The following is a 72,089-nucleotide window of genomic DNA, read 5'->3' as shown; positions in this document are numbered from 1 at the left end:
CTAAAGCTTCTTGATGGGTGTTGCAAGTTGCTCGTCCGTCCAAACGCACTTCCCTGTTTCACGGTCCAAGGTTCCACCAACCCCAAAAAACCAAGTCCTTGAACGGTCTGGCCAATTCAATATCTCTGGTTCGACCCCTTTAGAATTCAGGTCATTCTCAGCTTTGTCCCACAACGGCCGGGCTTTGAGGTAGCCACCTGACCCCGTGCAATGGTAATACAGCTTCTTTGCAGCATTTATCTTGTTTGTCTTTGACATCTTCCTACTCTTGTCCGATGTCTTGTAGGCCACAAATGCGGGCCAGTGATCTCTTATCTTCTCAAATCGGCCGGTGAATTCAGGAGTCTTCCCTTTGTCGACATACGTTGATTTCAACTCATTCTTCCACCTCCTGAATAGATCTGCCATCTTCTTAAGAGAATGAGCCTTGACCAGTGGCTCTATAACTGGCTTATCCGGATCCTCCTCTGGTGGTAGGGTGAAATTTGCCTTCAGCGAGGTCCAAAGATCATCTTTCTGTCTATCGTTGACATAAGGAACTTGAGGGTCTTCGTTCTTACGCTTATTCCATAATTGGATCCTAATCGGGATCATGTCCCTAACAATAACCCCGCACTGAGCAGAAAATGCTTCCTTGGTCCGCCTGGGTTCAATCGGTTGGCCATCGTTCGAGATTGATGTGATCGTGAACCTTTCATCCTGGCGCAACCTTTTCTTTGGGCCACATCTCGTTACCGAAGTTTGGCTCGATCCGGAGGGCTAGAAAATAAGAAAGAAGAGTTAATATATGTACATAGCAAAACAATTAATGCATCAATTAGCTAGTCGGCACAGACTCAATTAATATATATACCTCGCCGGACTTTGCAACAGCACCCTCCTCCATTCGGTCACCGGAGCCGTCATCATGGTCTCCTTCTTCCACCGGCATTCGGTCACCGGAGCCATCATGATCGTGTCCTTCCTTGTCGGTGTCAAAACCGGCGGATCTCGGGTAGGGGGTCCCGAACTGTGCGTCTAAGGCGGATGGTAACAGGAGGCGGGGGACACGGTGTTTACCCAGGTTCGGGCCCTCTCGATGGAGGTAATAACCTACTTCCTTCTTGATTGATCTTGATGATATGAGTATTACAAGAGTTGATCTACCACGAGATCATAGAGGCTAAACCCTAGAAGCTATCCTATGGTATGATTGTTCTTGTCCTACGGACTAAACCCTCCGGTTTATATAGACACCAGAGGGGGCTAGCGTTACACAGAGTCGGTTACAAGGGAGGAGATCTACATATCTGTATTGCCAAGCTTGCCTTCCACGCCAAGGAGAGTCCCATCCGGACACAGGACGGAGTCTTCAATCTTGTGTCTTCATAGTCCAACAGTCCGGCTAAAGTATATAGTCCGGCTGTTCGAGGACCCAATAATCCAGGACTCCCTCAGTAGCCCCTGAACCAGGCTTCAATGACGATGAGTCCGGCGCGCAGATCGTCTTCGGCATTGCAAGGCGGGTTCCTCCTCCGAATATTCCATAGAAGATTTTGAACACAAGGATAGTGTCCGGCTCTGCAAAACAAATTCCACATACCACCGTAGAGAGAATAATATTTCCACAAATCTAATCTGCTGATAGCTTTTCTTAACGTGACGTTCTGCCGTGATCTGGTCATGACGAACCGTTTTTTCCGAGCCTGCCACTGCACGTGTTGCGAGGCGGCTTTGTTAGCACGTCTTGTTGAAGCAGAGATCGTGTCCCTCTTTTCACGGGATTCTCATCAATACGAGTGTGGGTAACCCAATCACGCCCGTTGGTAAGACTCCTCGATTTTAGGCAAGTTCTAGATGGTCGTGCGGAGGGCGCTTGATATTCACCCTCTTTATAAAGGGGTCAAGGCCTGTCCTTTTCTTCTTGCGCTCGATCTTTCCTTTCTCCCACCTCAAATCCCAGCACCCAAGTCGGAGGCCAAGCGCTTCGGACCTTCAATCATGTCTGGATCCAACCTTCAAGGCCAGTGGGTGGCCTCCTCCATCACAGAGGAGGACATCAAGAAGCTAAGAGAAGCTAGGTATCTGACCGCCGAAATCTCGCACAGGCTGCCTGCTCAAGGGCAGGTCATCCCCACTCCCGAACCCAACGAGAGCGTCGTATTTGTTTCCCACTTCCTCCGAGGGCTAGGCTTTAGTCTTGATCCCTTTGTTAGAGGGCTTATGTTCTATTACGGGCTCAATTTCCTTGATCTGGCTCCGGATTCCATCCTTCACATCTCGTCGTTTATCGTCGTGTGTGAGGCCTTCCTCCGCATCGCCCCGCACTTCGGCTTATGGCTCAAGACCTTCAATGTGAAGCCGGAGTTGATCGATGGGCAACACACAGAGTGCGGAGGCGCCATAATAAGCAAAGGCGTCGATGCTCCATGGCCAAAGGGATCCTTCCCCGAGATGTCCAACTTATGGCAGCGGGAGTGGTTTTACATCACGGCTCCCCGAAGTACTAAGTGGATAGCTGCCCCCGCCTTCCGTTCGGGCCCCCCGCCACAACTGGCGTCATGGGTCGACAAGGGGCTGGACTGGGGGCCGGCTAATGACGTGCCAACATTGCAGAGTCGCATCCGGGATCTCCTCAAGAGAGATGTCAGCCTTGTCAAAGTAATGCAAGTCATGCTAGTTCGTCGGGTCCTGCCATGCCAATGTCTATCTCTCCGTATGTGGGAGTTCAACCCGGAAGGACCGCGAACCATTCGGCAATTCTTCAGCGTGACGCTCGAAGAGATGTACAGATTGTTCTTCGGATCACGAATAAAGTGTCCGGACACCACCGAGGATGCGGGCCTAAACTGCAATCGTCCAGACACCCAAGTAAGTAATTCTTCGGCCGAACATACTGTCTCTTTATTTATCACAACATCATTCTGAAAAGTCGGTCTTTGACCAGGACTGGATAAAAAAGGCGAAGATGATCAGGTGTTCGGCCCCCCTTCCCGAAGGCTCACCGGATCCTGTACTAGCCAGGATGCTTGAGCTTGCGCCTTATCAAGCGCCATCAGGGGAAGATAAAGGAAGGAACAAAGAAGCCGAAAGCGAGCCTCACTCATTATTCATCCAAACCAGGGGAATTAGTGCCTCCGCGAAGGAGGATAACCGGGGAGAAGAATCTAAAATTCCCTCTCCCCAAGGAAGGAAGAGGGCCGCCTCTGAAGACTTGGAAACAATGGTTTCCAAACGAGGCAAGAAACCTTTGTCAGGGGGCCCTACCCCGGAGGGCATCCTTATCGCACAGTGCCCGCAAGGGGACCAGCCCTCCACCGAGCTGTAAGTAAACAAAAGCACTTTATAGTAAATATATCTTACTTTATTTCCGAGGACAATAACCGAGACGTATGTCTTGTAGTTCGGACCGTAGCCCTTCTCGACAGAGTTCGTCTTCGGGGGATCTTCTTCCGGAGATGATGGAGAACGAAACGCCTCCCCATGCCTCCCCGCCTCATGAGGCGGACGACCCAGAGGTGTCGTCACGAAGGATTTCTCCTGATCCACCAAGGCCAGAAGGTAACCCTTCGGCCTCCCGAAGTCCGGAGTATTCGGCTCCTAAGGGGAGCAATAGAAAGAGTCCGGGACTGTCCGGTGCGCGACCAGACGCACTGATGAATCTTCTGGAGCAAGCGGCTATCTCAGAAGCGCATCATACGCTAATGGGTACGGTGGTTGAGAGGTTTTCATCCGCCGAAAGCGGGTTGCATGAAGCTTTTATGAGCCTGCTGAGAGGCTTTGAGGTACGCAAAGTAATATGTATATTTTTTATGGTACCGCACACGCTAGGTGTGCCCTATGCAGATAGTAGCCCCTGAGACTCTGGTTTCTGTCGAAAAAGGCGGCAAACAGAGGATCATAGTCCCAGGTAATAACCGTGCTGCTTTCATGTGCAGGCGGCTGAGGGTCCGGTGGCTAGCCGGACTGGTAAGTTTGCCGAACTGTTGCGGCAACTTGATGCGGCGGATGCCGACATCGTGCTTGTAAACAGGCGGCTTGACGAGGCACAGGGTATGTATTCTTCGGTGGTCAACATATATTAAGAGGAGCATGATGCTAGTATCTATAATATGTTGTGACTGCAGATGGAGCTACCGCCGTGGAGACCCTTCGGGCGGAACTTGGCCGAGCCAAGGAACAAGCCAGGAGGAGTGATGCGGCCGCCCTAAAGGCGGTTGAAGAGTTAAGAGCCGAACAGGCTGCGCATTGCCAGAGCAAAGAGAAAATGGCCAAGATGGTTGTTGAGTTGAAAGATGCCGCTGACCGTTACGAGATTCTTGAAAGCGAAAGTCAAACGAAGACGGCGGACCTGGAGAAAGCCATGGTAGCAGTCAAGGAAACCCGCTCTAAAATCATAGCAGCGAAGGAGGAGCTACGTCAAGCCGGAGATATCACGGCTGGGAAGCCCTTTTTGTTGCGGACGAAGTTCGGAGATCCTAAGTATGCCCTTCTGGATCAATTATGGAGTTTTGCGGACGCGTACTTGGATTTGGCAGCGAGTGCTGCTGATGCGACCAAGTTTTTCGAAGATCAAAAGGATCGCGAAGTGGAAAAGTTGTTCTGGTCGCAGTTCAATGCTCCAGCGCGTCCGCTGCTGTTAAATGAGCAAATGGCCGAGTGGGCCGAGCTCCATAGGTTGTCCAGACTTGCCATGAGGTCTGTCGTGGATCGTCTTTGGCCGGAAGGATCAAGGCCAAATAGTTATTTTGGTCTAGTGCAACGATTCCTTGGTGCTATGCCGCATATTGACGCTGTAAAGAGGTCGGCGTGCATAGAGGGTGCGCGGATGGCTCTTGCCCGTGTCAAGACATACTGGGCAAAGATGGAGGCCACCGCTATTGCAACCCAGAATCCGGCCGTAGGCCAGGTTTCGGTCGAGCATTATTTCGAAGAAGTCCTAGAAGGTGCTCGTTTAATAGAGGCTCAGTGCTCGAAGAGTGTCATGTTCGAGTGACATGTATCCTGATTGTAAGAACAATGCTATTTGAATTATAGAGGCTGTGTTTATACTTTTGCCTGAAAGTATTATTATGCCTCATGTGCGGTCGTTTATGTATATATATATATATATAACCTGAAAGTTTGCAGTCGTCGGCTTCAGCCCCCACGCATATAATGCGGGGGTGTTCGCAAAAGCACGTGTTCACACTTGATCCAACGTCTTGGTCCATTAAGGAGGTGGTAGCGCGGCGAACGAGGCAATCGAACTATATTGCTTTAACACTTTCACTTAACCATAGGAGTTTGACAGTGGGGCTACTATATAGCCCCTGGTACTTCCGCGCTCATCCGAGTACGGGGCGCATACGTACATGACCGGGAAAACCGGCCCTTCGTTAATGCAGAGGAATCCCAAAGATTCCGCTAAGTCATCGAGTGGTTGACCAGTCTCGCGCTTTATCATGACAGTCAGTTTTCAGCATTCTCTACTGAGGTGCTCATCCGGATGAACCAGGGCACAATCGCAGTAGTTCTCCCGGTGCCACCTTAGCCGATAGAGCGGAACGTAAGGTAGCAAAACGCGGGAGCCGGGCAAACCCAACATTTGACCAAAGACATGATTCGGAGGTGGTGCATATAAGGCCAAACTCGCGACACCGAACACTCCCTAAGGTGTTCGGTCTTTACAACATGTACCGGGCTGAGTAACGCCCTTGATAATGGACCCTAAATTTGCAGGTACGTGCATTATTCTGTCGTGGCGAAATGCCAACAACGCCAGCATCCCTCACGGTTGTCTTAGGTATCCGGGGGGTGTCAAGCAACAAGAGACAGTAAGAAAGGTTTACACAGGGTCTTAATCTAAAAAGAAACCTTTGAGCGGGGCCCTGCTGCACGTCTGCGCCTGTGTCTCCGTTGTGCCGTATCCTGGAAGGGTGTAGCACGATTGTCATCTGTAAAAGAGAAAAACTTAGATGAAAGTCTTCGTGCGGAAAACTGATTATTCTCATTAAAATTCAATCTAAATGAGGTAAAGCCGAACTGTAGTCCCTTTTACATGCGGGAAGCCCCTGGTACCGCCTATGGGGGTATATCCACCAAACCAATCTCAGGTTTATCTAAGCTGTTACAGCTAGTGGTGCGCCGGACTCGTCTAGCCGTGTACGCGGTCTTGACGACCGACCATTTATTCTGGTTGGAAAGGCCATTTAGTGTTCGGCTGCTAAAGCCGCCACACGTTCTTCCGCGCATAAGGAACGCTTAGTGTTCAGCTAACTATGATGATGCCATGTGGACCGGGCATCTTAAGCTTAAGAGAAGCGTAATACGGTACTGCATTAAAACGAGTGAAGGTCGTTCTTCCGAGTAGTGCTTGATAGCCGCTGCGGAATGGAGCGATGTCGAAGGTTAACTTTTCACTTCGGAAGTTGTCGGGAGGACCGAATACAACCTCTAGTACTAGAGAGCCCGTACAGCGGGCCTCTGGGCCTGGTATTACTCCTTTAAAGATAGTACTGCTTTGGCTGATTCTTGTCGGGTCTATCCCCATTTTGCGGACTGTGTCCTGATATATTAGATTAAGACTACTGCCGCCGTCCATGAGGACTTGGGTGAGATGGTATCCGTCGATTATTGGGTCTAGCACCAAGGCAACCAATCCTCCGTGCCGGATACTAGTCGGGTGATCCCTACGATCAAAAGTGATCGGGCAGGCCGACCAAGGGTTGAACTTAGGGGTGACGGGCTCTACGGCGCATATGTCTAGGAGTGTGTGTTTGCTCCTTCTTTTTGTTACGTGAATCATGTTCACTCTTTTGACCTCTGGTGGGAATTTTTCCTGTCCCCCAGTGTTTTGCTGGCGAGGCTCATCCTCGTCTTCACTTGGTGTCTCCCTCCCCTTGTGTTTGGCGTTTAGCTTGCCGGCCTGCTTGAAGACCCAACATTCTCTGTGGGTGTAATTTGCAGGTTTATCGGGGGTGCCATGAATCTGACATAATTTGTCTAGAATCTTGTTTAGGCTGGACGGTCCATCTCTGCTGCCTTTGAAAGGCTTTTTCCGTTGACCGGGTCGAGAGCCCCTAAATCCGGCGTTTACCGCCGTGTTGTTTCGGCTGTCTTCGTTATTTCGATGCTTGCTTTTACTGCGTCATGGTTTTCCATTGCCATCCCTGACTTCATATGTGCCTGGGTCGCTCGTGCTACTATGGGCCAGCCAGCTATCTTCGCCCGCGCAAAAGCGGGTCATAAGGCTTGTTAGGGCTTCCATTGTCCTCGGTGTTTCTTGGCCGAGGTGTCTGGCGAGCCATTCGTCTCGGACGCTGTGTTTGAAAGCTGCTAAGGCTTCGGCGTCCGGGCAGTCGACGATTTGGTTCTTCTTAGTGAGAAATCTGTTCCAAAGCTTTCGGGCTGACTCTCCGGGCTGTTGAATTATATGACTTAAATCGTCTGCATCTGGAGGTCGAACATAGGTCCCTTGAAAGTTAGCCCTAAAAGCATCATCAAGCTCCTCCCAACTTCCAATTGAATTTTCGGGGAGGCTCTTCAGCCAGTACCGAGCTGGTCCTTTCAGCTTGAGGGGCAAGTACTTGATGGCGTGGAGATCGTCTCCGCGAGCCATATGGATATGGAGGATGAAGTCCTCAATCCAGACCCCAGGGTCTGGCGTTCCGTCATACGCCTCTATGTTCATGGGTTTGAATCCCTCTGGAAATTCGTGATCCAGCACCTCATCGGTGAAACATAGGGGGTGCGCGGCACCCCTATATTTGGATGTGCCATGGCGTTCTGACGGTTGTAGTGTTCGGTTTTGATTCTGCGCTGGAGCGCGCTTCCTAGATCCGTAGATGGATCTGGTCACGCCAGCTTTTTGATGCAAGTCCTCGCATGAATCATGTGCTGACTTATGTGCGGCCTCGTTAGCCGCCCTATCGCGGCCACGAGGTGGTCGATCCGACCGGTCGGCCGTTTTATTTTTCGGCTGTGTAGGCTCTAAGGCCTCATCATCAAATTCAGGCAACAGCTTGCGCTTTGGATAGCTCTTTGTGTGGTGACTGCCGCCGTACTTTTCTTCAGTGTCGAGCACTTTGTTCCATCTACTGCTGAGCGTATTCTGCGCGGCCTTAAGCCTTTGCTTCTGCTTCTTCAGACTCCTCGCAGTGGCAATAAGCCTTCTATGGAGGTTCTCTTGTTCCAAGTGCCTTTCCGGGATGATGTGTGCATCGTCGTCCGGACTGTTTTCCTCTCCGGAGAGAGGTTGATGAGCTTTATCCTCGGCGTCGCCGTGATCGGACAGCGGCTCCGTACTATGTTCGCCGTCCGCTGGTTCATCCTGCTCTGTCGCTGGGTCCGTGTGGTCGTTGTTTCCTCTGGGGTCAACCGGGGTATTATTTTTTCTTGTGCTGTTATCACTGTTTTTGCCGAGGCGGGATTTGGAGCGGCGCCTACGCCGTCACTTTGGTTGCTTCTCGAGGGAACTATCCCTCGCTGCATCCTTCCATTCCTCGTCATTGTTTTCTTTGGGTGTATCCACCATATATATATCGTGTGATAAAGTGGCTGTCCAGCGCCCTGTGGGCGGCGGTTCCTGTTCTTCTCCTGCATCGTCGTCCATACCATTGATGTCTTCGGAGTCCAAATCGAGCATGTCGGTTAAGTCATCGACGATGGCTATTAAGTGGGTGGTGGGTGGGGAACGAATTTCTTCGTCGTCCGCCTCCCATTCGAGCCGGACATAGTTCGGCCAAGGGCCTCCTGACAAGGAGAGAGACCTTAATGAATTTAGCACATCACCAAAAGGCGAGTGCTGAAAGATATCCGCAGAGGTAAACTCCATGATCGGCGCCCAATCAGATTCGATAGGCATGGACGCAGGCGGTTTGGGGCCTATGGCCGGGGACGAATCCGAGGATCCGGCGACACAGGTCTCATAGAAGGTGAAGTCAGTATTCGGCTCTATCGCCACTGAGTGTGTGGCCTCCGAGGCAGGGTCCATCCACCCGTCCTCGGACGGCGCAATCGACTCCGGGTCTAGGGCCGGAGTAGCCATAGGTGTGCTCTCCCGAACACCGTCCGGCGGCAGAGCTAAGTCGTGCTCGTCGTGACTGTGCGGCGCACCTGACATGGGCTCGAATCCGTAAAAGATCAAGTCTCCGCGGATGTCGGCAGTGTAGTTTAAATTTCCTAGCCTGACCTGACGGCCAGGGGTGTAGCTCTCGATCTACTCCAGATGGCCAAGCAAGTTGGCCCGCAGTACGAAGCGTCGAATATGAAGATCTGTCCGGGGAGGAAGACCTCACCCTGGATCGCATCGTTGGCGATGATCAAAGGAGCCATCAAGCCTTTATCGCGACGGCACAGTGGAACTCTCAATGAAAGCACCAATGTCGGTGTCAAAACCGGCGGATCTCGGGTAGGGGGTCCCGAACTGTGCGTCTAAGGCGGATGGTAACAGGAGGCGGGGGACACGATGTTTACCCATGTTCGGGCCCTCTCGATGGAGTTAATACCCTACTTCCTGCTTGATTGATCTTGATGATATGAGTATTACAAGAGTTGATCTACCACGAGATCGTAGAGGCTAAACCCTAGAAGCTAGCCTATGGTATGATTGTTCTTGTCCTATGGACTAAACCCTCCGGTTTATATAGACACCGGAGGGGGCTAGGGTTACACAGAGTCGGTTACAAGGGAGGAGATCTACATATCCGTATTGCCAAGCTTGCCTTCCACGCCAAGGAGAGTCCCATCCGGACACGGGACGGAGTCTTCAATCTTGTGTCTTCATAGTCCAACAGTCCGGCTAAAGTATATAGTCCGACTGTCCGAGGACCCCCTAATCCAGGACTCCCTCATTCCTCCTCCATTATTCGATCACCGGATCCTTCACCCTCTCCTTCCAGACCATCAGTTTCATTAAGATACGACAAGACATCACCTCCACCGAGGATTATGTCCCCCAACAACAGTTCTGTTTCCAAGTCTCTTTGCTCCATAGTTTCTACAAATATTACAACATGGCAATTAATATACAAACATGAGAGATGGATATAGTAGTGGCAAACATAGACCTAGCTAGCTCGACGCTTCTATGCTTTGGGGTGGCCTCGACAACGCTTCTAGGGTTTGGTGTGGCCTCGACGACAAGGCTCTTTTAACATGGTAAATTTGGGTGGCCTCGACGCTTCTAGGGTTTGGGGTCGCCTCAGCAACGCTTCTAGGGCTTGGGGTGGCCTCGACAACGCTCTTTTAACTTGGTAAGTTTGGGTGGCCTCGACGCTTCTAGGGTTTGGGTGGCCTCGGCAACGCTTCTAGGGTTTGGGGTGGCCTCGATGCTCCTAGGGTTTGGTCGGGCGAGAGGGGGTTGATCGACGTCCTCCCTCATGTTGAAGAGTTACCGAAGTTCTCTCATGAATGTCCGACGTCCGGACCGCCTCTCTCATGAATGTCAAACAAGGGATTTAACAAAATGGCGCCATTCTGGATGTGCAGAAAATGGTCCATATTTTTCCTGATCTCATCTACCCTTCTATATGTCACGTTGTCTAGTGTCAAAGGATTCAAGAAAACCATGGCTTCATCATTAGCCGGAAGTAACAGGCGCATAATGGTATGAAGCTCTCCAAAATTGTTTTGGAACGGAGTCCCAGATAGGATAATTAGCTTTTTGGTACGAAGTTCAGCAAGAGCCTTCCGAATATCGCTATTTGGAAGGCTTTCCTGAAATTCGTACAAAAAAGTGAATTATTCTATCCGGAACTCCGTTCCAAAACAACTTTTAAGAGCTTCGTAGCATCATACGCCTGTTACTTCCTGCTAATGATGTAGCCATGGATTTCTTCAATACTGTGATAGACAACGTGATATATATATATATGAGATCAGAAAAAAAATTGGGTCAACTTGTGCACATCCATAATGGGGGCATTCTTGATAAATCTCGACCCTCAACCCTTGACCCCTCGGCGATCCTCGAACCTCGACCCTCGACCCCTCGGCGATCCTCGACCTCGACCCTCTACCCTAGTTCCCGACCCTCGACCGCTCGGCGATCCTCGACACCCTCGTTCCCGATAAAAAATAAGAAGAGGAAGAAGAAGAAGAAGAAGAAGAAAGAGGAGAAGAAGAAGGAATAGAGGAGAAGAACAAAAAATAGAAGAACAAAAAAAGAGGAGAAGAAGAAAAAATAGAATAATTCAATTTTTTCTTCTTCTCCTCTTTTTTTCTTCCTCTTCTTATTTTTTTCTCCTCTTCTTCTTCTTTTTATTTGTTTTCTCCTCTTCTTCTCCTTCTTCCTCTTCTTATTTTCCTTTTTCCTCTCCTTCTTTTTCTTCTTCTTCCTTCTTCCTATGTAATTATTTTTCTTTTTCTTTTTGATCATGAATATCTCGAACTATGCAAATATCTCTAACTATGTAATTATTTTTCTTATATTTAATAAATTGAATTTCAATTATTCATATTTCCTTTGATTTGCAAAGGAGATATATTCTCCCCAATTCCTTTGCACCCACAAAAATTACTCCATCTATTTGACAGTACCCACAACCCATTCCGCCAAAAACATTTGGTTCTATAGTTCAAAAATTTCAAATTTCATTCACTTCAAATTTGGACCAGATTCAAACTCCATGGTCAAAGCGCAATTTAAATTGGACAAAAAATTCTCAAACTTTTCCAGACTCTCTTTTGTGCATCAACGCGTCACCACAAAAATTCTCAAACATTCCTAAAATTCCTAGAGCCCTTTTGGCATTTCATCATACACTTGATGTGCACTGTTTAGCACTGTCAAAAAATTCAGTAAATTCAGAAATATTTTGGACAGAGGGGGGAATCGATGCCATGCACTCCTCATCTTCATCTATCCCACATGGTGTCGCCACACTTGACCCCCTTGGTCAGTGGCTCGCCACCGATGGCATCGGGGTCGGCGGCAGGGCGTCGGGGTCGGCGACAGGGCGCGGCGACGGGGCAAGGCGCGGCGACGGCGGCCAGTACAAGGAGGAATAGGAGGAGGAGGGGATCGGGGCGGCGCTCATGGCGAGGACACGTCGGCGACGAGGAGAGGGCTCGGGGCGGTGATGACAAGGATGGGCTCGGGGCAGGGCACGGCGACGGGGCAGGGCGCGGCAACGGCATCAGTGCAGGGCGCGGCGACGGTGACGAGAAGGTAGGGCCGGCGACGGCGACGAGCAGCGGGCGGCGACGGGGCAGGGCGCGGCGATGAGGAGCAGGGCGTCAGGGCGCAGGGCGTCGGCGTCGGGGAGAAATGTGAGAACTTGCTGCAAAAATTCCTAAGTGCCACTTATATAGGAAAGCCCTTGGTCCCGGTTCGTGGCCGGGACCAATGCCCCCCTTTAGTCCCGGTTGGTGCCACCAACCGGGACCAAAGGTCTCTTTTCAGCAGCCCAAAGGGCGGGAAACAAGGACCTTTGGTCCCGGTTGGTGGCACCAACCGGGACTAAAGGGGGCATTGGTCCCAGTTGGTACCACGAACCGGTACCAATGCACCCCTTTCGTCCCGGTTGGTGCTACCAACCGGGACCAAAGGCCTTGTGCTGCCCATTTCCAAAAGTTTAGTCCCACCTCGCTAGTTGAGAGGGGCTCGGAGTGGTTTATAAGCCCCACTGTCGTTGCCCTCTCAAGCTCCTCTCAAATGCAAGCTTACGGACCTAATCTCAGACTCCGCTGCATGTGGGCCAACTGGGCCTTCTGCGGGCCTGAATCCTGGCCCAATGGGGTTTCTAGTCGTATTCAGGCCGTGGTGGCCCAGTAGGTGGCATTTTTTATTTTTTCTAGTTTTTTGTTTTGTTTTTTGCATTATTTATTTTCTTTTGTTTTTTTTTGTTTTTTTAATTCTTTTTGCCATTAGGTCAGAAAAATTATACACTTTCTGTTAGTGCCATTAGCTTTTAAATTTGAATTCTTTGAAATTTGTGTGAATCACTAGTTTGTGATTAACTTTACTACAAAAATAGATTTTGGAGTCTTTTTCCTGCTATTTAATATTACTATGTTTTATCATTATATTCAAAAACAGATTTTGTTATTTTAGTTTCTAACAAAAAATTCCTTATGATATTCTTTTTACTATTGAAGTTTCTAACAAAAAATTTCTTTATGAAAATTCTTTTTGCTTTCATGTTTTAACAGAAAATACTTTGATAATTTTAGTTTCATAAATTTTATATAATTTTAGTTCCAAAAATAATAGAGGTTTATAAAAGCATTTTAGTTGATTCATTTTGCTATTAGAGTTTTATAAAAGCTTTTTCGTTGATTCTTTTTGCTATTGAAGAATATTATAGTTTTGTTTTAGTTGATCATAATAGAATATTTGAATTGATTATTTTTAGTTCATTCTTTTTGCTATTAGTTCATTTTTTTCTATTAGTTCATTCTTTGAGCTAAATGACCCTGAAATTGAAGAGCACTACAAATGAACTCTGAAAAGGTTGAAAGTTGGCATGGTATCATCATTTCACCCACATAGAATGTGCTAAAAAGTTGAGAGGGTTATGGCAAAAACTGGATGCACTTCATGTACAAAATGGACAATCTCTTTCGAAGTATCATGGTTTCGGACGAAAACCAATCTGTTACAAAGGAATTTCATTTTTTTGAACTTATTTGAACTCCAGACTTTTGTGTGTTCAAAATGAACCATTCAAAGCCACATCATCAATTTTCAACCCTTTCTGACTTCATCTGGTATTTTTCATGCATTTACTGATTTTTTAAGCTAAATGACCCTGAAATTGAAAAGCACTACAAATGAACTCTGAAAAGGTTGAAAGTTGGCAGGGTATCATCATTTCACCCACATAGCATGTGTTAAAAAGTTGAGAGGGTTATGGCAAAAACTAGATGCACTTCGTGTACAAAACGGACAATCTCTTTCGAAGTATCAGGGTTTCATACGGAAACTCATCTGTTACAAAAGACATTTCATTTCTTCACATGTAACTGCTGTGATATTCTAGATCAAAGGCATCATCATAATAGTGGTGGAGAGAAAGTCTTCACTTTTTCTTCGCTTGTGTCCTTTGCTTATTGCGCCGTAACCAAGGATAATCTTCATCGTTTAACAGGGTGCTTGGGTCAGCCTTGACTTTTGAAGGGAGGAATTTCATGGAACTTTTCATAATCTTCAGACATGTCTGTCTTGCCCTCCAATCCCACGATGTCTCTTTTTCCTGAAAGAACTATGTGGCGCTTTGGCTCATCGTATGATGTATTCGCTTCCTTATCTTTTCCTTTTCTCGGTTTGGTAGACATGTCCTTCACATAGAAAACCTGTGCCACATCATTGGCTAGGACGATGGTTCGTCTGTGTACCCAAGATTGTTCAGATCCACTGTTGTCATTCCATACTGTGGGTCTACCTGTACCCCGCCTCCTGACAGATTGACCCATTTGCACTAAAACAAAGGGACCTTAAAATCATGTCCGTAGTCAAGTTCCCCTATGTCCACTATGTAACCATAATATGTGTCCTTTCTCCTCTTGGTTGCTGCATCAAAGCGGACACCGCTGTTTTGGTTGGTGCTCTTTTGATCTTGGGCGATCGTGTAAAATGTATTGCCATTTATCTCGTACCCTTTGTAAGTCAATACAGTCGAAGATGGTCCCCTGGCCAACGAGTACAGCTCATCAGAAACAGTGTTGTCACCCCTGAGACGTGTTTGTAACCAACTGTCGAAAGTCCTGATGTGTTCACATGTAATCTAGTCGTCATACTGCTCCGGGTGTTTGGAGCGCAGAATGTTCTTGTGTTCATCGACATACGCGGTCACCAAGGTAGAGTTCTGTAGAACTATGTAGTGTGCTTGAGACCAAGAATGCCCGTCCCTACATATTATTGAGTCCCCTCCTAGTGTGCCTTTTCCAGTCAGTCTCCCCTCATACAGCGACTGAGGGAGACCAATCTTCTTAAGGTCAGGAATGAAGTCAACACAAAACCCAATGACATCCTCTGTTTGATGGTCCATGGAGATCCTTCCTTCTGGCCTAGCGCGGTTACGGACATATTTCTTTAGGACTCACATGAACCTCTCAAAGGGGAACATATTGTGTAGAAATACAGGGCCCAGAACGACAATCTCGTTGACTAGATGAACTAGGACGTGCGTCATGATATTGAAGAAGGATGGTGGGAACACCAGCTCGAAACTAATAAGACATTGCGCCACATCAGTCCTTAACCTTGGTAGGATTTCTGGATCGATCACCTTCTAAGAGATTGCATTGAGGAATGAACATAGCTTAACAATGGCTAATCGAATGTTTTCTGGTAGAAGCCCCCTCAATGCAACCGGAAGCAGTTGCGTCATAATCACGTGGCAGTCACGAGACTTTAGGTTCTGGAACTTTTTCTCTAGCATATTTATTATTCCCTTTATATTCGACGAGAAGCCAGACGGGACCTTCATACTGAGCAGGCATTCAAAGAAGATTTCCTTCTCTTCTTTGGTAAGAGCGTAGCTGACAGGACCTTCATACTGCTTTGGAGGCATGCCGTCTTTTTCGTGCACACGTTGCTGGTCCTCTCGTGCCTCCGGTGTATCTTTTGTCTTGCCATACACGCCCAAGAAGCCTAGCAGGTTCACGCAAAGATTTTTCATCACGTGCATCACGTCGATTGAAGAGCGGACCTCTAGGTCTTTCCAGTAGGGTAGGTCCCAAAATATAGATTTCTTCTTCCACATGGGTGCGCGTCCCTCAGAGTCATTCGGAACAGATAGTCCGTCGGGACCCTTTCCAAAGATTACTTGTAAATCATTGACCATAGCAAGTATGTGATCACCGGTACGGATGCCGAGCTTCTTCTGGTGATCTGCCTCGCCTTTGAAATTCTTTCCTTTCTTTCGACATTGATGGTTGGTCGGAAGAAATCGACGATGCCCCAGGTACACATTCTTCCTGCATTTGTCCAGGTATATACTTTCGGTGTCATCTAAACAGTGCGTGCATGCGTGGTATCCCTTGTTTCTCTGTCCTGAAAGGTTACTGAGAGCAGGCCAATCATTGATGGTTACAAACAGCAACACATGTAGGTCAAATTCCTCCTGTTTGTGCTCATCCCACACACCTACACCGTTTCCATTCCACAGCTGTAAAAGTTCTTCAACTAATGGCCTTAGGTACACATCAATGTCGTTGCCGGGTTGCTTAGGGCCTTGGATGAGAACTGGCATCATAATGAACGTCCGCTTCATGCACAGCCAAGGAGGAAAGTTATAGATACATAGAGTCACGGGCCAGGTGTTGTGATTGCTGCTCTGCTCCCCAAAAGGATTAATGCCATCCGCACTTAAACCAAACCATACGTTCCTTGCATCACCTGCAAACTCCTTTCAGTACTTTCTCTCGATTTTTCTCCACAGCGACCCATCAGCGGGTGCTCTCAACTTCCCATCTTTCTTACGGTCCTCTCTGTGCCATTGCATCAACTTGGCATGCTCTTTGTTTCTGAATAGACGTTTCAACCGTGGTATTATAGGAGCATACAACATCACCTTGGCAGGAACCCTCTTCCTGTGGCGCTCGCCGTCAACATCACCAGGGTCATCTCGTCTGATCTTATACCGCAATTCACCACATACCGGGCATGCGTTCAAATCCTCATACGCACCGCTGTAGAGGATGCAGTCCTTAGGGCATGCATGTATCTTCTGCACCTCCAATCCTAGAGGGCATACAACCTTCTTTGATGCGTACGTACTGTCGGGCAATTCGTTATCCTTTGGAAGCTTCTTCTTCAATATTTTCAGTAGCTTCTCAAATCCTTTGTCAGGTACACCATTCCCTGCCTTCCACTGCAGCAATTCCAGTACGGTACCGAGCTTTGTGTTGCCATCTTCGCAATTGGGATACAACTTTTTCTGTGATCCTCTAACATGCGATCAAACTTCAGCTTCTCCTTTTCACTTTCGCACTGTCTCTTTGCATCAACAATGACCCGGCGAAGATCAACATCGGGCACATCGTTTGGTTCCTCTTGATCTTCAGCTTCCCCCGTTGCAGCATCACCGTATTCAGGGGGCACATAGTTGTCATCATCCTATTCTTTTCGATGTCTTCCATCATAACCCCGATTTCTCCGTGCTTGGTCCAAACATTATAGTATGGCATGAAACCCTTATAAAGCAGGTGGGTGTGAAGGGTTTTCGAGTCAAAGTAAGACCTCGTATTCCCACAGCTAGGGCATGGACAACACATAAAACCATTGTTTGCCTCAGCCACTGCGAGAAAATTATGCAGGCCCTCAATGTACTCGGAGGTGCGTCTGTTACCGTACATCCATTGCCGGTTCATCTGCGTGCATTATATGTAATTAAGTGTGTCAAAACCATTACAGAACATCATGAATAGATAAGTGACCAAATTAATAGAAGTTCATCATCACATTAAAACCAAAGTACATACATAGTTCTCCAGAGCATCTAATTAAACCATACATTGAAACTATGTAAAACATTTCAATGCAACAACAAATGCGATCATAATCGCAACCAAGGTAACAATTGATCCAACGACATAATGATACCAAGCCTCGGTATGAATGGCATATTTTCTAATCTTCAAGCGCATTGCATCCATCTTGATCTTGTGATCATCGACGACATCCGCAACATGCCACTCCAATATCATCTTCTCCACCCCAATTTTTTTTAATTTTTTCTTCAAGTAATTGTTTACTTCTTCAACTAAATTTAACCTCTTGACAATAGGGTCGGTTGGAATTTCCGGTTCGCATACCTCGTAGATAAAAAAATCTATGTCACGTTGGTCAGCATAATTTTCATAAACAATAAATGAACCAAATAGTTATAAAAGATAATATATACCACATCCGAATCATAGACAGGACGAGGGCCGACGGAGGCGGATACCAAAACCATCGCACTATATAATAACAAAAAATAATAAAAGTAAGAAAATTACACAAGTACCTAATTAAATCATACAAGTAAGAACTTTTTTTAGAAAGAAGATAAGATCAAGAGGCTCACCACGGTGGTGCCGGCGACGAGATCGGTGCCGACAACGAGATCGGCGCGGGCGATCGACGGCGGTGAGGACAGGGACGGGACAGGATCACGGACTGCCAAACCTAGACAAATCTTGAGGAAAATGGAGTTTGGACAAGGATCTTTGAGAGGAGAAAGCTTAAGTATGGCTCGGGCATTTCATCGAACACCTCATGTGCATAGGAGGTGAGCTAGAGCATCACAAAGCTCTCCAACGGCCGGCCAGAAAAACAGAGCAGTGGAGTGCCCTGCTCGCGGGTGAGGGGGTATATATAGGCATCTCATTGGTCCCGGCTCGTGGCTGGAACCGGGACTAAACGACCCCCCTTGGTCCCGGTTCCAGCCACGAACCGGGACCAATGGTTGTGGGCCAGGAGCGAGGCACATTGGTCCCGGTTCGTGTCTGGAACCGGGACCAAAGGGTCCAGACGAACTGGGACCAATGCCCCACGAGGCCCGGCTGCCTCACGAACCGGGACCGTTGCCCCCATGGGTCCCGGTTCGTGACTGAACCAGGACTAATGGGCTGGCCCAGCCTGGCCCAAAGCCCTGTTTTCTACTAGTGTTTATGGCATGAGAAGGTAAAACATATAGTGAAGGCTTTACTGCAAACTTTGTTACGTGAACATTGTCGACTACCAGAAAATATATACATCTATGTATTAATTAATAGGTCATTTTCTTTGGTGCATTTTGATATATACCAGAAAATATATACCAGAAATTATATGTTCTGTCGACATCTATAATGAAACACGATGATACAAAAAATATGTGGAAAGACTATTGATTGAGATTGGGTTGTGACGTTAAACAATTTGCCAAGATTGTTGAGTAATAATGGACAAGTGTGGTCTTTTTATATGCAATTGGTCGGTGCTAATTTGTTCATGAAATTTCAAATATTAGCATCAGATTATAACCGTATCAATTTAGCACGAATTTGCCGAAGGAAATTTAAGGTTATGATTATTTTAAGAATTTTTCCACAACACAAGCTATTGAAGAATGATTTTGGTTATACTAATATGAGAATATACAACCACCCTTCGAATTCTCTGGCAAATATGTACTTCTGTAAATATAGATTATACATAACTGACAATAACCAAATATCACAATATTAGTAATCAACAAGTTCTTGATATATTATATTCGTGAATAAACGTAGTATAGAAATCCGTGTAGCAGCACTATTTTTCGAGCTTTGTGGGTTACTATCATCATCGAAGATTACTTTGGTCGCAGTATAATTTAATCAGAAGATTGCAACCTTTGTAAAGTTTAACATTATTGTACACAAGCATGTTATCTTGCATTTTTTTAGTGCTAAATTTTGCAAGAATTTAATGTTAGCATCGGTTTATACCTGTGCATACATATTAGCATCAGATTGATTTGGTGTAATAATTTCTCAAATAAAAGATGATAATTATGTACTGCATCTTTTTTTTTGCAGGGAGTACTGCATCTTTTTACAACCACATAAGCTATTGCATGACAATGTTGGTAAGTACAATAATCCAGCAATCCCAGTAGGTTGCAAAATGAAAGTAAATATATCATTGCATAAGTTTGATCACAGAACAAAGTTAAAATGATTATTAGATAAAACTATAATAACTTATGAGTCTAACCCGTGCGAATGCACAGACTGACGACTAGTACTCTTAATCTGCGGACACATCACACGAATGTAGACAGTTAGATCAAACGATGGAGATTATATGAATGTGCATGCATGCATCACCTTTTAAATTGGAAAGAGGGCCCTGCTAACAAGAAAAAGTTGGTGTGAAAAGGCAAGACTTTGATCGTCGGTCTTGGCACATGCAGCAGCAACACCACTTGCACTGAATACACTTACCACTGCGATGATTTGGAATTGAACAGCCAGCCAAACTCTGATTTGGGATATCGGAGCGGCGGCTACTATCATTGCTTGCACGTCAATACCTCCACAACGTCACACAACCTATATCTTGCGGAAAAAACAGTGTTTCTAATTCTAAGCGAGAAAAGTCAACAGGAACTCGATAGACACTACCGATTTGTTCGTTTTTTACAATGTCACTCTCAGTTGCACTTTCAGATAATTATATATTTTTTTAGAAATGGAGAAGGACCCCCGGCCTCTGCATCTGGACGATGCATGCAGCCACTTTATTGATTATTCACACAAGACCTTAGAAAGTCATACAACAGTCAGACTAAAGCCACCGTTTAGGCAATATTTGTCGCTACTTCTATCCAGTTGATGAAGGGATGCTGATAGTCTGGGCCTAATACCAAAACAGACCTCGCAGCCAAACCTACCATCTAAGACCTGAGATCCCAACCAGGACGCCTGCCGGGTATGGGGCACCCACCAGTCCGGCACACTTCTCAACCAGGACGCCTGCCAGGTATGAGGCCGCCGCAGCCACCTGCCATCAATCCATCTTTAGTGTTGTACTGCTGCATCAACCTTGCCCGGTCTAGCTGCCGTCGACGCCACCACGACGCCAGACAACGCCACCTCCCTGCGCGAGTCCATCTCCGCGCATCAGACGTCGAATCTTCACGGCGCCATGCCGCCGAGATCCGCCGCCATCAATGTGTAAGCTGAAGCACCGCTCCACCAAAAAGCCTTCCACTGGTCCCTCGGTCTGTGTACACCTTCACGAATGACGCCCCCAAGAGGGAAACGACACCATAGCGCCGCCGTCATCTGATCTACTGATTTAGGGTTTCCCCCGGAGGTAGCATAGAGTGGCCTTGAACTTCTCCACGGCGATGCTTTCAAGAAGGGAACGACGCAGACAGCGCCGCCACCGCCGACATTGGCAGCTAGCCGAGCGCAGGTTTTCACCCAGATCTGTTCGACGATCCTCCCTCTAGCATCTCGTGCATGGACTGCCGCCATCTCTGTCGGGGCCTGGACAAAAGGGATCCAGGCCGCCGCCACCTGACTGGCCATGGCACCACCACGGTGCCTACAGCCGGCGCCGTCAGGCCCACCGCGCTCGCCTGTAGATGCACACCGGAACCGTCGGCCCGCCCAAGCCCATCTGGGCAAGACCAGATCGGCAATCTCGGCCGCCGCCACAGGGGCGACTCCGCCGCGGGGAGGGTGCACCTCCGCTGACGCCGCCATCGCGCATGCCTTAGGGATCCCGCCGCTCCTTGCCGCCGGATCTTCGTCGAACGATGCGCCGCCACCACCGCGCGAGGGATAAGGCCCCGCCGCCGCCATCATAGGCCAGGCTTCGCCGGTAAGACCTCAGGCGGCGGCAGGACGGAGGAGGCGAGGGGAGGGGCCTAGGGCCGGCGGCGTGGTCGCCCCCCGTGTCGCCTAGGGTTGGCGACGCGGGGGTGGGTGCTAGCTTCAGATAATTATATGCACGCTACTACTTGTCAAACAAGAAAAACCCAAAATTATATATATGTCTCTTCACTGGTGGCATCTTCCAAGACACTGCATTCCTAAGCCAAGGCTGCATAGCTGCATTCAGCCCAGATCGCATATAATCATATAAAAAATACCTTCGGCCAATAATTAATAGTAAAACACTATTGAATTTTTACCATTAGAATGGATTCATGCTACAAAGTTTATATTTAGTTAACCATATAAACTTGAGGCCAAAAAGTACCATTGGGACTGTACATGCAAAATCGAAATGCCATTTTTTGTTCTTTAAAATATTCATGATGTAGTAGATGCGTACGGGATCAAGCAGCGTGTGTATGGGATCAAGCAGCGTGTCCACATGGACCTATCTATAGGATTACATAGGGCCAATTGCAACTTGGTGGTATGACCACTCAATTATTTGCCGAGGCATCCCAAACAATTAAAAAAAAAATTAGAAAGGACATGCTTGATCATCATGGCCAGGCAAATTTGCTACTCTACTTTGCATCGATAATAATGCGGCGGCTATAAAACTAGTCAATAGAAACAAAGACACTCGTGACAAGTTGTGCATACGCGTATGACTTGCATGTTGCTTCAGAGACGATCCAAACAAAGTTCAAACTAGTATGAGAACGGGAATTGAACGGCTCGACTGATGATCAACGACGGCGAATGGTGGAGAATTCTTGGCTCGTTTACTTGGCTGGACATGCGTGCACACACATCTCTTATTGGTGACAAACATGCTTCCACAAGTCACGCATTCACACATCACGATTTTCGGCGTCGCAAGTCACACAATGCCCTTACAATGGGCCTTAATTGTTAGACCAGGCAAGATTAGCAAGCCAATATCGCATCAAAACCCGCAGCTTCTAAGATGGCATGTACGTACATTAGAAACATTCAGCAAATTGCAGTAAACAGATGAGAAACAGAGCTGCTAATCTTTCACCCAAGATGTCAACACTGTTAATTTCCTGTGAATATATATATATTCCATATACAAACATCAAACTGAAATGTGAACATGGAGTTATGTAGTATGTGCAATATACCTGCAATCTATCTCATTCTTAATTCGCTTAGAAGAAAGCAGTTTTTTATAACGATAAAATGCAAGTAGGCAGGTGGATGCATTATTTGCCCACTAATAGTTTGAGAACAACTTGTCACGTGAACACATGGAAAATCTTGTCCTGTCAAATTAAACATCCTGCAACTTGTCCAGGTCTGACCTTGTCCAGGCCTGACCGCCCACAAGAGGGATTTGTACATTGTTGGAATATTAGCACAACACTAGCAACATGCACAAGACAATCACGCAACACAAGAAGCATATCCTGTTATCTATATATGCGGAGCTGCTGCTACTACAACTACTTGACAACCAAACCAAGCAATGGCAATGGGGGTCATGAGTTTGCTATGCTCATTCCTGGCCGTCCTGACTACTGCGATTGCGATCGTGACCGCTAGCGACGAGGCTGCGTTGCTGGCTTTCAAAGCGCAGGTCAGCGATGGCGGCTCGCTGGCCTCCTGGAATAGCAGCGCCAGCTTTTGCAGCTGGGAAGGTGTGACATGCAGCCACCGACGGCCAGCGCGGGTGGTGGCGCTGAGATTGAACAACAAGGCGCTCGCCGGAGAACTCTCCCCGGCCATCGGGAACCTCACGTTCCTGCGGACGCTCAACCTGAGCTTCAACTGGTTCCACGGGGAGATACCAGCGATCCTTGGCCGCCTCCGCCGCCTGCATAGGCTCGACTTGGGCGACAACTCCTTCTCCGGCACATTACCAGTGAACCTGAGCTCATGTGTCAGCATGGCCATAATGGGACTGCTAAATAACAAGCTTGGCGGGCGCATCCCGGCTGAGCTCGGCGAGAAGCTCACGTCCCTGGTAAGGCTATCACTGAGTAACAACAGCTTCACAGGGCTCATCCCTCCATCACTGGCCAATCTGTCCCATTTGGAAATCCTTGATCTCTCACGCAACCAGCTCGTGGGCTCAATCCCACCAGGGCTCGGAAGCATTCACGGCATGCAACAGTTCAGTATCGCCAGAACCTCATCAACGGTACGATTCCAACTTCTCTCTACAATTGGTCATCGCTAGAACTATTTGATGTAGGGACAAATATGTTGTACGGCATTTTGGATGATTTCGGAAACAAGTTCCCCAGGTTGGAATATCTTGGCTTGTCTGGTAATCACTTCACTGGAACAATCCCGTCCTCAATATCCAACATATCGTCCCTCATATCAGTTGGCTTTGATAGCAACAGATTTAGTGGGTACTTTCCTCCCACAATTGGGAAGCTGGGAGCACTTCAATATTTGAACTTGAATAACAATAAGCTTGAAGCGAATGACAACAAGGGGTGGGAATTCATCACGTCTTTGGCAAACTGCAGCTATTGGGACTCGGCATCAATTCTTTTGAAGGACAACTACCAGGTTCAATTGTGAACCTGTCAACGGCTCTCCAATACTTGTACTTAGGCGACAATAGGATCTCTGGGAGTATTCCTGCAGATATAGGCAATTTGGTTGGTCTACAAACACTTGTGATAGCAAACACTTCCATGTCCGGAGTGATTCCAAAGAGCATTGGTAAGCTAGAGAACTTGATCGATCTAGCTTTGTACAACAATAGCTTGTCTGGGCTCATACCGCCATCGCTAGGAAACCTTTCACAATTGAATAAGCTTTATGCACGTAATAGCAACTTGGAGGGACCAATTCCGCCAAGCCTGGGGAAGTTGAAAAACCTCTTTGTACTTGATCTAAAAATGAATTACCGTCTCAATGGTTCAATACCCAAAGAAATTTTCAGATTACCCAGCCTTTCTTGGTATTTGGACTTGTCATACAATTCCCTTTCCGGACCCCTTCCTAATGAAGTTGGTAGCTTGGCAAACCTTAACCTACTAGTTCTATCAGGAAACCAGTTGTCTGGCAAGATACCCGACAGTATACAGAACTGCATGGTATTGGAACAATTATTCTTAGACAACAATTCCTTTGAGGGAAACATACCTCAGTCACTGACAAATATAAAGGGGCTCAGTATATTAAACCTGACCATGAATAAGTTCTCTGGTAATATTCCTGATGCCCTTGGCAATATTGGAAACCTGCAAGAGTTGTACGTAGCACACAACAACTTGTCAGGATCAATCCCATTAGTTCTACAGAATTTGTCATCATTGTCTGAATTGGATATATCCTGCAATAATTTGCAAGGCGAGGTGCCACATGAAGGTGTTTTCAGAAACATCACTCACTTAGCGGTTGTTGGGAATGTCAATTTGTGTGGTGGTACACCTAAACTTCATTTGGCTCCGTGCCCCACAAGGGTCTTAAGCAAGAAGAGAAAAAAGATGCCAAAGTCCCTTGTAATTTCTGTAGCAGCAGTTGGAGCAATCGTGTTCTCACTTTCAGTGATTGTTCTTGTTTGGAGACTTTGTAAGAAGCTCAAATCAAGCCAGAAGACAGTAGCAAAAGATTCAATTGTTGATGGCCATTACAGAAGAATCCCCTATCCTGCATTACTGAAAGGAACTAACGAATTTTCAGAAGCCAACTTGCTTGGGAGAGGAAGTTACGGTGCGGTTTATAAGTGTGTTTTGGACAACGAAGAAAGAACATTGGCTGTCAAGGTGTTTAACCTTGGTCAATCTAGGTATTCGAAGAGTTTTGAGGCTGAATGTGAGGCTATGAGAAGGATACGACACCGTTGTCTCATTAAGATCATTACTTCTTGTTCGAGCATCAACCACCAAGGTCAAGAGTTCAAGGCATTGGTTTTTGAATTCATGCCCAATGGTAACTTGGATAGCTGGCTTCATCAACCATCTCAAGATCCCACTACAAACAACACGCTCAGCCTTACCCAGAGGTTTGATATTGCTATCGATATTGTGGATGCAGTAGAATATCTGCACAACTACTGCCAACCGTTGGTGATCCATTGTGATCTTAAGCCAAGCAACATTCTTCTTGCTGAAGACATGAGCGCCCGAGTTGGAGACTTTGGCATATCAAGAATCCTTCAAGAAAATACAAGTGAGGGGATGCAAAGTTCATATGGCTCAATTGGAATTAGAGGTTCCGTAGGCTATGTTGCTCCAGGTGACTAAAACTTCTAATTTTGTTACTACTTTTCACTCGAGTATGGCATGCTAACCACAAGACTTTGCATAATTGCAGAGTATGGAGAAGGCTCTGCGGCCTCTACAGCTGGTGATATTTATAGCCTTGGCATATTGCTGCTTGAGATGTTTACGGGAAGAAGCCCAACAGAAGGCACGTTCGGAGATTCATTGGGTCTGCATAAGTTTGTCGAGGATGCTCTTCCAGATAGGACCTTGGAGATAGCTGACCCGACAATGTGGTTGCACAGCGGACAACACAATAACACTACAAGTATTAGAATTCAGGAGTTATTGGTTTCAGTCTTGAGCCTTGGCATATCCTGCTCAAAGCAACATCCTCGTGACCGAGCACTGACAAGTGATGCAACAGCGAAGATGCATGCAATCAGAGATGCATACCTCAAGTTCATAGGGGAGCATGGAGCAGAACCAGAAGCCTCGACTCAAGAAATTCAGAGCAGCATTGCATAAACAAGCTGGCACAAGACATGATCCTGCACACTAGAAAAATTATGTGTCATTTCAGTGAGTAATTGTTCTCAGAGCTATGTGTGTTGCTTTACAACTGTATCAAATAAATACAAAACCATCGTGTTGTGCAATAATAGCCCAACAGCAAGTTGTAGGTTGATTCATAAAGCATGCAGTGTAATTGTTTTCCCATTGTCAAAACTGTACACATGGAGGCAACATTATTGCTTGATGCTTCAGTAGACCTGAAGTTGCAGAGAGTTTCATTTTTTTCTTCTTACTTTTATTATTCCTCGCTTTTGTAAGCAAAACAATCCGATTTTATTTGTTTATATCCAAAACAAAGTGCATCGGATCAGATTAATAACACTAGAATAATCACAAACATATTTTCCTTTGTGAACAAGCTTTCTTCCTTCATTAATTAATAAGTAGTAATAAGGTAGTACAACCTAGAGCGCTTGGTTTCTGTCTTCAGAATTGGTGTATCCTGTCTTTAGGTAGTACAATCAGACTTTTTGTTAAAGAGTACATTACCGTCCATGTGCACAAACAAACTTGGGGTACAAACTAATGCACATTAGATCTGTCTAAAATCTGATTCTCAATAGGGGAAAAAGCTATCTGTCAATAAAATAAACAGAAATCATAGGTTAGAAAGCATATCCTGTCTTGAGGTAGTAAAGTCAGGCTGCTTGTTAACAGAGTATATACTTTCCATGTGCAGAAACAGATACTAGAATTTAGAGCACAAGCAGCCTACCCAAAATCTGATTCTCAGAAAAATAAATCTATTTGTCCAAAAGATAATCAGAATCACGGACTAGAAAGCATCAGTACCATTCATTCAGAGAACAGCTTGCAGAAGCAGCAGCAGGGTAATCCTTATAACCAGAGACTAACCATCCGCCTTCTATTAATTCCCTTAGTAAAAAGAAATACAGGTACTAGATATGTACCTAGGAGGATGTGAATCTGGAGAGCATATGAGAAAACAAATTTAAAGTAAAACCATCCCAATGTTGTGCAATAGCACTGTAGCAGCAGGTCCAGAGGATCTTTACTACTCCCTCCGTCCCATAATATAAGACGTTTTTTGACACTAGTGTAGTGTCAAAAAACGTCTTATATTATGGGACGGAGGGAGTAGCTAGGAGGACATTATCAACAATCAATCTTTCCAGTAAGCTTTATTTTTAATGCAGCTATTTTCTTTGGAACAAGTATCAAATAAATGTAGTGTAATGTAAAAAGGTAAAATCCTAGTGTTGTGCAGTAGCAACATAGCAATAGCAGTTGTCAGTATGTTTGCTACATGGCTTGCAAGTAATTTAAAAGATTCAGGAAAATCGCATCCTCAGTGAAGTAGGCTGGCAACAAGGAGAAAGTAGTTCATTTTACAGCACAAGAAATTCGCCGCGAGACAGAAACCATTCTACAGAACAACGAACAGCAGAGGAGTTGTACCAGATGCATATTGGTGTCATTCATTCAATCAATCAGGGAACAGTTCACCTCCAAAAGCAGCAGAGCATCAGCAGGATGTGAACTTGGCAGTAGGCAGCAGGCAACAGGTTGAAGACATGAGCGCACGAGTTGGAGACTTTGGCATATCAAGGATCCGTCAAGAAAATACAAGCAAGGGGATGCAAACTTCATATAGGATAGCTCAACTGGAATTAGAGGTTGGATAGGCCATATTGCTCCAGGTGACTAAAATTCTTCTAACTGTATATTTTACCTTTTCAATCAAATGGCATGTTAACCACAAACCTTTGCATAATGCAGAGTATGGAGATGGCTCTGCGGTCTCTCTCAACAGCTGGTGATATTTATAGTCTTGGCATATTGCTGCTTGAGATGTTTACCGGAAGGAGACCAACAGAGAATGCACTTCCAGATGATGTCGAGGATGCACGTTCAGAGATTCCTTGGATTTGCATAAATTTGTCGAGGATGCACTTCCAGATAGAACCTTTGAGATAGCTGACCCAACAATGTGGTTGCACGGCGGACAACATGATAACACTGCAAGTATTAGAATCCAGGAGTGCTTGGTCTCGGTCTTCAGGCTTGGCATATCCTGCTCAAAGCAACAACCTCGAGACTGAGCACTGACGAGAGATGCAGCAACGGAGATGCACGCAATCAGAGATGCACACCTGAAATTTACAGGGGAGCATTGAGCAGAAAGAGAATCCTCGACTCGAGATTCAGAACATCATTGAATGAACAAGCTGGTACAAGGCACGATCCTACATAATAATAAAATTATGTATCATTTCAATTAGTAATCTCCCTGATTACTAATTTTGCAATATGCCTCGACTAAAATTCTTCTAATTTTATATTTACCTTTTCAATCAATTTTTTTTTTTGAAAAGGGGGGTCTCCCCGGCCTCTGCATCAGATCGATGCATACGGCCATCTTATTAAACCAAATAAGTAGGTTCCAACAAGGTCTCAAAGTCTCCAACTGTAAAAAGTGAAAAGAAGCTCACACAGAGCCAAAATGGGCTAGAAACACAAACTAGCCAAAAGAAGGACGCCACAACCGGCTGGCTAAAGATAGATAGAAAAACTAATTGCCTATCCTATTACATGACCGCCATCCAAACCGGTTGAAGATATCCCGAGCTACCATCTCCCAACGGATAGATCCAGTAACCAAACGCTCCCTGGCCTCCGTCGGAGTGAGTAGCGACCACGAACGGATCAACGCCGTGGCTCTGAAAATAACCTGCAAAAAGTGAATGTGTGTTGTCCTGTTAAAAACCAAATCATTTCTGCAATTCCATAGCGCCCACACCAAGGCGCAGACTCCAACACAAATATGTCGCGCTAACTCGGGCTCTTACCCATTAAGCCACGTTCCAAATAACGTATTGACTGAACTCGGTGGAGTAATATTGAAAGCAATATTGACCGTCCTCCATAAAACTTTAGCTAGCGGGCAATCAAGAAAAAGGTGTTTGATCGTCTCATCCCGATCACAGAAACTACACCTAGTAGGACCTGTCCAATTACGCTTTGTCAAGTTATCCTTGGTTAAAATAACTTGTTTATGGAGAAACCACATAAACACTTTTATTTTCAAAGGAACTTTGACCGCCCAAACATGTTTGGATCTAGGAATGAAGCTTGAGTTGATAACATCAATATACATTGATTTAACGGTAAATACTCCAGACCTAGTTAGCTTCCAGCGTAATTCATCGGGTTGTTGAGAAAGCTGAACCTCCATCAGTCTACCAACTAGACGGAGCCATTCTTCCCAATGATTGCCCGCTAGCGCCCTTCTGAACTGAATATTAAGGGGGATAGATTGAAATACCGTTGCAACAAACACCCCGCGTCGTTGAAAGATACGATATAAAGACGGGTATTGAATGGCTAAGGGTGTCTCTCCGAGCCAAGTATCCTCCCAGAATCGCGTACTAGCACCGTTACCAATAGTAAACTTTGTCCTATTAAACAGGGATTGTTTGACTTTCATAAGCCCTTTCCAGAAAGGCGAGTTAGTCGGCCTTACTGTCACCTGAGACAAAGTTTTGGTCTGAAGATACTTGCGACGGAGGATTTGCACCCAAGTGGCATCAGTCTCACTCGATAATTTCCACAGCCACTTACTGAGAAGGCATCTGTTCTTAACTTCAAGATTCTCAATACCAAGACCCCCTTGGTCTTTCGGTCTATAGATGATATCCCATTTAGTTAGACGGTATTTTCTTTTTAGTTCATCACCCTGCCAAAAAAATCACGATCGATAAAAGTCCAGTCTTTTCCTGACTCCAACTGGGACTTCGAAGAACGATAAGAGAAACATAGGCATACTCGTGAGGACCGAATTTATCAGGATTAATCGGCCTCCATATGACATAAGCTTGCCTTTCCAACAACTCAGTTTCTTCTCAAATCGGTCCTCAATGCAGTGCCATTCTCTGTTTGTGAGCTTACGGTGGTGGATTGGTATACCTAAGTAAGTGAAAGGTAAAGCCCCCAACTCACACCCAAACAATTGCCTATAAGCCTCTTGTTCATCATTGGCTCTACCAAAGCAGAACAACTCGCTTTTGTGAAAGTTAATCTTTAACCCGGTCAATTGTTCAAAAAGGCATAACACCAGCTTCATATTTCTCGCTTTTGCCAAGTCATGCTCCATAAAGATGATTGTATCATCAGCGTACTGAAGGATAGACACTCCTCCATCAACAAGATGAGGTACCAAGCCACCCACTTGACCAGCGTCCTTAGCCCTTCCTATCATAATTGCTAACATATCAACCACAATGTTAAACAGGATAGGGAACATCGGATCCCCTTGTCTCAGGCCTTTATGTGTCTGGAAGTAGTAACCAATATCGTCATTCACTTTGATTCCAACACTCCCTTTTTGCGTAAACGATTCAACCTGGCGACGTCAGGCTTCATCAAAACCTTTCATACGCAAAGCCTGTTGGAGGAAAGGCCATTTGACTTTATCGTACGCTTTCTCGAAATCCACCTTAAAAACAACTCCATCTTATTTTTTTTGAGTGGATTTCATGGAGCGTTTCATGAAGGACGACCACCCCCTTTAGGATGTTTCTGTCCGGCATGAAAGCAGTTTGGGAATAGCGCACCACAGAATGCGCTATCTGTGTGAGCCTATTTGTCCCAACCTTGGCGAAAATCTTGAAACTAACATTAAGAAGGCAGATCGGCCTGAACTGCTCTATTCTCACAGCATCCGTTTTCTTAGGAAGCAACGTTATTGTTCCAAAATTTAAGTGAAATAATTGAAGTTGTCCAGAGAAAAGATCATGAAACATTGGTAGCAAATCCCCCTTAATAATATGCCAACACTTTTTGTAGAACTCGGCCGGGAAACCATCAGGCCCGGGAGCCTTATTATTTTTCATCTGTGCTATAGCATCAAACACCTCCTTCTCCGAGAACGGGGCAAATCAAATATGACATGTTAACCACAAACCTTTGCATAATGCAGAGTATGGAGATGGCTCTGCGGTCTCAACAGCTGGTGATATTTATAGTCTTGGCATATTGCTGCTTGAGATGTTTACTGGAAGGAGCCCGACAGAAGGCATGTTCAGAGATTCATTAATTGGATCTTCATAAGTTTGTTAAGGATACACTTCAAGACAGGACCCTGGAGATATCTGACCCAACAATGTGGCTGCACAGCGGACAATGGGATAACACTACAAGTATTAGAATCATGGAGTTATTGGTTTCAGTTTTCAGGCTTGGCATATCCTGCTCCAGGTACAGCCTCGAGACCGAGCACTGACGAGGGATGCAGCGGCAGAGATGCACGCAATAAGAGATGTGTACCTCAAGTTTATGGGGGAGCATGGAGCGGAAAGAGAAGCCTCGACTCGAGAAATTCAGAACAGCGTTGAATAAACAAGCTAGTACAAGATATGTTCCTGCAATAGGAAAACATTATGTAGTAAGAAGATTATGTATTGCTCCAGTTAGTAATTGTTCTCAGAGCTATGTTGTTTTACAACTGTATCAAATAAATGTGGTACCATGGTGTTATGCAAATAATAGCACTGAACCAGGTTGTACAGAGTTTCAGAAAACAAGCAGTGCATTTTTCTTACCATTCTCAAAAACTGTACACATGCAGGCAAAATAGCTTCATGTTTCACGTCGGTAGACAAGAATTCGGACTGCCAAAAAGCATAGCTCATATGCAGAAAATATCAGACATGGAATCTGGTAACAGCAAAGTGGATATACTAGACAGTATGGGGTGAGGAAGCAGAGCAGCAAGCAGTATGGTGTATGGATAGACTAGACAGTGTGGGGTCACATGGCAACAAATAGTAGAACTGGCAAATTAGTATTATTCACACAAGTCATGTAACTATTTCCAGGAATTCAACTACAAAGTGCACCGGATCAGTTCAAGAACCCCAAAATAAACACTGGGATATCTTTTTTTTTTCTGACAACCCTCCTTGCTTCATCAATTAGTAGTATATATAATCATTAACAAGAAGGCTAGGAGCCATACTAATCCAAGCACAACTCTTGGCCCACCAACAGCTACAACAAAGTGAAGTCTAAAAACTTTGACACAATTTGGTACTCCCTCCATTCCTAAATACTTGTCTTTCTAGGCATTTCAAATGAATATCACATACGGATGTATGTAGACATATTTTAAAGTGTAGATTCACTCATTTTACTCCGTATGTAGTCACTTGTTGAAATGCCTAGAAAGACAAGTATTTAGGAACGGAGGGAGTAGGACCCTAGGAGAGTAGGACTTGACCCGGTATCAACCTCACACAGGTCAACGAAGAAGCTAATTAAATTACATTGGAGATATATCATATCACCGACACCGAGGGAAGTGTGTCTGGACTGGTTACAGTCACTGGCCTGGCCACAGAATATCCATGTCAATACAGGTAGTACAACCTACAGCCATCATCAAGGCTCCCTCTAATATCCACAACATAGGGATGCACAATTAGTAACCAATTAAAAATAGATAGAAGATTATAAATATATTTGGTACATAGTTGATAAGCAACTAAGAGACTATATATCGATATAGTATGTGGTACCTCTCAGTCATCTCATTGTTTCTAGTAGAATAGAAAAGAATGGATCATGTAATAGCAGCATACATGTTGACAAGAATGGATCATGGAACTAATGAAGATATCTAAGATAGATATTACAAACACTATACTTCCCGTGAGGATTTCTAAGGGAACACTGTTACTGTACACACAAGTAGGCTGATGTTGTCTCATACAGTTGTTGAGATGTAACAATACGGACAAAAGTTTAAAGGTTCACTTGCCATTCTTGTACCTAATAGTTTCAGATATGTTTCTAAAGATGAAATGGCATGAAGATTCGTCACATATGAAGAAGTAAACTGAAGTGCGTGCAACTTATGTTTCACCTGAGGCTCATCCCAGCACAGAATGTTGCAGGAATGCAGTATCATGAGTTAAGTTGCGGGGCAGGAATGTTCGCTGATCATGGATGAACGCAGGGCGGCGAGGCAGGGGGGGAAAGCTCGGGACGGCGGTACCTTGCGGGCTCGATGCGGCGACCCTGCCTGCGTGCGGGCGTAGTCAGAGGTGAATCAGGGCGGGCAAGCGGCATTGGAAGTGAAGAGATTGATGCGTCTGAGGGGCCAGGAACGGAGATCCATCGAGCGGCGGCGGCAGCGGGGGGCGGGGATTTTCTTTCTTTTTTCTTTCACGAGACACAGAAAGAGAACGAAACATTGCGTGGCAAAAGAGAACCAAAACATAGGTGTCTTATAAGTCTTGGAAAGCTTATTCCAAATTTTTTTGTAAAAAAGAAAGCTTATTCCAGCGACCACGATATAGACAATAAAAGTTACATCGCCAAACAGTGGCGGAGCCACCGCCCAGCGACCTGGGCACTTCCCCGGGCTCGCTGGGCTAAAACTGGTCGGTAACTTGCTTTCCCCGGGCAAAAACACTGGGCCTTCGCTTCTCACAACTTCAGAGCCCAACAAACGAGTACTACTTGCAGTCAGCCCAGGTCAAAACAAAAGATATGTCCCAATAAAAAGGTCAAAACAAAAGAAAACAATGCAGGGAATACCTACGACGGATCGATCTATCCAATTCTATCCTGTCTCTTCGTTTCTCAGGCGCGAGCGCAGGGATTGGGCGACAGATGGGCGCTGGCGGCTAGCCTTGAGGCTCTGCCCTAGACGAGGGCCGGCGGCAAGCGACCCCAGGCTCCCATCTAGTTTATTTGTCCGGTCGTTCCGCAGCCTCTCCTTCCTCTCATCCGGCTTCGGCTTCCGCTTCGACTTCCTTCGGTAAGTAATCTCTGTCCAAATTAGGGCCAACGATCTCTCATCTCTGAAGTCTGAATAATTGGTCTGGGAAGTTGGATTGATGCAAAGTACGGATGAGGTGGATGTTGAAGTTGTAATGATGCAACGATGAGGTGGATGTTGATGTTCATCCGAGTTGTAAAAGGGCTATGGAGGGATGGGTAATATCGGTGCTCCCAAAGGTGTTCCTATGGGTACTGTTGGTCGGAGCTTTGCTATATTCACGCACAATTACGGGCTGACGAGGCAGTCTCTAATTGGAGATTAGGAGGGACGCATGCCCACCCTAAAATTCAAGAGGGGGGGTCATAGTTATGGGTGAATGGAGGCATGTAACTTTTACGTAGAAGTGATACGTAAGTCTAGCATTTTGCTGTTGGTGGTCCCGACAACCAACTTCTGCTGAGGGGTGATTCGCGTCAGTGTTCAGACAAGCAAAAATAAAGCAACTCTTCAACGGCAGGCTCCTTTGAGGAGCACCACCGGGATAAATACATCTAATTAGTTGGAATTGTCAGGGAGGGGGAATACCTAGATAGTTCGAGATCTTTCCACCATGGTTCAGTCGCATTCCCTCATATTTGTATTTCTTTGTGAATGAGGGAAAATGGCTGATAGGATGAGGATGATGAGGGGACGCCTTAGCCTAAAAGGCTTTGAGGGTGTGGACAATAATGGTATGTGTGGTGGCCTAGTATTATTTTGCATGAGTCGTCTCAGGTGTATATATTAGGTAAAGAGGGTTGTTAATTTCCCTAGGAAGTTTTCTGAGGTCCTCCTCCCCCCGCGTCGCTCCCGCGAGGCGACCGGGGGGCAACCCTAAATCCCGCCGGTCTCCGCCCCCTCTCCCCTCCCCCTCCCTCGCCGCCACCCGTGGGCGCGGCTGGGCAAAGCCCAGCCGTCGCCGGCGGCGTCGGCTGTGACGCCCCTGATTCAATCGTACACTAATCATACACGCAAACGTGTACGATCAAGATCAGGGACTCACGGAAATATATCACAACACAACTCTAAAAATAAAATAAGTCATACAAGCATCATAATACAAGCCAGGGGCCTCGAGGGCTCGAATACAATTGCTCGATCATAGACGAGTCAGCGGAAGCAACAATATCTGAGTACAGACATAAGGTAAACGAGTTTGCCTTAAGAAGGCTAGCACAAACTAGGATACAGATCGAAAGAGGCGCGGGCCTCCTGCCTGGGATCCTCCTAAACTACTCCTGGTCGTCGTCAGCGGCCTGCACGTAGTAATAGGCACCTCCAGTGTAGTAGGAGTCATCGTCGACGGTGGCGTCAAGCTCCTGGGCTCCAGCATCTGGTTGCGACAACCAGGTAGAGGGGGAAAAGAGGGAGAAAAGCAACCGTGAGTACTCATCCAAAGTACTCGCAAGCAAGGAGCTACACTACATATGCATGGGTATATGTGTAAAGGGTCATATCGGTGGACTGAACTGCAGAATGCCAGAATAAGAGGGGGATAGCTAATCCTGTCGAAGACTACGCTTCAGGCCACCTCCATCTTGCAGCATGTAGAAGAGAATAGATGGTAAGTTCACCAAGTAGCATCGTATAGCATAATCCTACCCGGCGATCCCCTCCTCGTCGCCCTGTTAGAGAGCGATCACCGGGTTATATCTGGCACTTGGAAGGGTGTTTTTTTAAGTATCCAGTTCTAGTTGTCACACTAGTACAAAACAAGGCTTTCGTCACAGGGCAATATTCACATTAGTCCCGGTTCAGTCACGAACCGGGACTAATGTGAGCATTGGTCCCGGTTCGTGCGGCTAAGGCATTAGTCCCGGTTCACCTGGGCCCTTTAGTCCCGATTGGTGCCACGAACCGGGACTAAAGGGTGCGATGCCCATTAGTACCGGTTGGTGGCACCAACCGGGACTAAAGGTTAGTCCTTTAGTCCCGGTTGGTGCCACCAACCGGGACCAAAGGACATGTGCTGCCCGCGTCGCGGCCAAAGTTTAGTCCCACCTCGCTAGTTGAGAGAGCTCGAGAGTGGTTTATAAGCGCTGCTGCGCCCACCCTCTCGAGCTCCTCTCAATTGCAGGCTTTCGGGCCTAACCGTACACTGTGTGCCTGTGGGCCTACTGGGCCACCTGCGGGCCTGAATCCTGGCCCATGGTTGGGTTTCTAGTCGTATTCAGGCCGTGGTGGCCTAGTAGATGGCACTTTTTTTCTTTGTTGCTTTATTTATTTTATTTTGTTTCTACTTACAACAAAATACTTACTGTTGCTATTTTATTTATTTTATTAAATTTTATTTTTTAATTCTTTTTGCTTTTAGGTCACAAAAATTATAAACTTTTTGTTAGTGCCATTAGTTTTCAAATTTGAATTTTTTGAAATTTCTGTGATTCTTTTTCCTGCTATTTAATATTACTGTTTTTATGATTCTATTCAAAAACAGATTTTGTTATTTTAGTTTCTAACAAAAAAATCTTTATGATAATGCTTTTTGCTATTAAAATGTCTAACAAAAACATTCTTTATGAAAATTCTTTTTGCTATTAAAGGGCCCATCAAACTCTACCACCCCCCCTTGTGGACCGCCTTTTCAGTTTTAGAAAAAACAAAAGAAAATGATGGAAATGTCAAAAAATAAAATAAAATAAGTTTCCCATGTGATATGTGGTCTAGTTGTTGGGAAAATTAACAAATATGAATTTCGACTTTATTTGCAAAATCTCTCTGGAATTTCTTAAAATGGGCATAACTTTTGCATACGAACTCGGATGAAAAAGTTTTTTATATGAAAAATCATCTACTCAAAAAGTTACATCCGAATTTAATCGGGGGAACCCCGTTAAACATTTTCAAAATCCTCAAAAACCTAACAGAAAAAAAGATACGGGGCTTTTAAGATCTGGAGAGGCAAAAAAATTCAAATTGTGGTCAAACTATGGTCAAACAATGGTCAAACTAATTATTCTAGAATATTAGTGTTACTAAATAATTATTTTAGTTTTTTTGAATTTTGGTCAAATCTGGTCAAACTGTGGTCAAACAATGGTCAAACTAATTATTCCAGAAATATTAGTGTTACTAAATAATTATTGTTTTTTAAAACAATAGTTTCAAACTCAAATAGTGAAATGTGTCACTTCATGCTCAAGCTAAATTCCTGAGGGTTAATAGAATTGACATCTTACTATTGTCAGGAAAACAACAAGTGCAGACTTGGAAACGAGGGAGAATAGAATCCGGAAGTTAAGCATGCTCAGGCTGGAGTAGTGACAGGATGGGTGACCGTCCGGGAAGTTAGATGATTTGGAATGATGAGGGGTGATTAGAGATTAGAGGATAAATTGAGCAGTGATGAGGGGTGGTGATTGGAGATTAGAGGTTAAAATAATTCAGAAATTTGAAAATCAAAAAAAATTCGCAAAAAAAAATTTCAAAAAAAATCATAAAATTTTCTTTAGTCCCGGTTGGTGTTACCAACCGGGACTAAAGGTGGAGCTCCAGGCTGCGTCCACGTGGACGGCCTTTAGTCCCGGTTCGTGTAAGAACCGGGACTAAAGGGGGGAGGCATTAGTAACGACCTTTTAGTCCCGGTTCAAAAACCGGGACTAAAGGCCCTTACCAACCGGGACAAAAGCCCCCTTTTCTACTAGTGTCATAAGGTCAAGGTACAACTCCGGGTCGTCCTTTTACCGAGGGACACGGCTATTCGAATAGATAAACTTCCCTGCAGGGGTGCACCACATTTCCCAACACGCTCGATCCCATTTGGCCGGACACACTTTCCTGGGTCATGCCCGGCCTCGCAAGATCAACACGTCGCAGCCCCACCTAGGCTCAACAGAGAGGTCAGCACGCCGGTCTAAATCCTATGCGCGCAGGGGTCTGGGCCCATCGCCCATTGCACACCTGCACGTTGCGTACGCGGCCGGAAGCAGACCTAGCCCCCTTAATACAAGCGCGAGCTTACGGTCCAATGCGGCGCCGCGCCACTCAGTCGCTGACGTCACGAAGGCTTCGGCTCATACCACGACGTCGAGTGCCCATAACTTTTTCACGTAGTTGGTTAGTGCGTATAGACCAAATGGCCAGACTCGGATCAAATACCAAGAACTCGTTAAGCGTGTTATTTTAAAGTAACCGCGAACGCCGACCAGGGCCAGGCCCACCTCTCTCCTAGGTGGTCTCAACCTGCCCTGTCGCTCCGCCACAAAGTAACAGTCGGGGGCCGTCAGGAACCCAGGCCCACCTCTACCGGGATGGAGCCACCTGTCCTTTCAGCCCCCTCATCAGAATCACTTGCGGGTACTCAACGAGCTGACCCGACTTTAGTCACCACATGTGTCATGTATATAAAGTATATAGTATATACCCGTGATCACCTCCCGAAGTGATCACGGCCCGGTAGTATAGCAAGGCAGACGGACAAGAATGTAGGGCCACAGATGGAATACTAGCATCCTATACTACGCATGTAGGATTGCAGGTAAAGGTAACAACAGTAGTAGCAAGGACAGGCTATGCATCAGGATAGGATTAACGGAAAGCAGTAACATGCTACACTACTCTAATGCAAGCAGTATAGAGAAGATTAGGCGATATCTGGTGATCAAGGGGGGGCTTGCCTGGAAGCTCAGCCGAGAAGGAGGGGTCGCCAACACCGTAGTCGTACTGGGTAGCAGCGGCGTCGGTCTCGGTGTCTAGCGAGAGAAGAGGGGGAAGAAACAATAAATACAATGCAAACAAATGCATGACGATGCATGACATGACAAAGCGTGATGCTAGGCGTGCCCAATCGCGGTAGTAGGTGATACCGACAAAGGGGGGAAACATCCGGGAAAGTATTCCCGGTGTTTCGCGTTTTCGGACAGATGAACCGGACGGGGAAAGTTGCGAGTTCGATAGGTTAGGGATGTGTGGCGGACGAACGGGCTGCGGATTCGGATTCGTCTCGTCGTTCTGAGCAACTTTCATGTAGAAAGTATTTTGATCCGAGCTACGGTTTATTTTATATTAATTTTAAAAAATTTAAATCATTTTTAGGATTAATTTAATTATTTTAATTCAACATTATTCAGAACAGTGTTTGCTGACGTCAGCAGTCAACAGAGGTGTTGACTGGTCAAACTGACGTGTGGGTCCAGTGGGACCCACCTGTCATACACTGTTAGGTTGATTAAGGTTTAGGTTAAACTAATTACTGTTTAATTAAACTAACAGGTTAATTAGATTAATTAAATAGGATTAATTAACTTAATTAATTTAGTTAATTAATTAATTAAAATTATTATTATTATTATTTTGTATATCCTTTTCTTTTTATAAAGCGTTCTGGGGCTAGGCCCCACATGTCATTGGCCCGAGGGCCATAGTGGGTTCAGGTGCTGCAGGCGCCGCCCGAACAGGCGCCGCGGTTGCGGGCGCTGGGTGCAGCCCGAGCGGGCGCATGGCCAGGGGCGCGAGGGGGGGGCGGCGGACCTGGCAGGTCGCCAGGCCGGCGTAGGCGAGGCCAGCACGGGCCAGCCGGTGAGCGAGCGGTGGCTGGCACGGCCCCGCGCACATGGGCGTGCAGCAGCAGTAGAGCAAGGGCGCGGGGCGCGGCCGTCGTGGGCGGCGCACGGCGAGGACGACTTGGTCGCGGGGAGCACGGCGCAGAGGGCGCGCTGAGCGCGTGCTCACCGCGGGCGCGCACGTGGGTGGTCTAGCGTGCGGTGACCGCGAGCGAGGCGTGAGGCAGAGAAGGGGAGAGGCCCGAAGCCTCACCAGCGTTGATGGGGAGAGGGGGCGTCGAGGCTTGCTGGCGGCCGGCCGGGAAGAGGACGAGGACGTGAGGTCCGACGAGGAGCCGGTCGAGGTTGCGTCCGACACGGGGCGGGGCTTGGCGACGCCGGCGAAGACGGTGGGGCAGCTCCGGCGAGGTGGCGTCACGGGGGAGGACGGAGGCGCGGCGGGGCGGCGACCGGTGACGGAGCCTAGCGGCGGTGGTCGGCGACAAGCGACGGGGCGAGGCGCTCGATCCGATCTGGATCGGGAGGGCGGGTGAGAGAGAGATCGGGGGGTGGGGGGTTTGTGTGGTCGTGGGCTAGGGTTTCAGTGGGTGTGGGGTTAAGGGAGTGAGGGGGGCAGGCAGGACTAGTGGGCTAGCCGGCTGAGCTGTTTGGCCCAGATGGCCAGGGGGAGTTTTCTTCTTTTCATTGTTTTATTTATGTTTGTCTTTTTCTTTTCTATTTATTTTTACTTTACTGTTTTATTTTAGTTTCCTAAACTGCATTAGTTTTGTAAAACATTCAACTAGCACCTAAAATAGTAACATTAATTATATCACTGCCATAATAACTTTGGCACCTAGCTAAAATAGTTTAGTATTTTATAAAATACAACAAGAGTATAATTAATTGTTTTTGCTATTGTTTCAATCACTTTAGGGTATTTAATTATTTTATAAAGATGTTGTTTCTTCACCACAATTACCTATGCATTATTTGGTTCACTCTGTACATTTTAGTTTCAATATTCGAAAACTTTAATTGTTTGCTTGATCTTGGATTTGAATTTGAATCGGTTTCGAACTAATGCGAGATTAGCAACAGTAATCGAAGTGGCGTGGCATCATTAGCAGAGAATAACTATAGCTTGATTATCCGGGCGTCACAATTCTCCTCCACTACAAGAAATCTCGTCCCGAGATTTAGGAGCGGTTATAAGGGGGAAGGGATCTGGTTACGAAATTCTAACGATTCTTCTTGGTCATAGTTGCTCTTCTCGAAGAGGTCGATCCATTACATTGATGTCTTCAGTCCTCTGCTTCAGGTCATCATGATGAAGTTGTCGTCCTTCCTTCAGGATCTTCACCGTACTTACGAAAAGGTAACGGGGCAGATTGGCAACGACAGAATGCTATAAGGGTAAAAATCTGGGATTAACCCACGAATGAGCATATGAGTACCTCTTGAGTTGAACAAATAAAACACATCGAGAGTAAAGTTTGAAGGTACAATAAGAATTTTCAAGCCGTCAGGCAATCGTTCAATGCCTAGTCAGAAGGTGAAAGGGGTTTTCAAAGCAACGGAATAATTATTGTGTTCGGTGCCAGAATTGATGATCTCATCGGAAGGTGGCTCATGAATTACATAGGAGTCCATGCGGGAGGAATAATTTTGGGAACAGGGGGTGTACAAGAGAGTCAGGTTTCGATCCTGTGGAACTGTGGGTTATGGGCCCACCATGTGGGTTAAAAATAGGAAGGGCGGTGACGTCTTGCACGATCATGTAAGTAAGGCATGTCAGAGGGTAGCCTGTCAGTTATGTTGGCAACAACGTCGGTACCAAGGGCGAGGGACGAAGAGAACCCCTTTCCTTCTCGTTGAACGAGGCGGACCATTAGGCGAAGTTCTCGTCCATCGGTGGATACCGGAATGTCATCAACAATAGTAACAGGTTCTTACTAACAGAGTTGTACACCGAGGTGCTTACAAAAGCAGTGACTTATTACTTCTTAGATCATATAAACCTCAAGAAGGTTAAACAAAACAATGGAAAGGAAAATGTGATTATCAGATTAAACAGAACAATGGAAAGGAAAATGTGTTTAAACACATATTTCAACGGTATATCCTCCCCAAGGAGAAGCAGAGCATGATATCCATGACATAATATAATGTAGAAAGCTCTATAGGTAAGGGGAGAGAAATTTCATGTCATTACCCAAACAACGGTGTTTTGGATAATTGATAAAGAAAAGATAGCATTTTGCTTCAAATGTTCTTATTGAAGATCGGAGTAACACAGGCGCCTCGAAATAGCATTGACAAGGTCTTCAAGCAAAGGTCAGACCTTGCATACACAAAGGATCCATCAGGAAAAACTTATTAAACAAGTCATTCAATTTCCTCATGGAAGAATGGTTAACCTTGTTAAAAAGGAAACTATAACAATAGGTCCTCCGGCCAGGTGTGCTATGCATGACATAACCTTACCGGGTCATATAAAGATCAACATTATAACTCTTGGAAATATGTTCCAACCATCACATCTGACGGAGATTCAGATCTGATTGGTGTCACGATACCTCAGACTTAGGATGCCTGAGAAGAAAAGGTGCGGCACAATTTGACGAGATGACATTGTAAGATTCTCGGGAAATGAACTATGGAAGCGAGTTCCGAAACAAGAGTCCATCAGTAAACCAACGAGAGGATGAGGAGGTGGCTGATGGAATCAGCGACAATTCATCAAGATTAACAAAAGATGGATTTCCACAACTATGTGACCAAGGAGATAACATTTGTCAGATCAAATGGTATAATGATGTATGCTCGAGGAGAACATACACAATTAAACATTGGTTGAAAGGTGCACCCGAAATATGGGCTGGGTTGCACGACCAACATCGGAATGGTGATTCAATAATCAATAGTCTAAGAATGAACGGCCGACCATTAACTTCAAAGCAATAGGGTTGCTAGAAGGGCAGGATCCAAACAGCACCGCTCACTTGTTGGTACCCCGGTTGGAATCAACACGAGGACCCAAGAAAGATGGTGATGTGAGAAGTATCACCATACCAAGAATTCTTAAGAGGTGGTGAAATTCTCACAACATTGAGGACAAAAGAGATGTTAATGTTCCAAGGTAAAGAAGAACAATTGTTGGATAGCAAGGAACTCAAGGTATAACACCAAACACGAACAAGCTTGTGTTGGTGGGAAGGCAATAAAGTGGTCGATGATAACACAGATCATCGCGGGCAAGGATGGTATTTCTCATCATGAACTCAATCGATATCCTGGAAGAGCTCATAAGGTTGATGATGATCACGACACATTTGTCGAGAGATTTCATCAAGATGTAATCAACCAGCGACGACATCAAGTCAAGGAATGATGAAGCGAAAGGTTATTGGAACCATGGGTACGACACAACTCGAAATCAAGTTTGTTGTTCAAGGCAAAATGATATGATGAGGAAAATCGACGTAAGCTTAGATCATCGTCGAAAATTGTGCTCCGGGAAGAAGGACCAGGTAGCACAGTTAAAAAGTTGCACGATAATGATATAGCCGATCAGGCTAGGAATGACTTGAAGGATTAATAAACTTCTCAACAACGAAGTACTGGAAGTACTGAATCACAGTGTTGATTTGATTCACAAATCGGTGTTCTCGGTTGACGACAACCCAGAACCTGTGGAGTGACCATGACGGGGAAAGGTACTACTTCATCAGAAATTCATAAGATGTAGTGTAATGGGTTGATATCCTCGAGATACCAGGGGGTATTACTCAAGGTAGATCAAAATAGAGGTTGGGTAGGCGTATTGATCTGCAGCAGGCAAGTACTTAAACTTGTCCGATGAAAGGATCAAAGATGATCAATCATGTTCGGAACCACGTTTGCAAAGGACCAACATGGATACAAGATGAACTTATAACAAGGGGACCATTATTAATTCAAGAAGCTTCCATGATAAGTTCCACATCGGGTCCATGGGCATGAACACAAAGTTCAAGGTCGACTCCCACTTCTCCAATACACAACTTTTCATTTACTGCTCTCGGTTAAGAATGTTTAGAGTTTGAAAGTTTAACTGGCGGAATACCAGAAGGTTATGACCCATGAAGACTTTTGGGTTCACACAAATTAAGGAAGGTATATGTTCAACCCATCGGGGCATCTTAGAAACATATACCACAACTTCAGGAGAAATTTATACAAGCTCGAAAGTAGAGCATTGTTGAGAAAGCAGAGGATACAATCTACCAAAGGCATTATGTATCCGAGGAAAGGCTCACAAGGTTATTGAATATGAAGGACGTTGTCAGATAAAATCCAACAAGGGATCTGATGTGAGCATTGATACTCAACCAGAAGAAGAAAGAATGCAAGGAGATAAAATTATAGAAACAACTGACTAATTCAAAGCTCAAATGTAAAGGAATTATGATTTCCAAATCAAGGGATCAGAAGCAAACGCTCTGATTAACAATGGATAAGTCAAATAGACTTAGGTGTACATTCAACGACAACTTGATTGGCCGAGGACCAGCTTATGTTCAAAATGACGTTTGAGCCGGAAGGATGAATTCTAGGATCTGATTAAGGATTGCGAGCATTCGCAACATATCGAATCAAGTGACTCGAAATGATAGTGACAGAGGATGTCAACGGAGATTACTAGAAGTATGGAATTAACCATAATGCAGGAAGGCAAGGAAATCAAGAGCAATGGGCTGCTGAGGATCCTTAGAAAATTGAATGGTATTCCGAGTACTTTTGTGAAACACATGAACAGCTAGGGATGAGCGGATACTCGGCAAGTGCGAGGAATTATCCGTAGGGGTATTTATGTGGCAAGGAACTGCAAGGCAGTAGGCACAAAATTATACCCGGAACAATAGAGAGAATTTCAGGGTATCTTGTAATAACAAGATCGACTAGGAATAAAAGTAAGAACGATAGGTGTAAGTATTTATCCATAGGGATATTTCGATGGTAGGGAATTGCAAAAGCAACGGGCACAAGGTCTCGAGAGAATATCAGAGAGTATATTCAAAATCTTCTGGTGCAGCAAGCAGTCATCTGGAGTGAGGGGCTCTCCGGGAGGATGTAGTTACGAGAACCTAGAGTCAAAGTTAGTAAAAATCATTTCACCCGAATAGAAGAGAGGTCAGAGTCCCAGAGTATAGGTCGAGGAATAAAAGATCCTAATACCACCCAATGGCGACGTGGGCCCGTAAGACACACAGTCATGTTAGTAAAAGTTTTTGCAATGTCTAGACTCGACTTCGGCAAAGGAGTGTGGAAGGGGGATTCCTACAGGCAGTCGGCTCTGATACCAACTTGTGACGCCCCCGATTCAATCATACACGCAAACGTGTACGATCAAGATCAGGGACTCACGGGAAGATATCACAACACAACTCTAAAAATAAAATAAGTCATACAAGCATCATAATACAAGCCAGGGGCCTCGAGGGCTCGAATACAATTGCTCGATCATAGACGAGTCAGCGGAAGCAGCAATATCTGAGTACAGACATAAGTTAAACAAGTTTTCCTCAAGAAGGGCTAGCACAAACTGGGATACAGATCGAAAGAGGCACAGACCTCCTGCCTGGGATCCTCCTAAACTACTCCTGGTCATCGTCAGCGGCCTGCACGTAGTAGTAGGCACCTCCAGTGTAGTAGGAGTCGTCGTCGGCGGTGGCGTCAAGCTCCTGGGCTCCAGCATCTGGTTGCGACAACCAGGTAGAATGGAAAGGGGGAAAAGAGGGAGAAAAGCAACCGTGAGTACTCATCCAAAGTACTCGCAAGCAAGGAGCTACACTACATATGCATGGGTATATGTGTAAAGGGCCATATCGGTGGACTGAACTGCAAAATGCCAGAATAAGAGGGGGATAGCTAATCCTGTCGAAGACTACGCTTCAGGCCACCTCCATCTTGCAGCATGTAGAAGAGAATAGATGGTAAGTTCACCAAGTAGCATCGTATAGCATAATCCTACCCGGCGATCCCCTCCTCGTCGCCCTGTTAGAGAGCGATCACCGGGTTATATCTGGCACTTGGAAGGGTGTTCTTTATTAAGTATCCAGTTCTAGTTGTCATAAGGTCAAGGTACAACTCCGGGTCGTCCTTTTACCGAGGGACACGGCTATTCGAATAGATAAACTTCCCTGCAGGGGTGCACCACATTTCCAAACACGCTCGATCCCATTTGGCCGGACACACTTTCCTGGGTCATGCCCGGCCTCGCAAGATCAACACGTCGCAGCCCCACCTAGGCTCAACAGAGAGGTCAGCACGCCGGTCTAAATCCTATGCGCGCAGGGGTCTGGGCCCATCGCCTATTGCACACCTACACGTTGCGTACGTGGCCGAAAGCAGACCTAGCCCCCTTAATATAAGCGCGAGCTTACGGTCCAATGCGGCGCGCGCCACTCAGTCGCTGACGTCACGAAGGCTTCGGCTCATACCACGACGTCGAGTGCCCATAACTTTCCCACGTAGTTGGTTAGTGCGTATAGACCAAATGGCCAGACTCAGATCAAATACCAAGAACTCGTTAAGCGTGTTATTTTAAAGTAACCGCGAACGCCGACCAGGGTCAGGCCCACCTCTCTCCTAGGTGGTCTCAACCTGACCTGTCGCTCCGCCACAAAGTAACAGTCGGGGGCCGTCAGGAACCCAAGCCCACCTCTACTGGGGTGGAGCCACCTGTCCTTTCAGCCCCCTCATCAGAATCACTTGTGGGTACTCAACGAGCTGACCCGACTTTAGTCACCACATGTGTCATGTATATAAAGTATATAGTATATACTCGTGATCACCTCCCGAAGTGATCATGGCCCAGTAGTATAGCAAGGCAGACGGACAAGAATGTAGGGCCACAGATGGAATACTAGCATCCTATACTAAGCATGTAGGATTGCAGGTAAAGGTAACAACAGTAGTAGCAAGGACAGGTTATGCATCAGGATAGGATTAACGGAAAGCAGTAACATGCTCCACTACTCTAATGCAAGCAGTATAGAGAAGATTAGGCGATATCTGGTGATCAAGGGGGGGCTTGCCTGGAAGCTCAGCCGAGAAGGAGGGGTCGTCAACACCGTAGTCGTACTGGGTAGCATAGGCGAGGCCAGCACGGGCCAGCCGGTGAGCGAGCGGTGGCTGGCACGGCCCCGCGCGCATGGGCGTGCAGCAGCAGTGGAGCAAGGGCGCGGGGCGCGGCCGTCGTGGGCGGCGCACGGCGAAGACGACTTTGTCGCGGGGAGCACGGCGCAGAGGGCGCGCTGGGCGCGTGCTCACCGCGGGCGCGCGGGTGGGTGGTCTAGCGTGCGATGACCGCGAGCGAGGCGTGAGGCAGAGAAGGGGAGAGGCCCGGGGCCTCACCAGCGTTGATGGGGAGAGGGGGCGCCGAGGCTTGCTGGCGGCCGGCGGGGAAGAGGACGAGGACGCAAGGTCCGACGAGGAGGCGGTCGAGGTTGCGTCCGACGCGGGGCGGGGCTTGGCGACACCGGCGAAGACGGTGGGGCGGCTCCGGCGAGGTGGCGTCGCGGGGGAGGACGGAGGCGCGGCGGGGCGGCGACCGGTGACGGAGCCCAGCGGCGGTAGTCGGCGACAAGCGACGGGGCGAGGCGCTCGATCCGATCTGGATCGGGAGGGCGGGTGAGAGAGAGATCAGGGGGTGGGGGGTTTGTGCGGTCATGGGCTAGGGTTTCGGTGGGTGTGGGGGTTAAGGGAGTGAGGGGGGCAGGCAGGACTAGTGGGCTAGCCGGCTGGGCTGTTTGGCCCAGATGGCCGGGGGAGTTTTCTTCTTTTCATTGTTTTATTTATGTTTGTCTTTTTCTTTTCTATTTATTTTTACTTTACTGTTTTATTTTAGTTTCCTAAACTGCATTAGTTTTGTAAAACATTCAACTAGCACCTAAAATAGTAACATTAATTATATCACTGCCATAATAACTTTGGCACCTAGCTAAAATAGTTTAGTATTTTATAAAATACAACAAGAGTATAATTAATTGTTTTTGCTATTGTTTCAATCACTTTAGGGTATTTAATTATTTTATAAAGATGTTGTTTCTTCACCACAATTACCTATGCATTATTTGGTTCACTCTGTACATTTTAGTTTCAATATTCGAAAACTTTAATTGTTTGCTTGATCTTGGATTTGAATTTGAATCGGTTTCGAACTAATGCGAGATTAGTAACAGTAATCGAAGTGACGTGGCATCATTAGCAGAGAATTACTATAGCTTGATTATCCGGGCGTCACAGCGGGGCCTTGTCGTCCTCCTGCTCGGGCGGTGCTGGCGCGGGCCGGCGCCTCGGGTCGGAGCGTGGAGCTGTGCCGGGCGACACGGCGGTGCAGCGGGCAGAGGCGGAGCTCCGGTGCCTCTGCTCCCCCTCGGCGGGCGGCCAGGTGTTGGTGCGTGCTCGGCTCTCCGAGATCGGCGACGGCGCGGCCAGATCTGACGGGCACGGCTGGATCAGGGGTCGGGCGACGCGGGCCGAGGGCCGAGGGCGGCACGGGCTGCAGCGTCGTAGCAGCGGCAGGTCGGTGGGCGGGCTCGCCGGCTCCAGGTGCTCCGGTGGTTGGGCGGCGGCGGGCAGTGCGGATGGGCTCCCCGGTGAGCTTTCTTGGTGGTCGGCAGCGGACCTTGGGGTTTTCCTTGCCGGCGGACGGGTGTGTGTTGGTGGCCTCGCGTGGAGCTGCGCCGGCTGCCGAGGTGAGGCGACACAGGGGGTGTCCGGTGGGGAGGTAGGCTGGAGGGATGGGAGGCGCCGACGAGAGGTCGGGCCACCCGTCACCGGCACGGGGGTGTGCCGGTCCGGATGCGTCCGCTCCCCCTCCTCCCCCTTTCCCCGGCCGAGTGCGGGCCGATGTAGCTCCGACGTTGTTCGAGGCGGGACGTATGCTGCGGTTTGGCGGTCGGGTGCGTCCTTTGGGCCGAAGCCGGTGACTTTGGCTGGTCTTGGGGGTGTCTGGATGTAGGGCGGCGGCCTTGGCGGTGGGAGACGCGACGTTCGTGGGCGGAGCTCGCGTCTCAGGTGCGGGTGTGCAGCCATGGCCACGCGGGTGGTTTGGTTGCGGGTGGTTGGCGGAGGTAGGGTGCGTTGGAGGGGTGTGAGCGCGGGGTACACCACTTGCTCATGGGCCGACGGTGGCAACGTCCGTGGACGCCGTATCCTTCATGAAGGCTCCGTCGCGGTGTTCCCGCTCCTTCGTGATGCTCCAGGTGAAAACTTGATCTTCGGTGGCGGCTACCCATAGTCGTGCCCTTCTGGAGGCACCGTCCTGGAGTCCCTGCTCCGTCGTTATCCGCCTCGCCTCTCCTCGGAAGATTGCGTTGGAGGTCTCCGTTGGCTCCAAGCGATTCATGTCGTTTGGTAGTCGTTGGGGTGGCGTGGCGGTGCTTGGCACCTTTGTATTTGCCTTGGGTGTGTGTCGTGTGCGATGGTGGCGTGTGTTTGTATCGGTGTGTTTGTATGGTCGGTGTTTTATATATAAAGCGGGGCGAAAGCCTTTTTAGGTATTAGGTAAAGAGGATTGATATATCGATGCATTGATTAGAAAAGATGAAGGTGTTGAATAGAGGAGGCTGAGATGTGCTTGCGGTGAGCCACATGTCAAAAATTGCCCTCTTATGTCAGCCGAGTTTAATGGCTATTTCAGATTTATCGTGGGTCATATCAGAGATTTTAATGAAGCACTATGGGATTCTGAATATTTATCTGCTACTCCTCGATCACAAAGCACATACAAGGACTAAAACAAAAAATGAAAAATGAAACCTAAGTCCCTCCTTTTCGCAAGAAGGACCCCATGCCGGCATGTAGAAATGCAATTTGGTCCAAAATAGCTTCTACTCAGATCGAGCTTCATCGTCACCAGTGACGAACAACTAGGACTCTGATGCCTTCGCAACGGCGACATCCCGCCTGCAAATTCCGAACAGAACCTGCAGTTGTCGAAGCGAAATGGAGATGAGGCATGCTCCATACCAGGGTGCACCTCGAGCATATCGGGGGATTCTCCGCCACAGGTTCACTCGATAGTTCCTAGCACCACGCCAAAGCCACCAACTCATGGGCTGCTATTGCCTAGTCTTGTTTCTTCTTCCCAGCAACAAACTTCAAGGCCTACTCGCAACCCAAAGTGGCATGTCAACCTGGGAATTGCAGTGAGGGCGCATCTATGAATCACTTAAAAAGATCCCTAGGCCGCAGGGGATATATCTCACTTATTGTGAGACGTAGCTCCGGCTCGCCTCTGGCGCGGTGTTACTAGGTCGTGCGAGTTTTCTTTCCATGTAGTTTTCTTATAGGTTTTTCACTGTTGAATCAACTTTCTTTATTTTTTTTCTTTCTTTCCCTTTTATTTTTTCCTCAGTTTTCTTGATTTTTTTCTCTGGTTTTCACCGATTTTCTATTTTGTTCCTTTCTTCTTTTTTCCCAGCACATCCCTAGATTTTTCGTACACATTCCATATTTTTCTTATACATCAGAAACATTCTTATATATAGTTAATATTTTTCAAATACGTGATTACCATTTTTAAAATATACGTTTTGATTTCTAGTTTTTCATACAAAGTGTACATTTTTATGCATCTAAGACATTTTTACAAATGTTTAACATTTTTCAGTTACATGATTAACATTTTCTTCAAATACATACGTGATATTTTTTTACAAATTCATGCTGAATGTTTTTTGAATGATACAGAACATTGTTCTAAACTATGCAAACATTATTTCATTGTATAACTTTTTTAAATGCCTAGAATATATATTGAAACTCATGAACATGGTTTTTTTAATATGTGTGCCATCTAAAAAAGAAGTTAAAATAAAATCAATAATTAATATTTGAAACATTAAATAATCATCTAATTATCCGGTACAAAGTTTTTAATATAAAGGTCTAACCTTCAAACTTCATTGACTTTTTGTTATGGTACTGAAGCCTTGAACAATTAAATCTGTAAATCCTTCTGGTGGAAGAGGCATATGAAAGACCATTCACATGCATATGCCACAAATCTAGGCTGAGTCCTAGAAGCTGATTCATGATCCTCCATCATGGCTGGTAGTACCTAACAGAGATGTGATCGCCCTGACGTCCTCAGCTAGATCGGGATTCTATTCCTCAAGGCTTCCAGCGCGGTTGGGGCGATCCGGATCGCGGCAATACCGGCACGTGTGGGGGTCTGGCCGACAGTTGCAGGTTTGGCCGGATCTACACGATGGTCTTCAAGGCCAGCGAGGTGGCAATCGATGGTGAGGTGCTCAGTCGTCGGTGTTGATCCAGGATGAACACTCCGGCGTGGCAGCGGCCTCACGATAGACTATACGATGATGACTGAAAGGTCTTTGTGAGTGATACTCTCCAAGATCCGGTGGTTGCTTCGACGGTGTTATGCAATCTATGGACGATGGCTTGGCGCAGAGGGTATGGTTGCGCAGTGGCGGCTATAGGTTTTCTAACCCAACACATGTAGTTGCTAGGATCGCGGAAAAGTGGTGGCGACAACACATGCTTGACTTTGATGGTGGTGCTTTTTGAGTACCCAGTCTCGAGCTCCGGGGTGAAAACCTAGGTCTGGCCCATGCCGGTTATACCTGGCAATGACGATGTTTTGCCGTCGTTACCTTGTTGAAGGCATTGCTCGGATATGCTTGGATGATTTCTTCAGGGGAAAACCTAGACTCTTCCTTTTGGTGGTTGGTTCCAGTGATGGCAGCGCTCGAGCGTCGTTCCCTTCCTGAAGGCGTTGCTGGTGAAGAATCTCGATGTTCTTGCGGTGTCATGAGATGGTTTGTGAGGATATGGTTATTGTTGTAGTTTGTCGATCCCGATTTACAACGCTTCAGGCCAGATTTTTTTTTCTCGCTTAGGCATAGCTTTGGTTTTATATGACTTTGCTATTTGCCGGCGGTTTTTTTGTGTGTGTGAGTTGGTGTTGGCTGTGTGCATCCTAACTATGCAGAGGCTGGGTGTGTGCTCACTATGTTTGTATTATCTGGATGCTTCAGTTTGAGTAATAAAATTCACCCTTTGTCGAGAAAATATGCTACAAATCTACAGTAAGCACACATTAAGTAGGCATATAGAAAGACCCGTCCACAAGAAAAATGAAAGTAGTATCATAAAACATCTAAGGTATTAGCAAAAATAAGACAAACTTGTAACATATATAGTCAGTCAGGATCTATCCTAATTAACAAGTTGAAAACTCACATAGAGAAAGAATAGAAAGTAACAGTTTACCACTCAATTGTTGCGAAAAAAAATTGTACTGATGGAAGGGTAAGGCAACTTGACGCTGAACATTTTTTAACTGGCCGCTGATTAGTTCTAGCTCTGTTTCCCCAGTACTATCAATTACAATTGGTTGAAATAATTCTCGTTTGCACCGATTAGATCTAAATCTCGGCCACTGGTGTATTAGCGATTCGTTTGTTCAAGTGGTATGTGAACATCAATGCTGTGAGGATTGCACCACCCGGCTTAAAAACCAACACGCTTTTGATGGACAATTAGCAGACACATGAACCCCCGTCAAATCAAAAGAAAAACAGGAGACATGAACCTAACTCAATTTCATCTTCCTGAGGAGAAACAAAACAGGTAGCACCAGGTTGAACCACAGGAAGGACGACGAACGAAACGATACAAAAAGTAAAGCTGGGTACTAAGCTTGAAATCCATGTCGTCTATCTGGAAGAGTATTAGACCACCGCCACCCTTTACCACAAGCAGCACACCTCGTGCCCTGGGTCCTTTTTCCTGCAGCCTCCATCCGCCCTGGTTCCCCAAGCTGAAGCGAGGAACTCTGGGGCACTCGTTGAGATGGTTGAAGCGAACATGCCGAGGCCAAGGCCGGCGTGCAACCCGACGTCTCGTGCTTCCGGACACCCTGGCCGGTGCCGGCGTATCGTTCTCCCCCACGCCAGTGACCGGCGCCGGCGTGCAGTTTCGCATCTCACCCCCCTCACACCCGCATCCGAAGGCGATGTGCAGATCGGCGAGCACGCGCAGTAGTAGGCCAATATCTCGATCTAGGGAGGAGACGTTCGGTGAGGGGTTGTTGTGTCACGCTTCGGTCGCCGAGAAGCATGGTGAAGGTCTGCAGTACTTCGACAGGGAGGACATATGCCGCCCGCGGTCGATGCGATGGATGGGCCGGGGCGGCGGCGCCCTTAAGGCCTTAATCCTAGCGCCACTGCAAGGCGGCCGTTGGCTTTTTCTTGTGTAGGTCGGAGTGGCATCGTTGGCATGGTCGCCTGTTCATGAATAGGTCGAGAAACGTAATTTTTTTTAGAAGGAGGATCACTCCGGCCTCTGCCATATTATTAAAAGGTGCCAACAAAGTACAAAGTCTGCAATTCAATATAGATCGAGAAACGTGGGCGAGCGAAGAATGGGAGAGGAAGGGGACTGGAGAAGGCGAGCGAGAAGACCCCAAACCGCAATGAACCGACACGCAGTCAAACCCAAGAACCAGGGATGTCAGTTGCATGGTAGTACTGGAAGGCCACACCGAGACCTCTCAGTGACAGATGGGGTCCATTCGAAAAAAACGCAGGAGCTCTTTCCGGTCTTCATTTCAAGGGAGCTTAGTATCTCTAGTGATGGGGGCGAAGAAGGCCGTGAAGCAACGGGAGGACCGGGCGACTGTGCTAGGTCGTCGATGCACCCGTGTACGCACCCGTGTCACGAGCTTGCCTGCGCCAGCACCTACCCCCGTCTATGTCCGCCGCCGACGCGGTGCCAAATCCGGACGAGGCAGCACCCCTGCCCCTCTCAAACGCCGCTGCCACTACCGTTGACTGTAGGAATGCCGAGGCCGCATGCTTCAGCCGTTGGTACCGGATGCCGATGTTGGATGTGTCGAACTCATGAATGTTATCGATGTTGAAGTGTTGCACTCCTGCCAAACCCCCCACTACCATCGTCGTTCGCCCGGCCACCGCCTACTTCCAGCTTCATGACGCGGAGATTCGTGTGTACGATTTCGCTCCCGCTCCCCGCACTCCCAATGCCGCTGCTCCGGCTCATCGTCATTGACCGCCCATCTGACCACGGCGTCCACACCTCCGCATTCATAGTCGTTATAATTAGCGATTTTTCCGCATACTTTTGCAAGATTAGGATCCTTAAAACTATTCCTTCATAAGCATTCTTTTGCACTCTAGTCCTTTGTTGTTCATGTGGAGTATAGTTTTACGATCCTATACATTTCAAAGTATTATTAAGCGACTCTTTAGTTCACAGTATTTTAAAAACAGAGGAATAGGGGGAAACAGTGAAGTATGATAGTACTATATCTGCAAAACAAAGAAATGGTACACATAGAAAATTGCAAACATAAGTGTTCCGCTCACGAGAATAGAGAAACATAGATTTTGAAAAAGTTAAGTGTTTAAGTTCATAGTAACAGAAAAACACCGGGAATCCTAATAAGCAAGATCGAGTTAAAATCCACATGCAAATTATAATTAAGATGTTATTACCTTTACGTTGTTGAAGACTTCATTCCCGTTCTTCTTGTGTAGGAAATCTAAAAGGAGGTCGGATGACTTGTGAATTTTTTGTGTTTTTTTTCCTTTGATACTAAGATCAAACAAAATTTTCTCTACTTTTTATTTTGCCTCATTCCTGTAAATTATATCGATGAATAGTGTTGCCAAAAGAAACTTTTCTATCTTTCTATTTCTCCATTTTCCCCTATGAACGAAAGAAGCATGTGAGATTGTAAGAAACGACTAGTCTTCAACAACGAATGTCTGCTACCCGTTCCTGATATCACAATGCACTGTTGCGACAACTCCAAAGATATGCTTGACATAACACTATTGAAGATTCTATCTGACTAAATAAGCATGGCAAGAGAACCCCTTAACCAGGCCAACATATATCTCACAATATAGATACAACAACAACAATGATTGAAGCACCACAGCCAATGAATGGCCTACTGATGGCTGCCGATGCTATGACTAGCTAAGCTAGGTCCATATGCCCGCGAAGAAGGCGGCGACACGGCGGGCGGACTGGGTGATGAAAGCGGCGCAGATCTCGGCGGGGTCGTCGACGCACCCTTGCCACGAGCACGCCTCCTCTAGTACATGCCCGCGCCCACGCCCGCCGCTAATGCGATGCCAAAGGCGTACCAGGCAGCACCCCTGGCCCTCGCGTGCCCCGCCGCCGCTGCCACCCACCACCACCGCCGACTGTAGGTACGCTGAGGCCGCGTGCTTCAGCAGCTGGTTCCGGATACCGATGTTGGATGCGTCGAACTCATGGATGTTGTCGTTGTTGCAGTCCCTCCAGCTCCCCGCGCGGAACGCACAACCGCCACTGCCATGGTTCTCCCCGCCGCCGCCACCGCCACCGCCTCCTTCCAACATCATGTCGCGTAGGCTCGTGTACTCGATGTTGCTCCCACACCCTGGGCTCCCACCGCTCCCGGTGCTGCTGCTCCGGCTCGTCGGCTTCAACCGCCCTCCGGAGCGCGGCGTCCACACCTCCGGATCCATGGCACCAGATCACTCACCGCCACCCCAATCGAATTCTTGTCTTGCTTACCCACAAGATTGTGTAGCCATCAATGAGGAGAGAGCGGAAATGAGAGGAGAGAAACGAGATGATTGCTCCAACGGATACCCTTAGTTATAGGAGGGAAAAGCCTAACCCTGACCGACCAAACTTGGCAAGAAACTCTCTAAAATTCTGCATGCCTCCCTCCCAAAATCTTTCAATGCGGTTAAGGTGCAAAGGGAGGATCTAATATCTTCTAAAACTGGGTTTCGAAAATATCCTCTGCATGTATCAGGAAGGTAATGATAGGACATAATGTAAATGTATGAACTCAGCATTGTGTGGCCACAAAATTACAGGCATCACATCATGATGATCCAGGTAAAAGAGAGCAAATAAGGAATATATTTCCTCCATTCCAACAAAACATCCACATTAAATGCGATACAAATTTCAATTTTGTCGGGGTACATATTCTCTGATTAGAGTGCATCCATCCAGTAACAAATTACAAAAGCAAAGGGGGGATACATTAACAACAAAAGGGCAACCAAAACTTCCTCGGAGCAATCTTGGAAATGACAAATGACCCAATATTTTTGTTCCGTTCCATGAAAATAACTGTGAGATATGACTAAGCATGATGATGTCCCAAACAATGTGCTCAGCCACCACAAAGATCTTCATATGCTTCTTCGTCTTGAGCTCATGGGGAACTGGGCCAAAGAGACGAGTGCTAGTCGGACCGCGTCTGTAGTTCATGGTGACTATAGCCGTATAGCATTGTCATCGAACTTGGTCTTACTTTCTCAAAACAAGCTTTAGCCCTACTTCATAAATAAAGTCGTAGACCGAATGATTCAAGGTGTTGGGGACATCCTCGGCAGTTGGGGTTCTTCTAGTCAGGGTGTGGCCGCCGGATCGGAATGGATGGACAGGATCGTATGGACGAGACGGGTCAGGCAAAGACACCGCCTCTAGTTCGCGGTTGGGAGGAGCGGACCTGACTGAACCGGTGAGCGTCTCTCGGCTCAGTTGGACCACTAGTTCATTCGATGTTTCAACTGTGAAGACAAACATGTACAAACAGATTCACTATGTTAGGGCATCTCCAACGCCGGCCCCAAATTCGGCATCTGATTGAGTTGCTCATATGAACTATGTTTATCCAAATACATTACAATCCTTAAGCTGCTCATAAGTTGGTCGATGTCGAATTGTAATGTATTTGGACAAACACATTCCAACTCCAAATGGACACACTATTATCTCCTTAAGCTGCTCATGAGTTGGTCGATGCTGAATTTGTTGATGTATTTGGACAAACTCATCAAATGTGGCCGGATTCTGATTTGGAAGTTGGATAGCATCACCCATGTTCTCAAATTCCAGATCTCTGGCAGCATATTCATCCTCATCCTCCATGATCATGTTGTGATGGGTTTTTTTTGTCCAAGGTTAAAGATGTACAGTTATGTGTCGATCACAGCTGCACATCAATTTCTCGACATTTTAGCTCACCGGGAAAGATGAGACACCGAATGACGCGACGGCTGAAAAAGGTGACAAGTGAAGACCTACTATCTGCTAAAATTGGATTAAAAATATATATGGTGAAGCAGGGAGCAAATGTTATATGTTGTGAAAATGGAAGTGTGTCCTCTTCATGTTCCAGGAATGTAATGATAGGACACCATGTAAATGTACTAAGTCAACAAGCAGAAAATTACAGGCAGCACATGATGATCCAGGTAAAACAGAGCAAATAAGGAACATATTTTCGCCGTTGCAGCGAAACATTCAGATTAAATGTGCTATAAAACTTGATCTGCCGAGGGCTCCCTATAGTTTGATTGGTACAAATTCTCCTTTTAGGGTACATTCTTCCAGACACAAATTACCAAAGGAAAGGTGGAATGACTGCAGGGACAAGCAAAACATTACTGGAGCAATGTTAATTCCATTCCATTAAAATAAAAGAGAGATATGACTAAACAGGGTAAGGTCTCAAACTATGTGTTCAGCCAACGCCAAGATCTTGAGATGCTTCTTCTTCCTGAGCTCATGGGGAACAGGACCGAAGACGCGAGTGCCAATCAGCTCGCCTTTGTTGTTCACGATGACAATAGCGTTGTCATCGAACTGGACCTCGCTGCCATCACTACGTCCTTTCTTCATAGCAGCACGGACAACCACACCGTAGACCACATCACCTTTCTTGACCTTGCCGCGAGGTTGCGCTTCCTTCACAGAGCCAATTATCATGTCCCCTAGCCTTGCTCCTTTCTTCCCCCTCAAGGACTGTATGCACATGACCCGTTTGGCTCCAGAGTTGTCTACCACCTTGAGGTTGGTTCTCATCTGGATGAATGTCCTGATTTGCTGAAACCAGAACGATGACACATGTTACTAGTTCACCTCTTGGAAAACATACATGCTTAAAGCAAGAAGCACTCCAAGAGAACTACATACTCTAGCAATAATACTGATTGCTTTTGCACCACACGGGAGGTCACACGGTTCTTTTTTTCCAGAAAAGTAACTCACTTAATCTCTATGATGGTTCTGAGAAAACTGAAATAATATGAAAAATGCTCATGAAGACTGAAGAGTGGATTAAATAATGCCTCGTAAATGAAACCATGAAACATGGAGTTCAGTATGTCACGGGAATCTAGTTTGTAATCCTTATGCCATTGCTGGCATCTACAGAAAGACACAGAACTTGACAGCAACTATAAACACAAGCTATTGAACTATATCAAGCAAATGACTTCATAATTAAATACCAAGCTGGGCCATGTATGCCATTGGGGGACAAACAGTACACACTTTGGAACTTTTGAGTCGCTAACACACTATAAGAAGCTGACAAATCTCTTATAGGAATATCGTCTTAATTTTCTGACTAGTGACAAATATCAGAAGAGAAGAAGTTTGAGGATGTGTTGCAGTGAACGAAACATTTACGGTTGAACAAAGCAGTAATACCTGGCTGATAGCATCACAGTGAGATGGTCTTGTCACAGTTTCAGCAGACGAATTGATACCCCCATACAGATTGTTTCCAACGCTTCCCATCAAGGTACGCCCAACTACATGGATCAATAAGCATTTACATGATGTAAATCAATTATCTGAGCATCATATTGCAGAATGGTGACCAAAAAAATTTCACGGCAAGGCATATTTGAAAGGAATCAGGGGTGCATAAAGTTTCAACTAGATACAGGCTTCCAAGATATCCTTTTCCTACAGCGAGTAAATCGACCGCATCTTTAGGAACCAGCTATTCTAGTTCTGTGAGAAAATTAATTGATAGGAACTAGGAAACCAATCATAATCCACCTGGTCACGTCCTATCGCTACAAAGGTTAGTTAGTTAACCAGGCAAACAAATAATGTGAACCAGTCAAGGTTCAACTGCAGTCATAATTTTTTGCCCAAGGTTAAGAACTTAAGATGATGCAGCCATGTCATCGATCACAGCTGCACATTAGCATTGTGACCTTTAGCTGATTCATCAGGCAACACGATAGACACAGGGGTTTCAGCATGACAGCGAATGAAACATGCATGCCTCATATGAACTGGTGATTCTTTTTTACTACTACTGCCTCTCGAGTGGGGTCCTAGAAAAAAATTCTCATTGCCCTTTGACCTCAGGAAAAATGTGATGCGAGTGAGAGCAAAAATTGTATACCTGACGAGCACTTTGACCTCAGGAACGCCGCCATCTCCTGCAGTCACCCGAAGAATTTCCTGCAGACGAGAAATCCCGGGGCGATGTTAGCACCAACGCCGCGGCCGCGCACAGAACGGCAAGAAGGCGGCGAACCCTACGGAGCCCTGAGAGATCCCTAGGGCCGGACCAACCCACCTCGTCGAACGAACTGGGGACGAGGAACTATCGGGTCCAGGGAGCCGGAGTACAGCGTCCCGGCGGCGCCGGCGCGACGACGGAGAGAGAGACAGAGGGTGAGGGAAATGAGCTCGGCGGAGTCGGGCGGCGGCGCCGGTGGGGGCCGAGGGAATACACAGAGAGGATTGTTGTTCTGCGGGGGGAGGCGTTGCGCGGGCTTCTGCGGACAGGCCCATCATCCTGGGCCACGGCCATGAGGCCCACGAATGAATGACAATAAAATCCTCAAAAGATAAATGGCAGTGTCCGCAAGGAGATAAAGCAACTGAAAAACATTCTGGAGGAATTAAGGAGTGACCCGGCCAGAACAGGACCTTCTCACTTAGAATTAAAAGTAAATGAACGGCTTATTGAGATGTATCATAGAGACGAAATTATGTGGCGACAAAGAGCTCGAGTAGAATGGCTATCTGCAGGAGACAGGACATCAAGTTTTTTCATCTTCGGGCAAGCCTAAGAAGAAAGAAAAACATGATAAAGGCTCTACAAAACTCCCTTGGAGCGGTTGTAGTAGATCCGGTAGAGCTGAAAGCTATGGCAAATGAGTTCTATCAAAATTTGTACGCTTCGGAAGGGGTGCTTAACATGGAGGCTGTTTTGCAGCATGTTCCCAGAAAGGTAACAAATGATATGAACGCAACCCTTTGTGCACCATACACTAATTAGGAGGTGAAAGTTGCATTGTTTCAGATGTTCCCAACAAAGGCGCCGGGCCCAGATGGATATCCTGCACATTTTTATCAGCGTCATTGGGACATCTGTGGAGACGAAGTCACAAGGATTGTCCTAAGGATAGTACGGGGAGAAGAAAGTCCGGATTGTATCAATGATACGGTGTTGGTACTTATTCCCAAGGTAACAAATCCTACACTATTGGCCCAGTTTCGACCCATCAGTCTTTGTAACGTATTATACAAGATAGCATCAAAGGTAATATCAAACAGATTTATATTGCCTGATATAATTTATGCGGAGCGGTCAGCTTTTGTCCCAGGAAGGTTGATAACGAATAATATCATATGTGCATATGAGTGCCTACACTTCATGAAGAGGTCCAGGTCAAAGGCCAACTCATTTTGTGTGCTGAAGCTGGACATGATGAAGCCTTATGATAGATTGGAGTGGCCATATTTGAGAGCTATCATGGCAAAACTGGGCTTTGCGGAACAGTGGATAAATATTGTGATGGGCATGGTGTCATCAGTATCTTTCTCGGTGCTCTTCAATGGTGAGAGACTTGATCCATTTAGATCAACGAGAGGTATTCGGCAGGGAGACCCAATCTCCCCCTACTTATTCTTGATTGCAACAGAGGGCCTTTCGTGCCTCCTCAAATCCAGTACTCGGTCATCGTTTGCGGGTATCCAGGTGGCCCCGACGGCGCCAGTCATTAACCACCATTTGTTCGCAGATGACAGCCTGTTGCTTTTTAAGGCGAATGTAGAGGGATCCGGTGTGGTGTCAAACCTACTTGATACTTATTGTGGTGCATCTGGGCAGCGGATAAATAATGAAAAGGCATCGATATTTTTCAGTAAGGGGTGTGCGGAGGCCATGAGAGAAGCGGTCAAAAACACTCTTCAGGTACACAATGAATCACTGAATGAACGATATCTTGGTATGCCTACAGATGTGGGTCACTCGAAGAATGGGACGTTCAGATATTTGCGTGATCGTGTTTGGGAGAAGATAAAAGGCTGGATGGAGAAGCTCTTATCATCGGCAGGTAAAGAAGTGTTGATCAAATCAGTGGCCCAAGCAATTCCGGTCTTTTCTATGTCATGTTTCAGGTTGCCGAGAGGACTTTGTGAAAGTATCACATCCATCATACGGCAATTTTGGTGGGGAAGTAAGCAAGGGAAACGGAAGCCTAGTTGGGTGGCATGGGATATATTGACTCGACCAAAACAGCTTGGCGGTCTAGGTTTTCGTGATCTGGAAATTTTCAACCTCGCTCTGCTTGCTCGCCAGGCTTGGAGACTGTTGACAAATGAGTCATCATTGAGTGGAAGGATTCTGAAAGCGGTATACTACCCAAACTGTTCATTATTAGAGGCGGAGCTGGGGGCACATCCTTCCTAGATTTGGCGGGCGATCCTTGATGGGCGCGACATCCTTGCACAAGGAATTATCAGAAGAATCGGGGACGGTGAAACCACAAATATTTGGAACCAAAATTGGATTCCCCGGGACAGTTTTAAGAGACCAATTACCTCTCTGGTCCCAAATCCGCCTCAGATGGTGGCCCAACTAATTGATGCTACAAGCTCAGCCTGGAACGTGGATCTTGTAAGGGCGCCCTTCACTCAGTTTGATGCAGAAGAAATTTTGAAGATACTACTATGTACGCGGAGGATAGACGACTTCTGGGCATGGCATGAGGAAACTAGAGGTGAATTCAGTGTACGTTCGGCTTATCGCATGATCCTGCGTACAAAGCATGGCTGGGAAGCTTGGCTTAATGAACAGGGGGGATCATCAAGGGTGCAGGCCGAGAGTGATCACTGGAGTAAAATATGGCATATTGAGGTTCCCTCGAAGCTAAAGATGTTTGTGTGGCGACTCGCCAGACGATCCATGCCAACAAGGGAGTTGTTAAAACACCGCAATATGTCGACCGAGGACAGTTGTCACTTGTGTGGAGCGACGGATACATGGAAACATGCCTTGTTTATCTGCCCGATGTCGGCTAGCGTATGGTCTCTTGCGCCTGAGGAGCTAGTTTCTCATCTAATGGAAAGACAGGAGGAAGGATTGAAGGAGTGGCTTTTTGCTCTTCATGACCGTCTTGATAAGGAGTCTTTTGTACGGCTGATTGTAACCATGTAGGCGATTTGTGCAGCAAGGAGGAAAGCGATTTATGAAGATATATATCAATCACCGCATGCCACAAATGGTTTCATCACAAGCTATCTGGCTGAAGTTAATGCAATCAATGCAAAATTGCTAAAACCGAGTCCTGCGGCCATTCCAAGACTGAACCAGTGGCAAGCACCGGTAGTGGAATGTGTGAAGGTTAACGTTGATGCTGCGGTGTCGAGATGAGCTAAATGTGGTGCTGTGGGTGTTGTATGCCGCAGTGCGGATGGGACATTCTTGAAAGCTTATGTAATGGTCCTTAATTTTATTGCATCAGACTACTATGTTAGTTGGGAGAACCTGAGGCTTCTCAGAGCTCAGGGCATTTCGGCTGTTGGATGCGTTTGCTTGATGCGTTTTCAGCCATTGGATCGACTGCGTGGAAGAGCTCGGCCGTCGGATCGAGCCCACGACACTGCTGCAATGAATAGTTACTGTCTCGCAGTAAATATCTGCTGCCACCGCGCGTAATTCCAGTGCCCCACCGAGGGTATTTTGGGTACCTCGCATTATGGGTATGTGCGTGTCGATGGATGGGTGGGTGCTTCCTCTCCTTTCCGGGTCCTCACTTCCCCGATTGGGTGAAACCCTAGCCACCACTCCTCGCGCCCCTCTCCTCCAATCCCCGCAGCCGACGACGAGGTCTCGCCCTTCGCCGAGCTTGCCACCACCGCTGCTCTCCCCTCGCCGTCGCCGGGAGGAGTGTGCAGGCCGCCGCTCGCATCGTTTCTCCGCAGCCGCCACCGCCCCCTTCCCTTCCAAGCCCGCGGAGATGACGGCGCCAGCGCTGGCGCTCGCGGTGGTCGGGTACTGGGCTGCCGGACAGCCGCGGGGCCATATGTCGCGGGACCTCAAGCTATCGACGGCGGGGACTGAGTCGCCGCCGCCGCATCATCTTCTCCTCGTTGACATGATGGGTGTCGAAAAGAAAATTCTTAGAGCCTGTTCGGTTCCTCTCCTCTCCCTCGACTGTGCGGCGGCGGCGGCGGCGGCCAAGAGGCGCATGGCGACAGGGAGCCCGAGTTCCTCGGCGAGCCTGTCCCCGCCGACGAGGCCCACGCAAAGTGAACGCAGTACTGCCAGCATCGCTCGCCCAAGAGGTACGCCCCGGACCCATCGCCCATCCGCCCCGCCCTTCTCCTTCCTGCTTGCCGAGCAGAGACGCTCGCGTCGCTGCTGTACTTACAGTTTCAATTGCTTAGGGCGTACGTGCAGTAGTTATTGATTTTGCTCGCTGAAAAAAATAGCACGCTATAGCGTATTGAGAATTGCCTCGCTAAATATATCGGTGTACAATGTCTCGCTAATAGCACGCTAATAGCATATTTTGAGGTCGCCGCTATTTTGCTGTAGCACGCTATTTTTTTCATTGATTTTGCTGCTCCACTCAGAATGATGAAACCGCACAATCATTCACAACTCTGAAATTTTAGCCTAATTTTCTAATTTGTTCTGGTGGTAGGATAACATTAATAATTTGTTTGCTACAAGTAGTCTTGCCAGATATTGTTTGGACCAAACTCTGAATTTGGTTGCTGGTTTGCAGGCGAAGAACAGATGGGCTGGGAAGACCGTTGTAGATCTCTTCACGGATGAATTCAGGGGCGGCCCTCCATCGCAGAGGAGATCCGGCCGGCATACTGGGTCTCACACAGGTGATTGTGAAGGGAGAATCGTATAACCAACATCCTCCTCCAAGCCTACATCTACTACCTCGCCAAGCAACACTAGCCTACAACAACAAGGTGAGCCTCCTGCTCTGTAGTTTCTTTTTCACATAGTGTGCATCAGCTAAGTGATTGTCCGTTACTCTACCCTTAATTTCTACATCCTTTGTAAAAAAATCTGAAGATAGATCCCCTTGCCCGTGTGAACATGTGTGAGCATTATGTTTTTCCAACAAGTGATCCGACTGGAAGAAGAGTTGGCTGAATATGTGTTTTGATATTTTTGCTTCCTTCCGTGTCAGATGAAATTACGGCTCTGTAAGGCAATGGATTTCACGTCTCTTCACAAGTAAGGAATAAAGATAACTGTCTCTCTGATATGGTATAAGCTAATTTTCTTGCTTATATGGTTGACTTAGTTTGCGTTATTGCTTTCATCAGTCTATTTGTAGTGTTACCACGTGTGATGATCCTATGCAAGATTGTATATCAATGCATAATGTAATATTTCATCAATTGCTCCTTTATAATGGGCATATGTTTTAATCTTGTTGAAGGTTAGTTTCGTATTTTTTTCTGAAAGAAAGTGATGCCAATGATCAAAGAATATATAAAGTCAATGAACTAGGCATTTGAAGCAATTCAGATGAAACAAGATCCAATTATCAGGGTCAAGGGTCAATAAAACTGAGGTAATGTATCATGCAGTCCGGGCAGGATCACCACTGGCTGACGTCTATCTTTTTTAATCTCCTAAAGCAGGAAGAGTATTTTGGTGGAGCACAATTTATGAAGGTAGGCTTAGTTATGTGATTAAATAACCTGAAACTTCTTACCAATTACTTCCTCTCTAAACTAATATAAGATCTTTTAGATCTTATATTAGTTTACAGAGGCATTACTCAATTATTATGTAACACTAGATTTTCTCCATCTACACCTGTGTTCTGTTTTTTGACACTGGTGTACTGTTTTTCTTATTCATCCTTTCAAAAAAAAGTCTTTAATGATTTGGTATAGCCAATGTGCATACTATCCGGTGTAGGCATCTAATTTGTTTTAATCTTTGTTCCATGATGAGATGATGGATTGTAACAGGGCAGCCATTTCCTTCTCTTTATAACTCTTAGAATACAAAATGGTTTTGGTTATATGGTTTATATCGATGTTTCATTTAGACTGAGATAAAAGGTACATTAAGAGTGTCCGTTGAACAATCCAAACTTAGATATGAGCATTGGGTTGCTGAATATGTCTATCTGAACACTACTTCTATTAAAACTAGAGTACTCTTAAAATTATCTCAATGTGTGATATCGACTGATGTATCATATGATTTGGGTGTCTTTGTTGGGGATCGTTGCAGAAATTTAAAATTTTCTACGCATCACCAAGATCAATCTATGGAGTCATCTGGCAACGAGAGAGAGAGGAGTGCATCTACATACCCTTGTAGATCGCGAGCGGAAGCGTTCAAGAGAACGGGGTTGATGGAGTCGTACTCGTCATGATCCAAATCACCGATGATCCTAGCGCCGAACGGACGGCACCTCCGCGTTCAACACACATACGGAGCGGAGACGTCTTCTCCTTCTTGATCCAGCAAGGGGGAAGGAGAAGTTGATGGAGATCCAGCAGCGTGACGGCGTGGTGGTGGAAGCAGCGGGATTCCAGCAGGGCTTCGCCAAGCGCTACTGCAGGAGGAAGAGGTGTCACGGGAGGGAGAGGGAGGCGCCAGGGCTTAGGGTGCGGTTGCCCTCCCTCCCCTCCACTATATATAGGGGCTAGGGGGCGTAAGCCCCCTTTGGAGATCCCATCTAGAGGGGGGCGGCGGCCCCCTTAGGGTTTCCAACCAGGGGGGCGCATGCCCCCTCGGGGGGCAACGGTCCCCTAGGGTTTCCAACCCTAGGCGCCTTGGTTCCCACGCCACTTCTGCCCATGGGGCCCTCCGGGATAGGTGGCCCCACCCCGTGGACCCCCGGGACCCTTCCGGTGGTCCCGGTACAATACCGGTGACCCCCAAAACTCTCCCGGTGGCCGAAACCGGACTTCCTATATATAAATCTTTACCTCCGGACCATTCCGGAACTCCTCGTGACGTCCGGGATCTCATCCAGGACTCCGAACCATTTTCGGTTAACCGCATACTAATATCTCTACAACTCTACCGTCACCGAACCTTAAGTGTGTAGACCCTACAGGTTCGGGAATCATGCAGACATGACCGAGACACCTCTCTAGCCAATAACCAACAGAGGGATCTGGATACCCATGTTGGCTCCCACACGTTCCACGATGATCTCATCGGATGAACCACGATGTCGAGGATTCAAGCAATCCCGTACACAATTCCCTTTGTCAATCGGTACGTTACTTGCTCGAGATTCGATCGTCGGTATCCCAATACCTCGTTCAATCTCGTTACCGGCAAGTCACTTTACTCGTTCCGTAATGCATGATCCCGTGACTAACTACTTAGTCACATTGAGCTCATTATGATGATGCATTACCGAGTGGGCCCAGAGATACCTCTCCGTCATACGGAGTGACAAATCCCAGTCTCGATCCGTGCCAACCCAACAGACACTTTCGGAGATACCTGCAGTGCACCTTTATAGCCACCCAGTTACGTTGTGACGTTTGGTACACCAAAGCATTCCTACGGTATCTGGGAGTTGCACGATCTCATGGTCTAAGGAAATGATACTTGACATTAGAAAAGCTTTAGCAAACGAACTACACGATCTAGTGTTATGCTTAGGATTGGGTCTTGTCCATCACATCATTCTCCTAATGATGTGATCCCGTTATCAATGACATCCAATGTCCATGGTCAGGAAACCGTAACCATCTATTGATCAACGAGCTAGTCAACTAGAGGCTCACTAGGGACATGTTATGGTCTATGTGTTCACACATGTATTACGATTTCCGGATAACACAATTATAGCATGAACAATAGACAATTATCATGAACAAGGAAATATAATAATAACCATTTTATTATTGCCTCTAGGGCATATTTCCAACATTCTTTATTCAGGAGCAGCCTGGTTGGGTGGTGACGTTTCCGAGTGGCCAAGCAATAGCTCTTTTTTGTCTACTACATATGCAGTGGCGACTTCTACTCAATGTGCATTAACACTAGAACCATGTTCCGTATCATGGTATGGTGCTTAGCATCATCATTTGCTTCCATTTGGTGTAGTTGAGGGGCTCCAAAAGTTTGCGTTGTCAAATGCTACCTCATTTGGGGCTGTCTCTCTGACTGCTCCTCCCATTATCTTGGTTTGCAGGACGCCGCCGTGTCTCTCGCTGGCTCTCTCCTTGCCATCACCGGGAGGGTTGTGCAGGCCACTGCTCGCATAACTACTTTGCAGTCCGGATCATGCCATCGAGATAGACCAAAAGGGAAACACCGCCGGCAACAACACCGATGGGGGCCTCCCTGGTTGCCACCACCGCCGCTGCTGTCGTCGCCCTCCCCGCTGCCCCACAACACACTGCCAGATAGGTCTGTATGCTTCGCCCTCGCCCCTTGCTTATTGCACTCGGGATGTGTTGGTGCCATGCTTTGCCTATCTGTAATCTCCTTCTGTTCTGTTGTAAAATTCTTTTTGCTTATGATTTCTTACTGTAGTAACATTTCCATCCGCGTTCGTCTTCTTCTTAAAGATCCATTTATTTTCTATCGCTCGCCGATCATCGGGCAAGTCTGTCAAAGTCCATACTTTGTTTTCATACATGGATCCTATCTCGGATTGCATGGCTTCAAGCCATTTGTTTGAATCTGGGCCCGCCATTGCTTCTTCATAGTTCGAGGTTCACCGTTGTCCAACAACATGATTTCCATGACAGGGTTGCCGTACCACTCTGGTGCGGAACGTGTCCTTGTGGACCTACGAAGTTCAGTGGTAACTTGATCATGATCGTCATCGTTAACTTCCTCTCTAGTCGGTGCAGGCACCACAGAAACATTTTCTTGTGCTGCGCTACTTTCTGGTTCGAGAGGGGTCATCTCATCAAGTTCCACTTTCCTCCCACTTACTTCTTTCGAGAGAAACTCTTTCTCCAGAAAGGACCCGTTCTTGGCAACGAAGATCTTGCCTTCGGATCTGAGGTAGAAGGTATACCCAATGGTTTCCTTAGGGTATCCTATGAAGATGCATTTTTCCGACTTGGGTTCGAGCTTTTCAGGTTGAAGTTTCTTGACATAAGCATCGCATCCCCAAACTTTAAGAAACGACAGCTTAGGTTTCTTTCCAAACCATAATTCATACGGTGTCGTCTCAACGGATTTCGACGGAGCCCTATTTAAAGTGAATGCTGCAGTCTCTAAAGCATAACCCCAGAATGATAGCGGTAGATCGGTAAGAGACATCATAGATCGCACCATATCCAATAGAGTGCGATTACGACGTTCGGACACACCATTACGCTGAGGTGTTCCAGGCGGCGTGAGTTGTGAAACAATTCCACATTTCCTTAAGTGTGTGCCAAATTCGTGACTCAAATATTCCCCTCCACGATCTGATCGTAAGAACTTTATTTTCCTGTCACGTTGATTCTCAACCTCACTCTGAAATTCCTTGAACTTTTCAAAGGTCTCGGACTTGTGTTTCATTAAGTAGACATACCCATATCTACTTAAGTCATCAGTGAGGGTGAGAACATAACGATAGCCACCGCGAGCCTCAACGCTCATTAGACCGCACACATCAGTATGTATGATTTCCAATAAGTTGGTTGCTCGCTCCATTGTTCCAGAGAACGGAGTCTTGGTCATTTTGCCCATGAGGCATGGTTCGCACGTGTGAAATGATTCATAATCAAGAGACTCCAAAAGTCCATCTGCATGGAGTTTCTTCATGCGTTTGACACCAATGTGACCAAGGCGGCAGTGCCACAAGTATGTGGGACTATCATTATCAACCTTACATTTCTTGGCATTCACACTATGAATATGTGTAACATCACGTTCGAGATTCATTAAGAATAAATCATTGACCAGCGGGGCATGACCATAAAACATATCTCTTATATAAATAGAACAACCATTATTCTCGGATTTAAATGAGTAGCCATCTCGCATCAAACGAGATCCAGATACAATGTTCATGCTCAAAGCTGGCACTAAATAACAATTATTGAGGTTTAAAACTAATCCCGTAGGTAAATGTAGAGGTAGCGTGCCGACGGCGATCACATCGACCTTGGAACCATTCCCGACGCGCATCGTCACCTCGTCCTTCGCCAGTCTTCGCTTATTCCGCAGCTCCTTTGGTATTGCCGACCTTCTTATCCGCTAAGTACTTGGGGCAGTTCCGCTTCTAGTGACCGTTTCTCTTGCAATAAAAGCACTCAGTCTCAGGCTTGGGTCCATTCTTTGTCTTCTTCCCGGCAGCTTGCTTACCGGGCGCGGCCCCCTTCTCCTAATGGGTAAAGTCAATCACATCATTCTCCTAATGATGTGATCCCGTTAATCAAATGACAACTCATGTCAATGGCTAGGAAACATAACCATCTTTGATCAACGAGCTAGTCAAGTAGAGGCATACTAGTGACACTCTGTTTGTCTATGTATTCACACAAGTATTATGTTTCCGGTTAATACAATTCTAGCATTAATAATAAACATTTATCATGATATAAGGAAATAAATAATAACTTTATTATTGCCTCTAGGGCATATTTCCTTCAGTAGGCACACTCCACAATCTCAGTTCCTAATCTTTGTTATGCGCTGAGAGGAGGGAAGAAGGACAATGCGGTCGCAGCCCTATCGGCACCCTTCTCACCTGATTCACCCGCATCACGCCATGCAGGTGATCTTCTCTATTGATATATTAAGAACATTGACTGCATTTTTTCTCTATGTTTCCGAACATTGTATATATTCTGTGCAGATGATGAAGTTTTTAAACTTCTATCTCCTGTAGCAATAGTCTCTTTTGTTCTTGCAAAAATAGGCAACAGTGTATATGATTGGGCATAATCTGCATACTGAGCACATCGTGTGACCCTTAATTATCTGATGATCATGTATTACACACACACAGAGAAAATATTACAGTTTAATACTCGGGTTAATTTTCTCAACATTACTGATTCGAATTGGTTTATGAAGTAAATTCATTGTTCCTCTACCTCCGCCACTTGGTCTTGCATTCATGGGAAAATTTCATATGGGTTCTGGCTACAATAAGTTCTGTTTCTATGGGTACTGGAGTAACATTGGTTGATGGTCACAAAATGAAAATGTATGCACAAGTGTCCCTCCTCCTCCAAGTATGTAGTGTGATACAGTACAAGTCTGCAAGTGCTCTGCAATTCTGTTTTTATACCCTATATATGGTGCCTAAGTTACAGTAAGTTAGTGGTTAACTGAGCTACTGAAGATTGTACTGAAGATGCATGAGTAACTGTAATCTATTGTTGTTTTGGAGGTGTTGATTGCCATTGTGCAATTTGATTCCGTTTTAAAATAATGCACATCTTGGTTTGGTTCAGTTTGAACGTGTGCAATCAAATTGATTTGAAGTAGAGATGGATCCATGGTGAGAAATGGATTTAAAATAGAGCTGGATCCATTGTTGAGTTTCTTATGCAGTAGAGTTGGATCTTTAGACTCACAACATTTCTTTTGCTCTGATTCAGGTTCGTTTTTGTGTATTGTTCTTTACTGTCAAGTCTGAAGTTAGTGGTTCCTGAGTGAGCTGCGGAAGCTACTACCGTCTGTTATCTGCTCCATCTGTGCGCCGACGAACAAGTTAATTAGGTGGCTTGGTGTGTGCTTGTCGACCGCCATGGCCGACTACTCATCGTCCCCGACATCTTACATTCCTTTGCACATGTGTTTGGCCATCTTTTGGTGCATGCAATGGTCTTGTGGACTGCTGTGTTTGTTGTTTGTGATTCAAGCCATCACTAGCTACTGTGATATGTTGTGCAAACTACTGTCTGATTGTCCTCGCCTTTTGTAAGAGTGCCCTGCTCTAAGAATTATGTAACATTCTTTATGTTGACTACATATTAGTTACACTGATGCACTTTCGGTTCTGGAGCTTTAGCAGAACTATATGGTTTGCTTTTGCTATCTAATAACCCAACTATAGTACTTGCTGAGGACCCATCATCTTGGCTTAATTCTGCAACCAATTATATATTTATATTTCCACTTTGGCATGAACTTCCACATCAACTGTTCTATTTTGCATCCTGCTTGCTTTGCTTTTGTTATATCCAATTTTACTGCCCCTTTGTATTGCTTTGAGAAAATGTTCCAGGCTATTGATTTAACTTAGTGGGTTGAACTATCATAAGCAATCATTCTAATTACCCTGCAAAAAAATCATTCTAATTATCATTTGCCAACTGTACTGGGTTGATCCATCCCAAACAATCATTCTAATTCCCATTTGCTGACATTAAATGCTTTATTTAAGCGCTTGAATAGTATGTTGAGCCAGGCACCCTCGCGCCAAGGCGCGTTGCCGATCTAGTAACCACAGACTTTGGAGGCGATTGCAATCAGAGAAGCACTATCTCTCTTAGATGATCTCTATGAAAGGAGGATACATGTGGCCTCGGACTGCAAGGTAGTGGTGGAAGACTTGAAGAAGGGGAATTCATCCATTTATGGAGCAATTATACAGGAAATAATACGACACTCCTCGGATTTTGATTTATGTAAATTTAGCCATGAATTTAGGAGCTCGAACTTCGAAGCTCACAACTTAGCGAAGTATGCTTTATTTCTCCAGAGTGGCCGCCATGTTTGGTTAGGACTGCCTGGAGACCTTACTTTCGTCCCTGTAAACATTGTGATGAATTAATAAAAACTTCGCGAGGTTGTCTAAAAAAAGATAAATGGCAGTGTGTAAATTGTCTCCAAAAAGAAACGACAGTGTGTAAAGTTTGAGAAGTTCAGTAATATTTCGAGGTAAATACACCAGAGTCATAGAACTTGCACGTGACTGTCAGTTTGGTGCACAAACTTACAAAATATGTATTCTGGTCATCTAACTTGTCATCTTGCTCATATACGGTGCTTTCTACCGTATGCGGGTGCACGCGTGCGTGCCAACGTGGCGGTGGCCCAATGGCACTGGGTAATCCGCACACACTGTTATTTTCAGAAAGCACCTTTGCATTTTGTTTATTTATACACATAAAATCTTTGAATGAAAAATGTAAAATGAGTGGGATTCAAACTGACGACCTGATGCCATTAGGCTATCATGGATAGCCACTCAACCACCTGACGGCTTACGTTTACAAAGCACAATTAAGTTAATATAACCCGAACCGTACAAATGAAAATACAAATCAAAATGGAAAATTCTCGGTTCAAACCTATGACCTCACAAGTTTGTTGTGTGTTCGAAAGCCAATCATCCGGGCACAATGACACTTAAAAAAAGAAAACAATTTATCTTATGATTCTTTTTCTTTCTATGTAAGAAAAAAAGTATATTCTAGATAAACTTTTCAGACAAATCAACTATATTTTTGTTTGAATTCAAATAATTTTAAATAAAAAATCTATATAAAAGGAAATATAGTGCAGAATGAATGTACATATTTTTTTTGGATAAATCAACCAAATTTTTGTTCGAATTCGAATAATTTTGAACTAAAAATTCTAGATAAAAAATATAGTGCAGAATTATTGTATGTAAATTATTTTGGAAAAATCAAAGAAATTTTTGTTTCAATTGGAATAATTTTAAATTTTACAATCTA

At 46.2% G+C, this 72,089-nt stretch overlaps 1 protein-coding gene, 1 long non-coding RNA gene and 1 pseudogene across 6 annotated transcripts; 2 read left to right on the top strand and 1 right to left on the bottom strand.

Moving 5' to 3' along the window:
- Nucleotides 1–22,738: 22,738 nt before the first annotated feature.
- LOC109769454 (uncharacterized) lies at nt 22,739–26,960 on the top strand (annotated as a pseudogene).
- A 29,702-nt stretch (nt 26,961–56,662) lies between these two features.
- Nucleotides 56,663–58,981, bottom strand: LOC109769440 (large ribosomal subunit protein uL14mz). Its single transcript, XM_020328186.4, has 4 exons — nt 58,777–58,981; nt 58,600–58,658; nt 57,888–57,991; nt 56,663–57,278 (listed from the first exon to the last, which is right to left on the bottom strand). The coding sequence occupies exons 2-4, from the start codon at nt 58,631–58,633 to the stop codon at nt 56,904–56,906; spliced, it is 513 nt and encodes a 170-aa protein (XP_020183775.1). The 5' UTR covers nt 58,634–58,658; nt 58,777–58,981; the 3' UTR covers nt 56,663–56,903.
- A 3,249-nt stretch (nt 58,982–62,230) lies between these two features.
- LOC109769439 (uncharacterized) lies at nt 62,231–70,389 on the top strand. 5 transcript variants are annotated; one of them, XR_012184016.1, is made up of 6 exons: nt 62,231–62,777; nt 63,224–63,422; nt 63,647–64,139; nt 66,641–66,858; nt 69,030–69,169; nt 70,002–70,389. It is a non-coding gene; the product is annotated as an uncharacterized lncRNA (long non-coding RNA). The 5 variants fall into 5 exon arrangements; XR_012184015.1 differs by having other exon boundaries at nt 63,647–66,511; XR_005756097.3 differs by lacking the exon at nt 66,641–66,858.
- Nucleotides 70,390–72,089: the final 1,700 nt, after the last annotated feature.

Source organism: Aegilops tauschii, chromosome 5 (assembly GCF_002575655.3).
Source record: "Aegilops tauschii subsp. strangulata cultivar AL8/78 chromosome 5, Aet v6.0, whole genome shotgun sequence".
Taxonomy (NCBI): domain Eukaryota; kingdom Viridiplantae; phylum Streptophyta; class Magnoliopsida; order Poales; family Poaceae; genus Aegilops; species Aegilops tauschii.
Note: the sequence above shows the minus strand (reverse complement) of the source record. Positions and strands in the feature narration are given on the sequence as shown.

Coding starts and splice junctions, on each gene's coding strand:
- LOC109769440 (XM_020328186.4), bottom strand. CDS start 58,633: ATGGCGGCGTTCCTGAGGTCAAAGTGCTCGTCAG. Junction 57,992..58,599: donor GAGGTCAAAGTGCTCGTCAG/GTATACAATTTT, acceptor TGATCCATGTAG/TTGGGCGTACCTTGATGGGA. Junction 57,279..57,887: donor ACTGTGATGCTATCAGCCAG/GTATTACTGCTT, acceptor TTCTGGTTTCAG/CAAATCAGGACATTCATCCA.